General features: G+C 44.4%; 3 protein-coding genes across 3 annotated transcripts; 2 read left to right on the top strand and 1 right to left on the bottom strand.

The window, feature by feature from the left end:
* Window positions 1-22735: 22735 nt before the first annotated feature.
* Window positions 22736-46045, top strand: LOC310954750 (uncharacterized protein). The gene is made up of 5 exons (XM_083924394.1): window positions 22736-23279; window positions 32855-32936; window positions 33105-33616; window positions 39833-39886; window positions 44788-46045. The coding sequence occupies exons 1-5, from the start codon at window positions 23211-23213 to the stop codon at window positions 44914-44916; spliced, it is 846 nt and encodes a 281-aa protein (XP_083780520.1). The 5' UTR covers window positions 22736-23210; the 3' UTR covers window positions 44917-46045.
* Window positions 46046-49642: 3597 nt separating this feature from the next.
* slc4a1ap (solute carrier family 4 member 1 adaptor protein) lies at window positions 49643-58471 on the bottom strand. Its single transcript, XM_083923626.1, has 14 exons — window positions 57722-58471; window positions 56801-57023; window positions 56478-56606; window positions 56323-56383; window positions 56067-56206; window positions 55391-55551; window positions 54316-54385; window positions 54008-54197; window positions 53059-53149; window positions 52731-52968; window positions 52318-52416; window positions 52127-52212; window positions 51796-51865; window positions 49643-50708 (listed from the first exon to the last, which is right to left on the bottom strand). Exons 1-14 carry the CDS (start codon window positions 58457-58459, stop codon window positions 50659-50661), a joined length of 2346 nt encoding a protein of 781 aa, XP_083779752.1. The 5' UTR covers window positions 58460-58471; the 3' UTR covers window positions 49643-50658.
* A 287-nt stretch (window positions 58472-58758) lies between these two features.
* supt7l (SPT7 like, STAGA complex subunit gamma) lies at window positions 58759-63568 on the top strand. Its single transcript, XM_083923893.1, has 5 exons — window positions 58759-58798; window positions 59981-60470; window positions 60628-60952; window positions 62378-62615; window positions 63111-63568. Exons 2-5 carry the CDS (start codon window positions 60034-60036, stop codon window positions 63404-63406), a joined length of 1296 nt encoding a protein of 431 aa, XP_083780019.1. The 5' UTR covers window positions 58759-58798; window positions 59981-60033; the 3' UTR covers window positions 63407-63568.
* Window positions 63569-71761: the final 8193 nt, after the last annotated feature.

Genomic DNA, 71761 nt, shown 5'->3' with positions numbered 1-71761 from the left:
GCCCCTTCCGATTTGTGAAGTTCTAAACTTGTGCGACCGCGTAAACTCGTGCGACCGCCTAAACTCGTGCGACCGTGTGAGAACGTGCGACCACGTGGCCTAATGGACAAGGCGTCTGACTTCGGATCAGAAAATTGAGGGTTCGAGTCCCTTCGTGGTTAGAAGCTGCACCTTGTTTCAGAAGCACAATGTTGTCCTCTAAGGTTGAGCACAGTACTACTGAAAGTCCTATAACTGAATTTCAGCATGTCTGTAAACATTGAATGATCAAAACCTTATCCTCTGCGGAAACACATTCTCGAGAAGGTGAGTGTTAATCGAAACTGGTTAGAGCCTGGTGCTAATAATGTCAAGGTTATGGGTTCCACCCTCATGCTGGCCAGCGGTCATGGGTTTCAACCTCATGATGGCCAGCTTAACTTTTTTCAGCATGTCTGTAAACATTGAATCGTCTCATCTGGCGATTCCAATCTGGCCCAACCAAGCTAGGAGGTGGTCTCATCTGACGATTCCAATCCGGCCCAACTTTGTACGTTCTGTCCTGTTTAAATTACGTGGAAAAATTGTCGTTAAAAAACCTTTGATCGAGGGCCGGTTAGCTCAGATGGTTAGAGCGTGGTGCTAATAACGCCAAGGCCATGGGTTCGACCCCCATACTGGCCACTAACAGTTCTTTAACAAGTCAATGTGTCTGAACTTGAAGGGTACTTTCTAGTAGAAAGTTGTCTTTGTCCTCTGACGCCAATGTCAGCATAACGCGCAAACCAAAACGGGCAGTCTTCAATTGGAGCCACTTCACCTCCAACTAAAGTATCTCACCAGCTAAAAAGACTGCCTTTTCACCTTTCTCCAAAACAGCAGCTAAACCGTGCCCCTTCCTGACGATTCCAATCCTGCCCAACTTTGTACGTTCTGTCCTGTTTAAATTACGTGGAAAAATTGTCGTTAAAAAACTTTTCATCGAAGGCCGGTTAGCTCAGATGGTTAGAGCGTGGTGCTAATAACGCCAAGGCCATGGGTTCGACCCCCATACTGGCCACTAACAGTACTTTAACAAGTTAATGTGTCTGAACTTGAAGGGTACTTTCTAGTAGAAAGGTTCTTAATCCTCAGACGCCAAAGTCAGCATAATGCGCAAACCAAAATGGGCAGTCTTCAATTGGAGCCACTTCACCTCCAACTAAAGTAACTCACCAGCTAAAAAGACTGCCTTTTCACCTTTCTCCAAAACAGCAGCCAAACCGTGCCCCTTCCGATTTGTGAAGTTCTAAACTTGTGCGACCGCGTAAACTCGTGCGACCGCCTAAACTCGTGCGACCGTGTGAGAACGTGCGACCACGTGGCCTAATGGACAAGGCGTCTGACTTCGGATCAGAAAATTGAGGGTTCGAGTCCCTTCGTGGTTAGAAGCTGCACCTTGTTTCAGAAGGACAATGTGGTCCTCTAAGATCTTCTAGGATTGAGCACAGTACTGCTGACAATAAGTCCTAAAACGGTATTTCAGCATGTCTGTAAACATTGAATGATCAAAACCTTATCCTCTGCGGAAACACATTCTCGAGAAGGTGAGTGTTAATCGAAACTGGTTAGAGCCTGGTGCTAATAATGTCAAGGTTATGGGTTCCACCCTCATGGCGGTCAGGGGTTTCAACCTCATGATGGCCAGCTTAATTTTTTTCAGCATGTCTGTAAACACTGAATCGTCTCATCTGACGATTCCAATCTGGCCCAAACAAGCTAGGAGGTGGTCTCATCTGACGATTCCAATCCGGCCCAACTTTGTACGTTCTGTCCTGTTTAAATTACGTGGAAAAATTGTCGTTAAAAAAACCTTTGATCGAGGGCCGGTTAGCTCAGATGGTTAGAGCGTGGTGCTAATAACGCCAAGGCCATGGGTTCGACCCCCATACTGGCCACTAACAGTTCTTTAACAAGTCAATGTGTCTGAACTTGAAGGGTACTTTCTAGTAGAAAGGTGTCTTGCTCCTCAGACGCCAATGTAAGCATAAAGCACAGACCAAAATGGGCTGTCCTCAATTGGAACCACTTCACCTCCAACTAAAGTAACTCACCAGCTAAAAAGACTGCCTTTTCACCTTTCTCCAAAACAGCAGCCAAACTGTGCCCCTTCCGATTTGTGAAGATCTAAACTTGTGCGACCACCTAAACTTGTGCGACCGCGTGAACTCGTGCGACCGTGTGAGAACGTGCGACCACGTGGCCTAATGGACAAGGCGTCTGACTTCGGATCAGAAAATTGAGGGTTCGAGTCCCTTCGTGGTTAGAAGCTGCACCTTGTTTCAGAAGGACAATGTGGTCCTCTAAGATCTTCTAGGGTTGAGCACAGTACTACTGAAACTAAGTCCTAAAACGGTATTTAAGCATGTCTGTAAACATTGAATGATCAAAACCTTATCCTCTGCGGAAACACATTCTCGAGAAGGTGAGTGTTAATCGAAACTGGTTAGAGCCTGGTGCTAATAATGTCAAGGTTATGGGTTCCACCCTCATGCTGGCCAGCGGTCATGGGTTTCAACCTCATGATGGCCAGCTTAATTTTTTTCAGCATGTCTGTAAACATTGAATCGTCTCATCTGGCGATTCCAATCTGGCCCAACCAAGCTAGGAGGTGGTCTCATCTGACGATTCCAATCCGGCCCAACTTTGTACGTTCTGTCCTGTTTAAATTACGTGGAAAAATTGTCGTTAAAAAACTTTTCATCGAAGGCCGGTTAGCTCAGATGGTTAGAGCGTGGTGCTAATAACGCCAAGGCCATGGGTTCGACCCCCATACTGGCCACTAACAGTTCTTTAACAAGTCAATGTGTCTGAACTTGAAGGGTACTTTCTAGTAGAAAGGTGTCTTGCTCCTCAGACGCCAAAGTCAGCATAATGCGCAAACCAAAATGGGCAGTCTTCAATTGGAGCCACTTCACCTCCAACTAAAGTAACTCACCAGCTAAAAACACTGCCTTTCCACCTTTCTCCAAAACAGCAGCCAAACCATGCCCCTTCCGATTTGTGAAGGTCTAAACTTGTGCGACCGCGTAAACTTGTGCGACCGTGTAAACTCGTGCGACCTTGAGAGAACGTGCGACCACGTGGCCTAATGGACAAGGCGTCTGACTTCGGATCAGAAAATTGAGGGTTCGAGTCCCTTCGTGGTTAGAAGCTGCACCTTGTTTCAGAAGCACAATGTGGTCCTCTAAGATCTTCTAGGGTTGAGCACAGTACTACTGAAACTAAGTCCTAAAACGGAATTTAAGCATGTCTGTAAACATTGAATGATCAAAACCTTATCCTCTGCGGAAACACATTCTCGAGAAGGTGAGTGTTAATCGAAACTGGTTAGAGCCTGGTGCTAATAATGTCAAGGTTATGGGTTCCACCCTCATGCTGGCCAGCGGTCATGGGTTTCAACCTCATGATGGCCAGCTTAATTTTTTTCAGCATGTCTGTAAACATTGAATCGTCTCATCTGACGATTCCAATCTGGCCCAAACAAGCTAGGAGGTGGTCTCATCTGACGATTCCAATCCGGCCCAACTTTGTACGTTCTGTCCTGTTTAAATTACGAGGAAAAATTGTCGTTAAAAAACTTTTCATCGAAGGCCGGTTAGCTCAGATGGTTAGAGCGTGGTGCTAATAACGCCAAGGCCATGGGTTCAACCCCCATACTGGCCACTAACAGTTCTTTAACAAGTCAATGTGTCTGAACTTGAAGGGTACTTTCTAGTAGAAAGGTGTCTTGCTCCTCAGACGCCAATGTCAGAATAACGCGCAAACCAAAATGGGCAGTCTTCAATTGGAGCCACTTCACCTCCAACTAAAGTAACTCACCAGCTAAAAACACTGCCTTTTCACCTTTCTCCAAAACAGCAGCCAAACCATGCCCCTTCCGATTTGTGAAGGTCTAAACTTGTGCGACCGCGTAAACTTGTGCGACCGTGTAAACTCGTGCGACCTTGAGAGAACGTGCGACCACGTGGCCTAATGGACAAGGCGTCTGACTTCGGATCAGAAAATTGAGGGTTCGAGTCCCTTCGTGGTTAGAAGCTGCACCTTGTTTCAGAAGCACAATGTGGTCCTCTAAGATCTTCTAGGGTTGAGCACAGTACTACTGAAACTAAGTCCTAAAACGGAATTTAAGCATGTCTGTAAACATTGAATGATCAAAACCTTATCCTCTGCGGAAACACATTCTCGAGAAGGTGAGTGTTAATCGAAACTGGTTAGAGCCTGGTGCTAATAATGTCAAGGTTATGGGTTCCACCCTCATGCTGGCCAGCGGTCATGGGTTTCAACCTCATGATGGCCAGCTTAATTTTTTTCAGCATGTCTGTAAACATTGAATCGTCTCATCTGACGATTCCAATCTGGCCCAAACAAGCTAGGAGGTGGTCTCATCTGACGATTCCAATCCGGCCCAACTTTGTACGTTCTGTCCTGTTTAAATTACGTGGAAAAATTGTCGTTAAAAAACTTTTCATCGAAGGCCGGTTAGCTCAGATGGTTAGAGCGTGGTGCTAATAACGCCAAGGCCATGGGTTCAACCCCCATACTGGCCACTAACAGTTCTTTAACAAGTCAATGTGTCTGAACTTGAAGGGTACTTTCTAGTAGAAAGGTGTCTTGCTCCTCAGACGCCAATGTCAGCATAACGCGCAAACCAAAATGGGCAGTCTTCAATTGGAGCCACTTCACCTCCAACTCAAGTAACTCACCAGCTAAAAAGACTGCCTTTTCACCTTTCTCCAAAACAGCAGCCAAACTGTGCCCCTTCCGATTTGTGAAGGACTAAACTTGTGCGACCGCCTAAACTTGTGCGACCGCGTAAACTCGTGCGACCGTTTGAGAACGTGCGACCACGTGGCCTAATGGACAAGGCGTCTGACTTCGGATCAGAAAATTGAGGGTTCGAGTCCCTTCGTGGTTAGAAGCTGCACCTTGTTTCAGAAGGACAATGTGGTCCTCTAAGATCTTCTAAGGTTGAGCACAGTACTGCTGACAATAAGTCCTAAAACGGTATTTCAGCATGTCTGTAAACATTGAATGATCAAAACCTTATCCTCTGCGGAAAATCATTCTCGAGAAGGTGAGTGTTAATCGAAACTGGTTAGAGCCTGGTGCTAATAATGTCAAGGTTATGGGTTCCACCCTCATGCTGGCCAGCGGTCATGGGTTTCAACCTCATGATGGCCAGCTTAATTTTTTTCAGCATGTCTGTAAACATTGAATCGTCTCATCTGACGATTCCAATCTGGCCCAAACAAGCTAGGAGGTGGTCTCATCTGACGATTCCAATCCGGCCCAACTTTGTACGTTCTGTCCTGTTTAAATTACGTGGGAAAATTGTCGTTAAAAAACTTTTCATCGAAGGCCGGTTAGCTCAGATGGTTAGAGCGTGGTGCTAATAACGCCAAGGCCATGGGTTCGACCCCCATACTGGCCACTAACAGTTCTTTAACAAGTCAATGTGTCTGAACTTGAAGGGTACTTTCTAGTAGAAAGGTGTCTTGCTCCTCAGACGCCAAAGTCAGCATAATGCGCAAACCAAAATGGGCAGTCTTCAATTGGAGCCACTTCACCTCCAACTAAAGTAACTCACCAGCTAAAAAGACTGCCTTTTCACCTTTCTCCAAAACAGCAGCCAAACTGTGCCCCTTCCGATTTGTGAAGGTCTAAACTTGTGCGACCGCCTAAACTTGTGCGACCGCGTAAACTCCAGCGACCGTGTGAGAACATGGACCACGTGGCCTAATGGACAAGGCGTCTGACTTCGGATCAGAAAATTGAGGGTTCGAGTCCCTTCGTGGTTAGAAGCTGCACCTTGTTTCAGAAGGACAATGTGGTCCTCTAAGATCTTCTAGGGTTGAGCACAGTACTGCTGACAATAAGTCCTAAAACAGTATTTCAGCATGTCTGTAAACATTGAATGATCAAAACCTTATCCTCTGCGGAAACACATTCTCGAGAAGGTGAGTGTTAATCGAAACTGGTTAGAGCCTGGTGCTAATAATGTCAAGGTTATGGGTTCCACCCTCATGCTGGCCAGCGGTCATGGGTTTCAACCTCATGATGGCCAGCTTAATTTTTTTCAGCATGTCTGTAAACATTGAATCGTCTCATCTGACGATTCCAATCTGGCCCAAACAAGCTAGGAGGTGGTCTCATCTGACGATTCCAATCCGGCCCAACTTTGTACGTTCTGTCCTGTTTAAATTACGTGGAAAAATTGTCGTTAAAAAACTTTTCATCGAAGGCCGGTTAGCTCAGATGGTTAGAGCGTGGTGCTAATAACGCCAAGGCCATGGGTTCGACCCCCATACTGGCCACAACAGTTCTTTAACAAGTCAATGTGTCTGAACTTGAAGGGTACTTTCTAGTAGAAAGTTGTCTTTCTCCTCTGATGCCAATGTAAGCATAACGCGCAAACCAAAATGGGCAGTCTTCAATTGGAGCCACTTCACCTCCAACTAAAGTATCTCACCAGCTAAAAACACTGCCTTTTCCCCTTTCTCCAAAACAGCAGCCAAACCGTGCCCCTTCCTGATGATTCCAATCCGGCCCAACTTTGTACGTTCTGTCCTGTTTAAATTACGTGGAAAAATTGTCGTTAAAAAACTTTTCATCGAAGGCCGGTTAGCTCAGATGGTTAGAGCGTGGTGCTAATAACGCCAAGGCCATGGGTTCGACCCCCATACTGGCCACTAACAGTTCTTTAACAAGTCAATGTGTCTGAACTTGAAGGGTACTTTCTAGTAGAAAGGTGTCTTGCTCCTCAGACGCCAATGTAAGCATAACGCGCAAACCAAAATGGGCAGTCTTCAATTGGAGCCACTTCACCTCCAACTAAAGTAACTCACCAGCTAAAAAGACTGCCTTTTCACCTTTCTCCAAAACAGCAGCCAAACCGTGCCCCTTCCGATTTGTGAAGGTCTAAACTTGTGCGACCGCGTAAACTTGTGCGACCGCCTAAACTCGTGCGACCACGTGGCCTAATGGACAAGGCGTCTGACTTCGGATCAGAAAATTGAGGGTTCGAGTCCCTTCGTGGTTAGAAGCTGCACCTTGTTTCAGAAGGACAATGTGGTCCTCTAAGATCTTCTAGGGTTGAGCACAGTACTACTGAAACTAAGTCCTAAAACGGAATTTCAGCATGTCTGTAAACATTGAATGATCAAAACCTTATCCTCTGCGGAAACACATTCTCGAGAAGGTGAGTGTTAATCGAAACTGGTTAGAGCCTGGTGCTAATAAGGTTATGGGTTCCACCCTCATGCTGGCCAGCGGTCATGGGTTTTAACCTCATGATAGCCAGCTTAATTTTTTTCAGCATGTCTGTAAACATTGAATCGTCTCATCTGGAGATTCCAATCTGGCCCAAATAAGCTAGGAGGTGGTCTCATCTGACGATACCAATCCGGCCCAACTTTGTACGTTCTGTCCTGTTTAAATTACGTGGAAAAATTGTCGTTAAAAAACTTTTCATCGAAGGCCGGTTAGCTCAGATGGTTAGAGCGTGGTGCTAATAACGCCAAGGCCATGGGTTCGACCCCCATACTGGCCACTAACAGTTCTTTAACAAGTCAATGTGTCTGAACTTGAAGGGTACTTTCTAGTAGAAAGGTGTCTTGCTCCTCAGACGCCAATGTAAGCATAACGCGCAAACCAAAATGGGCAGTCTTCAATTGGAGCCACTTCACCTCCAACTAAAGTAACTCACCAGCTAAAAAGACTGCCTTTTCACCTTTCTCCAAAACAGCAGCCAAACCGTGCCCCTTCCGATTTGTGAAGGTCTAAACTTGTGCGACCGCGTAAACTCGTGCGACCGCGTAAACTCGTGCGACCGTGTGAGAACGTGCGACCACGTGGCCTAATGGACAAGGCGTCTGACTTCGGATCAGAAAATTGAGGGTTCGAGTCCCTTCGTGGTTAGAAGCTGCACCTTGTTTCAGAAGGACAATGTGGTCCTCTAAGATCTTCTAGGGTTGGAGCACAGTACTACTGAAACTAAGTCCTAAAATGGTATTTCAGCATGTCTGTAAACATTGAATGATCAAAACCTTATCCTCTGCGGAAACACATTCTCGAGAAGGTGAGTTTTAATCGAAACTGGTTAGAGCCTGGTGCTAATAATGTCAAGGTTATGGGTTCCACCCTCATGCTGGCCAGCGGTCATGGGTTTCAACCTCATGATGGCCAGCTTAATTTTTTTCAGCATGTCTGTAAACATTGAATCGTCTCATCTGACGATTCCAATCTGGCCCAAACAAGCTAGGAGGTGGTCTCATCTGACGATTCCAATCCGGCCCAACTTTGTACGTTCTGTCCTGTTTAAATTACGTGGAAAAATTGTCGTTAAAAAACCTTTGATCGAGGGCCGGTTAGCTCAGATGGTTAGAGCGTGGTGCTAATAACGCCAAGGCCATGGGTTCGACCCCCATACTGGCCACTAACAGTACTTTAACAAGTCAATGTGTCTGAACTTGAAGGGTACTTTCTAGTAGAAAGTTGTCTTTCTCCTCTGACGCCAATGTCAGCATAACGCGCAAACCAAAACGGGCAGTCTTCAATTGGAGCCACTTCACCTCCAACTAAAGTATCTCACCAGCTAAAAAGACTGCCTTTTCACCTTTCTCCAAAACAGCAGCTAAACCGTGCCCCTTCCTGACGATTCCAATCCTGCCCAACTTTGTACGTTCTGTCCTGTTTAAATTACGTGGAAAAATTGTCGTTAAAAAACCTTTGATCGAGGGCCGGTTAGCTCAGATGGTTAGAGCGTGGTGCTAATAACGCCAAGACCATGGGTTCGACCCCCATACTGGCCACTAACAGTACTTTAACAAGTCAATGTGTCTGAACTTGAAGGGTACTTTCTAGTAGAAAGTTGTCTTTCTCCTCTGACGCCAATGTCAGCATAACGCGCAAACCAAAACGGGCAGTTTTCAATTGGAGCCACTTCACCTCCAACTAAAGTATCTCACCAGCTAAAAAGACTGCCTTTTCACCTTTCTCCAAAACAGCAGCTAAACCGTGCCCCTTCCTGACGATTCCAATCCTGCCCAACTTTGTACGTTCTGTCCTGTTTAAATTACGTGGAAAAATTGTCGTTAAAAAACCTTTGATCGAGGGCCGGTTAGCTCAGATGGTTAGAACGTGGTGCTAATAACGCCAAGGCCATGGGTTTGACCCCCATACTGGCCACTAACAGTACTTTAACAAGTCAATGTGTCTGAACCTGAAGAGTACTTTCTAGTAGAAAGTTCTCTTTCTCCTCTGACGCCAATGTCAGCATAACGCGCAAACCAAAACGGGCAGTCTTCAATTGGAGCCACTTCACCTCCAACTAAAGTATCTCACCAGCTAAAAAGACTGCCTTTTCACCTTTCTCCAAAACAGCAGCTAAACCGTGCCCCTTCCTGACGATTCCAATCCTGCCCAACTTTGTACGTTCTGTCCTGTTTAAATTACGTGGAAAAATTGTCGTTAAAAAACTTTTCATCGAAGGCTGGTTAGCTCAGATGGTTAGAGCGTGGTGCTAATAACTCCAAGGCCATGGGTTCAACCCCCATACTGGCCACTAACAGTACTTTAACAAGTCAATGTGTCTGAACTTGAAGGGTACTTTCTAGCAGAAAGGTGTCTTGCTCCTCAGACGCCAATGTAAGCATAAAGCACAGACCAAAATGGGCTGTCCTCAATTGGAACCACTTCACCTCCAACTAAAGTAACTCACCAGCTAAAAAGACTGCCTTTTCACCTTTCTCCAAAACAGCAGCCAAACCGTGCCCCTTCCGATTTGTGAAGGACCTAACCGTAACCCTAACACCTTAATCCTAAACTCTAACCCTATTCCTAAACCCTAACCCTCTTTTAAATAGGCCATAACTTTTGATAGGAACGTCGTAGAGACTCTAACCCTTTACCCCTAACCCTAACCCTAACCCTAATCCTAAACCCTAACCCTGTTTTAAATAGGCCATAACTTTTGATAGGAACATCGTAGAGACTCCATCTTGGTTCTAATGGAAAGCGCGTTGTTTAATATTAAGATTAAGTGTTTGAACTGTTGGAGGAAGCCAGATAACCCAGAGAGAACCCATGCAGACACAGGGAGAACATGCAAACTCTACACAGAAGGGCCCCGGCCCGAATTGGAACCAGAAACCCTCTTGCGTGGGGCGACAGCGCTAACCACCACATCACCGTGCCGCAAAGATTGAGAATTAGGTTGATTTAATGTTTTATTGCCCAGTTTATGATGATTTGAGGAATGTATTTTTTCATAAAATGCTTTCCATTCATGCTAACTTCTTTTGGTAAGATGACTATGAAAAACCTGAGTTGTCCTTTAAAAAGGGAACCTTTTAGTAATCAACTATCTTTGTAAAGCCTTGGAAAAAAGGAGGAATATTTTGTTCAAAGTTCAATCATTGAATTGAATGTATTCTGCGATGGTGTGCTATAAACCCATGACGGTTGGGCACTGTGTGTGCAGGACACAGAAAAACAAAATAAAAATGAAATCAGAATATTGCATAAACCTTCAAACCTCTTCCCAAAGTGTTGGACAATCTTTTTCACACCAAAACTGTCAGTTCCTGCTCTCTATATTCAGCTCAGTCCTATATATACGCCAGCTTGATGAGTCTACAATAGGCTGCTTTTTTACAGTCATACTGATGACCACAGCGTTGTTAGGAGTAATGTTATAAAACAGGCAGCCAGTGTGTCCTCCTCCCATCTGTTCTCTCTCCTCTGTCTCTATCTCTGTATTCCATGACGCAAAGCCTGAGTGGGTGTGGACAAACCTTCTGCTCCCTGAGAGGACTGAGTGGGCCGCGGCCATCCGCTCTGTGCACACCAGAGATGGGCAGAGATGTAGGTATATGATAGGGAGGGAGAAATGTGAGCAGCAGTGAGTGGAAGCCCGAAAGAAGGTGACGGTGATTGATAGAAAAAAGTAAATAACGGGGATGAATGGGGAATAGGAAAGGAGAGAGTGAGTGATAGTACAGATTGTAGAATATGTTTATTGGAGGGAGATGTTGATGAGTGAGAAAATGCATAGAGGAAAAGAAGTGGTAGGGAGGAGGAGATGAGGGAATGCAAGGCCAATAATTGGGAGATGAGGGTAAAAGAGCAGAAGTAGGCGGACGACAGACAAACAAGGAAACAAATGGTCAAAAAGACAAACATTAGGAACTTGAATGATGAGCCTTTAATGACATCTGAGAACAAAGAATCACACGAGTACCAAGGCTGGGGGGTCCAGTCAATGGTACAATCAACATGCACATCATAACACAAATTTAATGCCAGTACTCAAAACTGTAACTCAGTTATTTAAATGATTAATTGAATTAAAACCATAGCATCTATTCTCTCATCAAATTCTCATTTTACACAATTTAATATTTTTCCTGAAAAGTACGTCATTTAAAATTAACACACTTAATATTTATATTGTCTTATACTATACTGTATACTCTATTTACTTGTTATTACGTAATTGTACTACTATCTAATCCCTCTTATAAAAGGTATAAAGCCCTCTGAGATCAATTTCCGGCTATAAAAATAAAACTCACTCGACCAAAAGCTAATTATCTTGTTATAACGTGACCTTTGTGTATTGTGAGTACAGTATTTCTTTCCGAAGTAACGTTAATACAACATATTAATTATGTTCAGCTACTTTTACATTCAAAGGGATAGTCAGGGAGTTATTTTCTATTAAAGTCCAACTCCAGACTTGTTTTAAAGTGTGTGAAAACCAAATCTGCTATGATTAATATTTTGTTTAACATGGTTTTCCCACAGCAACAGCCATAGGCCTACATGTCTGAGCTGACTATGAGCCACACACAAGTAAACTTCTCCGAGGGTGAGTGCAGTGATATGAATGCTTGGGTTTAATAGAAAGAAAAGAAGAAATAGTGTTTGGTTCATTTTCTGACTTTCCTACTGTTCCTATTTTTAATCCAGAATGAAAATAATCAAGCAGGGGTTTCATTTGAATACCTGGGTGTGATGAGAGACCATCGGCTATCCTGGAAAGACCACATTGAATCTGTCTGCACAAGCACAAAACTAATATTTCATCTACCCCCGTCTTAGGTCTTTTGGGGTTTGTAGACAAATTCCTCCTCTGTTTTCTATTTCTGTAATTATGAGTGTTCTTCATTGTGTTTCTACAGTTGTTTGTGTTACACTATGTCATGGAGAGCCTCTGTCCTGCATGTTTTAGGTTTCTCCCTTCCCTGACACACCTGAGTCTAACAATAATCAAACTGTGACGAGCATCAGCTGCTTGATAATGAGCAAATCATTAGACTCAGGTGTGTTAGAGCAGAGAGAAACCTAAAACATGCAGGACAGTGGCTCTGCAGGACTGGAATTGCCCACCCCTGCACTACGGTCACCAGCTAGTTGCTGACTGTCTGCTGTCTGGTGCTGGGCAGGTGGTTTGTTGTTGGGTCATCAGAGCTGCTCGCCACTGTTGGAAAAGATGGTAATGAACAAATAAAATTAAATCAATAAAACAGAGAAGTTGAGAGGCTGTCACATTAAATGACACCTTTCACATCACACATAGTTCACAGACAATACAATTAAAACATCTTTATCCGGTTATTTTCCAATCTACAGTTGCCTTCTTATAAATATCATCATGAATCAATGGCCCTCAAAGTGACCTCTGTCTATTTTATGATCCCTCCTCCTGCCTTCTGCTGCTTATCTTTAGCAACTCGATCCCCCTCATGGTCCATCGGTGGCTATTTTACAATTTGGCTAAATCCAGCTCTGAGGTAACAAGTGACACCTTCTGTTTCCATGCTTCCGGTCGCTAGGCAACCTCAGCAATTATGCCACTGCCAAGAGAGGGAAGGGAGGAAGTAGCAGCCTGCCTCCGTTAATCTTGGCCGTGGCCGGTCAGGCTCCATCCTCCATCTAAGTGCAGTGTTTCCATACCATGCAAGTGACGAGGGCCGTGGCAGCACGCTGTGCTTCCTACCGCTCTCATTAAATCAGCTCTTCCTGTGTTACAGAGCTTATTTGGCTGGTAAGTAGTCTGTGAGGAACTCATCGATTGCACCATAACACTCTGCTGCCCTCTGCTGTTCTTTACGGTTTCATAATATATACATGAGATGTGGACCTGAAAAGTTGAAAATGTACTGTTTTAATGATAATAATCTTTATTTTTCGGAGAATCCTTCAAAACCCAGGTTATAGTGTAAACAAGGAAGCAAATTAATGACATTAGAATCAGACAATCAGATGGAGAACTAAAAAATCGGCAAAAGACATTAAAGCAGTTCTTACCTTTATGGCATTTTACACACATTTTTTCTCAAATACTCCTAATGAGCGCGTGGCACACTAAAATGTAAAAGGAATTCACCAAGTGTTGAAACTCATCAGTATTCAATTCCAATTCTCAGCCTAAACAAAGCTACTTGATACTGACTCAAGTAGCCTCATCTGCTGATTGCAAAGGCTACCTACTCCAGTTGTAAGCCGGGACTCAAAGACCTTTGCCGGAGGATCTCAAGCTTTAAGAACAGGTCCCTGTGGGAGTAGAAGGTCGGAAATACAGCAACAAACAGGGGCCAGAAAGCTTCTTATATCAATAAGATCTTAAAAATCCTTTCTAAAACATACTGAGAGAAAGTGTAAGACGGCTAAGACAGGGTTGTCTTACTTTAGGTGAGATGCCCCTGTAGACAAAATCATTAGAAGTGAAACGACTACATGCAATCATCCATCTTTGCTATGCCCGCCAGTTATTACGATCTTATGCTGTGCAAACAAACCTTACACACAGACAAACAGATTCTGAGGTTGCAAATTTCCCCAAAGACACCATATATGGCTGAATCTTAGAGAATAAGAACATCCATCTGATGGACAGGTGCAGCCAAATGACAACACAAATTCTCAGGTTTTAATATTTTGCAGCATAAAGCTTCAATGAGCTATATATGAAACAGATCACCGCTGACCGACTACCTAACCGGTCACGCCGGATGATGTTACAGGCACCATAATGTTCACCACAGCATTTCCATAATCTTTCACGCCTGTCACATGTGCCTAGTGTGAACCTGGGGCGCCGAGGGCAAACCTGCCAATTCTTGTGTTCTTTTACGAATGCCAAACTGCAGACTACACCAGCAGCCTGGTGTACATGTTACTGGAGGTCATTTTGCTCCGTCAGTGGTCCTCCTGTTCCTCCTCGCACAGCAGCAGATATCGGTCCTAGTGCTGGGTTGAAGCCCTTCTACGGCCCTGTCCAGCTTTCCTCATGTAACCGCCGTTCTCCTGGTAACTCCTCCATGCTCTTGAGACACAACAAACCTTCTTGTGATCGCACATATGGGCTACCAGTAGTGACAAGGACACTAGCAGAACACAAAACTAGAAGAATCGGTTAGGAAGGATGAGGAGAGAGCAATTGTCAGTGGCCAACACATGCGAAACGATTCCCTTTTTGGGGGGTTGTCCTGTTTTTGCCTTTCCATTGCACCTGTTGTCATCTTCATTTGCAACAAAGCAGGTGGAATTGATTCACCTGCGCTTCCCAAATGGACAGATTCATAACCTCGAAGTTTAACTGACTTGTTGTTATACAGTGACTTCATTTGTTTTTTGAGCAGTCTACTTCAGTAGATGTCCTTAGTGACATCCTAAATACCTTAAAGGCACTCACTTCTTATTAATGAATTTAATTATTTCTAGCTGATATTGTTTAATATGTTGTTTGTCTTTTAGTGAATGTATATATATTTGATTTTCCCTTTTGCCCATCGATACATATGTAGAGAATCTTCTTCTAATGCATTCACGATTTAATTTGTCATGGAGAAAATAATCTTCTTCAATAGACGTTGTACCCTACAGCATCATTTTACATCCAGTGGCAAAGCTTTTGGACAAAACAAGGCTTCTACCAGCAATCAAATTCAGTGGCACTCTTTCAGGTCATCATGACCTGATAGTGGATACGTACACACACGCACACACACACACACACACACACACACACACACACACACACACACACACACACACCAGTGTGTTGACGTAGCCAGACAGCAATTTCACAATAATTGGACTTTTGAAACCAACTATACGACATAGATCGAGTTGGTTAACTTGCCCGAAGAGATATGCTGTATTTTCCATTCATACTTATACCACATTGTTCTGCAGGAATAATTATGACTGGAATAGTACTCAAATAGAAAGATGCAGCATGATGTGGCTAATGCACATTTAGATTTCTTGCAACACTGTAGGTTTAACATTAACTCCATCAGTTAAAACAAAGTAAAAATGAGCTGACATTAATGATCGTAGATTAAAATGTCATCGTTCAAATAGTTTTGGAAGTAAACACATTTTGTTCCTCGGTGATGTCATGTGTGGTGAAGGACACGAGACCAACTTGTGGTCAGAGGAGCTATCATTAGCAACAGTGTCTGCATCAGCTGTTCAGTCTGCAAAGACCATTTCTCTTTTTCCCCCTCTATAGTCATCAAAAACCTCCAGTTTCTTAGTGTCTAAAACCATATTCATATGATACCGTCATGCGTTTTTTCACCCTGGCAACCCACTGTGCCCGCACAGCATAAAGGGATATTTCACTCTGGAAAAGCATGTGTTGCTTTTTTAAAATCATCATCTATGCCAGGCCCGTGGGACAAATCTGGCCCGCGGTGTAATTATATTTGGCCCTCAAGATCATATCACGGTTCTCTGAGAGCTGGCCCGCGAGTATAAAGCACATACACGTCTACTTTTCTGTTAACAAACATGAGCAGCCATGCTACCAGTCTCTGCAGACACACTGAATCCACCCCTCCCCAAAAACGACCCAAAGAAAGATGGAGAACAGGAGCTTTCAGCAGCGGTGGGAGCCAGATGATCTGTGTATGAAGGTAAAGATGACAAAACGACCAAAACCAGATGAAAAACACCACAAAAAGTGAAAGAAACGACTAAAAACGGATGAAAACACCACAAATAGTGAAAAAAATGACCAAAAACAGATGCAAACACCACTAAAACGGGCAAAAGAAAGATGAAGGACAGGATCTTTCAGCAGCGGTGGGAGGCAGATGATCTGTGTCTGAAGGTAAAGAGCTGTTTGTCTCGTCTGCAGAGCCACCGTGGCTGTGACCAAAGAATCAAACAGGAGAAACACCACGACAAGAACAAGGACCTGCACTGGAAAGGTTCAACGTTACACATCTGGACAGAAGGGACCACATGCACGTTTGCAGTCTTGTTTGAGTTTGGCCCGCAACTTTGTCCCAGTTTTTAAATTTGTCCCACTGTGAATTAGAGTTTGACACCCCTGCTCTATGACATCTGTGAGTCTGCTTTGGGTCAACACACATCTCTTAGTAGTTAGTTAGTCATATGCTGTTGATTTGATTAATTTTGTGTCATCCCAAAATAAAGTCATACATTTGATGATGGAATACCTTGAAATGCAATGTCACAGTATCTGTATTTCAAATATCTTTAGGATCGCATTTATAAGCATTTCCTGGTGCAGATTATATAGTAATGTATCACAACCATGCTGTATTTTCCCACTTAAATTCCCACACAAATGTGGAGCAGCTATAATCAATATTTTGAAATGCAAGCATGTCCCTAGGGATAACCATGTTGCTCGGTTTATGTATCTCAGCATCAATGAGATGGTTTGCTTGGATTTGGAACAGGCCCCAGAAGATGAATCTCACTTGGTGATCCCCTGACTAACATCACCATTAGGTTGATATCTTTGGGTTTTACTGAAACAGTTATTTGATGAATTGCTATTAGAATTGATACAAATATCCATGGTGCACTGCAAAATAAGCCTAACAACTTTGATCATTCCCCCGACATTACCATCATCAGAATGGTTGTTTTTTGCTTTGGACAGTAGCCAGGCCGCTAGTGGTAACGTTAGCCACCGTGCTACGAAGTAATTTACCTTAGATCGATTAACTTGACTGAATCGCCAGCCTGACTGGATCTACCTCTACTTGTTCATGTGAAAATCAAATATATGAGGCTACCACTGTCTATTACTGCGTCAGGTGTTGTTTCAGAAAGTGTTCCGTGTGTCTTCGCGACAGTTGCACCAACAATACCTGGAAATGCTTGTCCACAGCCTGATCAGCACTGGAGAGAGAGGTCCGGCAATGAAAGACCTTTTGTGGGATAATATACGTAGAAACATGGTGGTTTTCTAGTGGTATGAACTGGTGTTTATAGTTTTAAAAATATGCTGAAAATAGATTTAAGTGTGTTTATTAGACTGATATGAGCAGCTTTAACTCAAATGCGGTTATTAATATACAACCTTGGTGGTGAGAATTTATTCCTTCATTCAGCTGGGGAGAGAAAAAATCATCTCATGTCTAAATTTGAACGTCATTCTTCCTGTAAGGGTGTGCTGCCGCGGGCCAAGTTCACTGTTGTGTAAACAAGACCTGTGAAGCAATGGGAGAGAGAACCAGAGAGTGAGACAAGCATTGCGTAAGTAAGCCTGTGCTTTGTGTTTTTTTTTTTTTAAAAGGAGCAAAGAGAAAATAGCAGCTTGGACGACTAAAAGTAACCTCTCCACCACAGATGGCCCCCACGCTTTCCGCCAGTGGGTCAGTGGGTGAGGGAAGAGTGGAGGCGAGAGGAGAAGCTACGTCCGCGCGGCGCTATCCAGGGGAGAGTGTGGGCGACGCGGGCAGCGGGAAAGAGAAAGACAAGGACTTCCAAGGCCAAGTGGGCCGAGGTTTGCCGCGTACACTGCTAAAAACAGACGTGATGACGCTCAGAGGTCAGCTGGCAGATTTGTCATCAGCTATTTCAGCATTGTTCCACAACTGACGAGGGAGAGGGAAAAATGTTGACATCACCGGTGTAAGCTCACATCACTGCTTGCCCCCGCATTCTTCCGTTTGTGCAATCATCAAGGCGAGAACTCAAACCCTGTTTCCTTGATTTAAGGTTGTGCCATATTTGGTAACCAGGACAGAGAGTACTTAATACTGCTGAATACTTGTGTCACAGCATCACCCTCAGGTGGTCTCTGGTCCTGCTTCTGGTCATAGTGTATCATCTGAGTCCTCTCTGAATCATTGCACAGTACATTTCAACATCATCGCACAGGAAATAGAAACCCCTTACATACATTGGAATGATTTCAACACGATAGTACGTCGACTAAACGTCAATTGAGAAAGAGACATCTCTGACTTTGACCTTTACCGGGAAATGATTGTACCACCCTGTTATGCAATGTAAGGATATAACAAATGATGAGGCACATGAGGAAAGAACAAACACCTCTCTACTAATACTGTAACACGTAGAACCTGTTCAACCTACACTCCACAGGATCGGTGCAGTATCAGAGAGCTGCCAGCAGAGAGCAAACAAGACTGCTGCTCACACTGTAGCTGTGTGTGCTACGGCTACGGCTGGCACTGGAAACAGGACTCAATTTACAGTGAGACATCTACAGAATTAACACTGTATAAAAGCCACCTAGTTACACATTACTACCTTCATTTTAAATACTTTTGTTATGACGTTATTATAACTAGGAACAACACAAGAAAGTCTTTGACTTGAACCCGGGGCGATGATGAATCCGTAACATCCTTGAGATGCAGGCCTACCCCCTCCCTAAGTGTCAACGGCCGCGTTTCCAGACCTTCAGCCACATGTAACCCCTCTTTGCCTAACGTCTAATCTGAAAAGACGCCTGGTGGCTATCCAGTGCTGGTAACCTCTCTCTTTAGCGTCGACTACTGGTGTCGCTGATGTCCTCTCTTCAAACATCAGGTGTAACCGAATCATAACCCCTCGAAAAAACCTGACCTATAGAAGAGGCCACATTCATTAATTTCAGTTAAATGAAATGACTATAGGTCATAAACGACTCTGTTCAACCCCGCTCATCCCTGGGAATCAACACCATATTTCTCCCCTCTCCTCCTCTAAACTACTTTAATACCGTACTTTAGTGTAGTTTTGTTAGGGAATGGTAAAATCATTGTGAAATGAATGACAGTGGGGCCTGCTTCTTCAAAAGGACGAACACTGGTACATGGGGCACCTGAGGGGAGGTCATTACATAGACTGGGCATTTTTGAATATGGTTTTACTTCAATTTAAATGTCACCCGGCCGGTCCACATCTTAAACATTCTTTAGACAAGATTGAAGTTGCTCCTGATGGTGCTCCAGCGCCTTGCTGCCATTTGCGTGTGAATGAGAGGCTAGATATAGGATATAATGTCCTCACTCACTCATCTTCAACCGCTTGTCCCTATCGGGGTCGCAGGGGGGGGCTGGAGCCGACCCCAGCTGACATCAGGTACACCCTGGACAGGACGCCAGTCTACCACAGGAACTAGGAACCCTCTTGCTGTGAGGCGACAGTGCTAACCACCACACCACCGTGCCGCCCTGATATAATTTCCTATATAATTTAAATCATGGAGTATTTTGGAAATTGAACCATAAAGCGTAACAGTGTGTATGACCATCATCCAAGGTCCAGAGGTCACCTTAGTAAAAGTAACTACAACCCTCCAACATACCCACACAATGCTGTTCAAAGGATTTGTGACTCAATCAAGGATCTTTTCTTTGGTCTAATCCATTTATTCCTTGCCTCCGCAAGATTACAAACGCTGCCCTCATGTGGTCAAAAGTGGCAAGACAAGAACCCTTGAAATGAGTCAAGCCGTCCTTTAGTCTTTTAAATAATTGGACATAAAAGGACAGCACATGAGCATAGCTACTTTGGCTCCTTTTCTTCTTTGTACTGTTTCTTTTGTCAGGATTTCAGACGGTTTGTATGCATTAGAAACGCTTGCACAGGTTACACAGGCCTTGTGCATTGTTGCTATATTCGGCGGCAAATTGGATTTGCATTGAGCTTGAACCGGAGCCAAGCCACAGGTTCCTTGGAAAGTTAACCAGGTCATTGACTGGAGGTGTTAAGTGAGAAAGCCTCTCACACACAACAAGTGAGCCAGGAGCTTTTAAAGGCGTAGCGTTCTCTGTGTGCGTGTTCAGCAGCAGCAGCAGAGCGATGAGCTTTGAAAAGAGCCAAACCTGAAGTTACTATTAATCAGAACGCCTTGATTTTACATTTACAACCACAGGTTTTGGAATACAAGCACCAATTACTGGTTAAAGCTTAAGCAGTATTAGCCAGCATAATTGAACAGACAAAGAGAAACAACACATTCATACAGTTAAAAAAGGTTCCATGTATGTGCAGAATATGTTGTAGTATAGTTTTATAGTATGTTGTAATGAAGTGCAAAAGATCATATATATGCATATTTATATAAATGGTTTTGTTAGTAAATGGTAAAATCACTGACTAAAAGAGAGCTGAGACGGAAGGCAGAGCTCTCGATCTACCGGTCAATCTTGGCTCCTACCCTCACCTGTGGTCATGAAAGCTGGGTCAGGACCCAAAGAACGAGGTCGCGGGTACAAGCGGCCGAAATGTGTTTTCTCAGGAGGGGGGCTGGAGTTTCCCTTAGAGATAGGGGGAGAAGTTCAGCCATCCGTGAGGAACTCGGAGTAGAGCCGCTGCTCCTTTGTGTTGAAAGGAGCCAGTTGAGGTGGTTCAGGATCATCTAGTAAGGATGAACCCTGGGCGCCTCCCTAGGGAGGTGTTCCAGGCACGTCCAGCTGGGAGGAGGCCTCGGGGAAGACCCAGGACCAGGTGGAGAGATTATATCTCCACACTGGCCTGGGAACGCCTCGGGATCCCCCAGTTAGAGCTGGTTAATGTGACACGGGAAAGGGAAGTTTGGGGTCCCCTGCTAAAGCTGCTGCCCCGGCGACCCGACCCCGGATAAGAGGTTAAAGACGAGATGAGATGAGATATATACACCTTTTTATTTAATCAAAAAAGGCATATTTACCAGGAGAAAATTGCGAAAACAAATGCAGCTCCAGTGCAGGACATGCGTGCAACGTATGCGCACACGCAGCATCAACATCTCAGAGTAGACAGTGGTTGCAAAGAATGACATCACTGAAACTGGATGCCCCACTCACACCAATTATACCTGACATCCTCTCCTTCTTCACATCTCCCTCTGTGTCTCTCGCTCTTCTCTCTGGTTTCATGAGAGGCTTTGGTTGTTGTTGTTGTTGCCCGACGGGATGACCAGGACGCCCCATGATGTCATGTCAAAGGCAACGTACACACATTTAAATACTGTATATCGCCGTAATCAACCACACAATGTCTTTTTTATTTTTTAGAGATAAAGATCAACGACGATTACGATGACCTGGACAAATGAGAGTATTCTCAGGCTTATAGTGATGATAGAATATTAAATAATTTTACAAATGTTATATAATGCAAAGACCTAAGGACCTGCAAGGGAAAAGAGCGTGCTTGGTGGTAGAGAAAATAGAAATCACCACAATTTGTTTTTAAAAAGAAAGAAGAAGAATTCCTTTATTTGTCCCGCAATGGGGAAATTCAATTTTTACTCTATTATTATTTTTAACGTTGATGGAGCGTGAGTTTGGCCGGAGAATCGGAGCTGCGGGGGCGGTGTTGCAGTCGCCTCTACCGCATCGTTGTGACGAAAAGAGAGCTGAGTAAGACAAAGATCTCGATCTACCGGTCAATCTTCGTTCCTACCCTCATCCGTGAGGAACTCGGAGTAGAGCCGCTGCTCCTTTGCGTTGAAAGGAGCCAGTTGAGGTGGTTCGGGCATCTAGTAAGGATGAACCCTGGGCGCCTCCCTAGGGAGGTGTTCCAGGCATGTCCAGCTGGGAGGAGGCCTCGAGGAAGACCCAGGACCAGGTGGAGAGATTATATCTCCACACTGGCCTGGGAACGCCTCGTGATCCCCCAGTTAGAGCTGGTTAATGTGGCCTGGGAAAGGGAAGTTTGGGGTCCCCTGCTGGAGCTGCTGCCCCTGCGACCCGACCCTGGATAAGCGGTTGGAGATGAGATGAGATGAGATGAGATGAGTGAGTGAGACTAAATATATTTTTTTATGGAAAAGCAATATTTTCATTCTATACCCCTCAAAATGCCCCGTGGGCGAGTTATTATTATTATTATTATTATTTTTAAATATAGCTTTTATTGTAGTTACTGGAAGTGTGTCTGTCTCTGTCTTTGTGTCTGTGTTTGTCTCTCTCTGTCCATCTGTCTGTCTTTTCTCTCTTTCTCTCTCCTTCTCTTCCTCCCTCTGGTGCAGACAGATGTCCGTCCTCAACAGAGCTGGGTCTGTCTGACGTTCCTGCCTGTTATAGTGAAGGTTTTCAACGCCACCGTACTCTACTGGGGAATTGTTGAGTCTCTGTAAATCATAAATCAGTCATAGAGTGTGGTCTTTACCTGCTGTGTAAAGTGTCCTGAGATAATTTTTGTTATGAATCGGCACTATAAATAAAATTCTACATATTCAACCTTTAAGTAAAGTTACAACAGCTGCAAAATCAATGAAAAAAAAGCAGTTTTTGACATGTTTTAATGCATGTCAATGATCATCCTGAGGAAGTAAACAGACAAGATAATGTGGCTTTAACTCTCAGCCCTCCTCCTGCAGAGAGGACGATGACGTCACCCGGCCGTACAGCCAATCAGGGGGCGATACGCTCCGAGCTGGAGGAGCCCTCTGTGTTCGTGCAGCTGCTGGCGTGCATTTGCTTGTGTGTGTATGTGTGTGAGTGTGCGTGTGTGAGTGTCTGAATGCACAACAAGTTGATATTACTTTTTAATTTTTTTCCCAAAAAAATTTGAATTGAACTAAGCTCCGGAAGTGCGCGAGGACACGGTGAGCGAGGCATCTCCCTCAGAAAAAGACTTTTCCAACAACAATGACACTCAAATGAACTCGAAGAGAACAAGTTTGCTACGAGCAGCCTCTGAAACCGACACGCAACTACGCAGTTTTACCAATTTGGGTGCATCGTTTTTTGACTTCGACACACGCTAACTTGGAGCCAGAGTGCAGCTACTACCACGGCTGTTATTGTTGTTGTTGTTTGGTAGTTTTCAGTGTAGTGGAAGTCCCGTGTGCCTCGTTTAAAATGTGCAAAGTCGCTCGTGTTAGCTAATGAAGGTGTAGCGAGCGTCACGGTTACAGTAATAAAACGTAATTGCAGGGGGACACGAGCTGTAAGCTACTTAGGGACAACATGCTAAAGACGCTGACGAAGAAGCTAAGGAGACACTCACTCAATGAGATACATCCTTTCCAGCTGAAGGTGAGTTTGAGTCCTATTTTGAATACCGTTATTAATGTGTTTAAATGCATTTATAGTGCAGCTGTCACGTATTGCATGCTGCTCTACGGTACAGTGGGGTTTAAATGACATGAACGAGCTTGTTTGTGCAACAGCGTGGCTTTACTTTTGTCTTGTGACTCGTTCATTTAAACAGTGAGCTCACCTCCTTGTAACCTTACCTTGGGTTATAGGCTGGTGAGTGCATTAACACTCTTTCCCTGCCTCTTTAACACTCGCACATGCACAGTCACAGTGGTGCTTTCTGCATCCCAGCACCTCAAACCCATTCATTACCACGGGAGAAGGAATTTGCTCCCCATAGCTCACAGTACCAAGCCACATTTCTTGAGAAGAAGGAAAGTGGATCTCCACACTGGCTGCACACAGGCACATCAGCAAACATGCATGTGGCGTGTCAACAAACTCCCTCACTCACTCACAGATCATTGACTCATCACACTGGCCTTCCTTCGGTTGTTTGTCATTTGAGAAAATCACTCCACGCTCACCTTCCAGACAGAAAATACTGCGTTAAAAGTGTCACATTCACACCTGCTGAACTATTCAAGAGCAGTCATCTACACCTAGATGTGTGCGCGTGGTTTAAAAGGGGGTTGCAAATGATTATTTAGATGCATACAAAAGACAGAACATTTCCCTAACTTATTGTTGTGGGTGGACATCTGCAGCTTATCCCTTAACCTTAAGTTTCCACATAAGTGCTCTGTTACGGCCCGCTCGGTTTGCATAATGCTTCTTTTCGGTGAGTAGAGGGGTGAGCTGTATCCTGCATGGGTCATTAACTTACTCCATGTACAACAACACTGGGCATCAACCAAGTTTATAGTGACATGGCAGCCATTTTGTGTCAAAGGGAAAGTGTGCCACCCTGTTGTCTACATCTTGCTGAGTGACAAGGGTCACTCTGCGGAAATTGTTAGTGAAAAAAAGTGAATTGCAAGTAGTGACGAGGCCTGCTACTCACATCCTTATGCACAGGGTTTCTTAAAACTGAGCTTCATGTTTCTGAAACTGATACTCAAACTATTTACAAGGAGTTGCCACTGATGCCAGAAGAGAACGTCTGGATAATGAATTCACTTTTTGCTTTTGTATTTTTTATTACATTTTCCTCTCAAACTCTGAGCCGTAGAAGTCACAAGTAGGGATGGACCGATGTCGAGAGGGGTGGGCTTTTGGAAAGCACGGATGCACGTGTACGAGCAGTATTGATGGCGGTTCTGAGACTGTTTATATGCGACTGTTCCCCGTGTTGAACATTTAAAAAGATGCCGCAGAACGGTCCGCAGTGGTCTGGTTCGGAGGAGTGTGTACTGTAGATTTGATCAGATGAAATGTGCAAAAACAGTCAGAAAACTAAATCTCTGAGGGGCGATAACGTATAAGCAAGAAGCAACAAAGCAGCGGCCCAGATCATTTCAAGTAATGTGAGTACAAGCAGGCCTGGGCCGTGGGGGAACACGGGGAGGGGGGACAATTACCCTACAGCACAGGGTAATGTACGAATGGAAAGTTTAAGTGTGCCCTTAGAGCTAAGACCTAGACTTTCAGGTAAGATCGGCTACTTAAAGCTAAATGCATCTTCCTAGTCCCTACTTTGACAATGGTGTCACCATTTCTGCGAATTCCTGTGGACTTAGTAGCCCGTATCGTGCAGGCGCCTCTGCGGATACATTGGGTCTTTCGGGATGGATCCGATCGCTTGGCATCGCCAGAGAATATCCTTTATGAGACATTGATTTGGGCTGGATTCGACCTGCGGTTCTTTGCTGCATGTCAAACGTCATACTATGTGAACCAGATTATTCAAACTGTACTTCTCACTTAGAGGCCTGGAGTGCAAACCCCTCTAGGGTCCTTTTTTGTAGTGGAGACACGCTGAGTGAAAGGACATTTGAGAGGGCGTGACCTGCAACTTTCCCAGCTGCCACATTCGACCTCAATGCAAACTTGCCTGATGTTGCTAATGGCGTACCGCTAAAAGTTTCCAGGCGGAACTCAAACATGTGAAATTTGGTTTCTCATTATGTGCATCAGTCTATAAACCGTGTATTCTGCCTGGTTCTGCATGCACCAGACTTTGAGCCCCAGACTGTGACCGTGGCAAAAATACATGAACCATTATGGTCTCAACCGTACTCAGACAATGTTTGAGTTTGAAGTCTGCTTACTGGGTGACACAGGGCTGAATGACCATTTCAGGGTAATTAAAAAGAGGCTAAAGGTCTCTTAGGCCCTGTTACTGTACCTATCCCATGAGCTTACACTAATCACGACATACTACATTGTGAGGAAGATGCACTGGAGTGTGAGGTAAAGCGAGTCAACCATGCCTGACCCTGCGTGGTGTGTTTTCATGAGTAGGGGAATGGAGTGTGACAGTGTCCATGTCAGTGTGGAAGGACGGTGCAAAGCTGATATGTGTGTGAACTGGGTGGTGTGTGTGTGTGTACGCTGTGACATTGCCATTGATCCAGCTTAGCAAGCTGCTCAGTGATGCAAGGGACTGACAAGGATTTCATTCAACTGTTCTTGACACACAAACACACAACTCTCTGTCCGCATTTGCATGTTTGCACAAAGCAGCTTTTTATGCTTTATTCGTGTCGTCCCACCTTGCTTCTGACTCAGCTCTCTGAATGATATCAGTTATTCTGCATTTGCTTTGTTTAATAGAAACTAGTGTAGGACTTGTGTAGTGTAGATATAAATGAATTGTCTTTTAAGTTATTATCTATCAAAGAGTGAGTTAAAACAATGGTGATTGATCATATTACCCACTAATGAAAGTACTTGTACTTCCCTCTTATTCCAATCTGTGTGTCTGTGGAGACACTCCTTCCCTAAATGCAAATGCACCACAGGGTTAGGGACACTGTTTATGTCAGTCAGCAGCGGTTGGTTTGCACAGGTGGAGCTGGTCACTCCCAGTTATGCTGCGTTTCATTGTGATTCATGCTTGTAGTAAGGGCAGAAGTGACGTGTGTGTAAATAAAGTTTACAAACAGAAACAAGGTCTCTCAAATCTTACGGATTTCATCTTTAATATACTGATTTAAAAATGTCAAATTAAAATGTGACTTTGCAACCTGTCAGTTATGAGGCTGTGTATTTTTCCTTAGATGTTTGTATATGTCATGTCTTGATGTATCGCTTTGGAGAAAATCTATAAATTGATATATATATATATATATATATATATATATAAACCTGCCTAAGTATAAGAACTGACATGTCATTGTGTCTCCCTTCCACAGTCTATATTCTTTAAAACATGCAGACATTTGAGAATATCTTGTGTGCATAATTGATCAGCATATCAATTTCAAAGCTTAAAAACACTTTGGTCATGCCTCAGATGAAGAATGGAGTTCTTCACTTTGGAGATTAGGACGGAAAGATCTTCCAAGCTAGTGTGGAGCAGTTTTGGTCACGCAGGCATGTTGCTCATATGCCTGATAGCCGTCCAAATCCTTACCCAAAACATTTATTTTAATTTTTGGGATGCAAAGTAGCAGTGCAGCCAAGTTTAGTAATGGACAGGATGATGAAAAACACCACCAGGGATTGACTTGATAATATTTGAATGACGTAATTCCAGACATTGTTATTTGTTAGAGTTATTACAGAGATACATCTATTACACTAACGTGGAAGCAGCATAGAGGGTAATTTAGCTCTTTAAATGGCATTTTCACACTTGTGCTCAGCTTAACACATCTCCAGCTACACAGCGTGTTGTCATTGTGAATATGATGCTAATGACTGATATGTGTGTGGGTAAGGGTGTGACTGTGGGTGGTCCTGATTGAACATTTGATTGGGATATGCGTGCACGTGCCTCATGTAAGCATTGGGTGCTTTCTTCTTTGCATGTAGTTCCCTATCTCATAGCATAAATATGTTGCCTTTACTATCTGTATTCAATTTCAGAGTACATATGGGTCTGTTGCATTATGTTGTGCTTTTGCAGAAACACTGTCACTGTTGTAAAATGTCAGGTAACAACAGTGAGTGTCCTGGAAAAACTTCTGGAAAGGCAGAATCGATGCTTAGCAGCGGGGATTATAGTATGAGGCAGCCTATCCAGGTTACAGTGGTGCAATCCAGGCTTAACAGTATTACACTGGAGCTGGAAAAATACACTGAACAACTGGAAGGAACTTAACAAGAACAAATGTTTGTCCTATAAAGTTTTATAATCGCATTCTTGTCATTAAATGCACCAAGCAATTTTACATCCAGCTGCTGAACTTGTTTAACTTCTTGCAAGTAAATTATTGTGCAACAGTGTAGGTGCTGATGCTAGATTTTTGTATTTCAACACCATGTTTTGGAGCTTGAATGATGGCGCTATAGTCAAGTTTAATGGTGAAATATGGGAAAACACAATTATCCTGTCTGACCATAAACTGAACATTAGTTAGGCAGAGGCTACGTGTCATTTATAAGAGCAATTCCTTACATCCTGATAACTGAGAAATCAAATGCTATTACCGCTCCCAAGTGTTTGTCTAAGGATCTAAAGCAGTATGAAACTTATTCAAATATTAGTACATGTGCTCCGTCTTTGCGTTACACTGCCAGGTGAGATTTGCATGGTTAAATTTTTAATGGTCTATTGACACCGACCTGCCTTGCATGAAAAGTAATTTCTCACAGTGTACTAGTTTTTCAAGTGATGGTTAGTTTTGCATATGATAATAGTGTGTACGTCGGTGAAGTCAGGAAGTCACTGAATGTAGAAGGCTGCCGCGTCAGGCACCAAAACACACAAGTTGCATGTCATAGGGTCAGGCGTTATGGTAAAACAGTTAACAGGCCACCATCAGCCCAGCAACCGGCGATTGACGATATATTTGCAGGCGGTCAGCTGGGGTCGCCACGCTCCCCAAGCTCTCTTAGCTTTTTTAGTCTAATTATAAAATAATCTGACTTCCAAGGAAGAATACGTCCTTACACTTAATTTCGTTATTTAACAGAAAAACACATCTGTACACCTTCTGAATTCAAGTTTAATTGCTTCGCTAACTCATGGAAACACATTTGTTAGACCGTGTCAATGTTATATCTGAGACATACAGGTATTACTGCATATTGTGACAGAGCCTGAATCACTTTAGAAAGTCTTGTCATATGAACAACCTCTGATATGGACCATAAGGGGACAAAAGGCCCATCCGTTACCGTTACTGTTTATATTTGTCCCTCGGTCTGTGGAGAAACTTCACCTGGGTTACTTACAGCCGTCACATCAAGTCCCTGCAACAGTTTCACATCCGCTGTCTCCAGCGTATCTTGGGAATCACTTGGCGTGACCGAGTGGCCCACACTGAGATCCTCAGGAGAACCGGCTGCACAAATATTGAGGCCACAATCGCCCGGCACCAACTGCGTCAGGTTGGGCATGTCATCAGAATGCCCAGCACCCGTCTGCCCCGCAAAGTGTTTTAAAGACAGTTACACCAAGGCCAGCGGCTCTGCAGGAGGCCAGAAGAAGCGTTTTAAAGACCAACTTAAAACAACGCTTAAGAGGTGCAAATCGAACCCTGACGATTTAGAAGACACTACGGCTGATCGTAACACCTGGCGGCAGACATGTTTGGATGGGACTCGATCACTGGAAGAGGAAAGGATTGCGAGGAGACAGCAACGAAGCTTAAGAAGAAATGCATCCATGGCTGCCAGCAACATCAACACCATTTTTACATGCCCCACCTGCAACAGAACCTGTGGGTCCAGGTTAGGGCTATTTAGCCATCAGAGAACTCACCGTTAAAGAAGTGGAAGTCATCATCAGACTCGATGGACAACCACAAGCAAGCAAGCAAGGAGAAACTTCAGACTCACAGGTCAAAATAAATGCATCAATTAGAGCTGTTAACTCTGTAGCTTTAAAATGTAAAATACGCAGGAAAAATGAGTAATCATCCTGATGATCTCACTGAGTGTAAATACGGCATTAATTGTCCCGGACTAAACTCAGGTATTTCTGAATACAATTAAGACACGACGTTTATGAACCACCAGCGCCACTTCGTTCTTAGTATCCTGCAGCAGCACCTTTTTAATAGGATTTCAGCTGTTTCATGGATGCTGCCCAACAATAATTCGCTGGAGTGCACAGTGTGGCTCTAAACCAGCCACTTGCCAAAATACATTTTCTACCCACAGTTATTTCTCTGTGTAATTTTCCTACCAAGTTCATGAGTGACGCTAGCTGGAGACCCCTCAAAAGCCAAGATTTGTTTGTCCTATACACTGGCTCTGGATCTGTTCATTGAGAATCTGTCCCACTGCTCGTGAACCATTGAAGAGGCTGCACTCCATCCTTATCCAAATATCTGTAACACTGTGATCTTACCCTGAAAATGAGGCTACATGTTTATCCTAACTGTGTTATTTGTTTTCTTGAAATGTAGTGTTTAGTATTTAGTTCTTTGCTGCACGACAAGACCGTAAGGGAAGACTATTTGCAATGTTTTACCATTAGATTAGTCCAGTCTAGGCAGAAGCAATGCCAGGCCAGCCCTATGAATGCAAACGTCTGTAACTGAGTGACGGAGTTACACTATTAGTCAAAGTGAGTGACAACGTCGGTTCAGCTTCCCCATTTGCCGTTTCTCTTTCAAAAATGAAGTGATGCAACAGTCAGCTGGTAACGTGTGTTAGCTGCTATGGCAGATCAATTAGCTGACTCACTTTCTCAATGCGTGGTTGTTGTTGTTGCTGCCACAAATGCAGGGCCCGACGACATGAAGGCGGGGCCCCTGAGGCTCGGGGAAACATTAAAAATGGCATTCAGAGGGAGAAAGCCTTGACTTTGTGTCGTACTTCTGACTGAACATGCATAAGTGTGTGTGTGTGTGTGTGTGTGTGTGTGTTTGTTGAATTCAAATCAAATAAAAGTACTCAAATAATAGCGTATACGTTATAAACTCAACAGAATTGACTGAGGCTTGGAGAGCTCAGTCGGTAGAGCACCAGACTTATAATCTGAGGGTCCCTGTTTGGGTAATTTTGTTTTTTTGGGTCATCTGGTAAAGCACGTGCCTCATATGCCAAGGCTGAGTCCTTACCGCAGCGGCTTGGGTTTGCTCCAACCCATGGCCTTGGCTGCACGTCATCTACACCTCTTGCCCCTTCCTGTCAGTCTTCAGCTGTAGCAAAGAGGCAAAAAAATAAATAAACATCCAAAAGAAGCACAAGGAAATGATGTCAGTGGAACTTAAGTTGCAGTATTTCGACAGGTGTTGGCACTTGGTGATGGGAGCAGAGAGGAAAATAAACAGTGAAGTTCTCAGGTGGTAAATGAACAGTGTAGGTTTCAGTTTGCCATGAGTAAATGCTGCCACACCAACATTAGAGGCTGTGGGTATGTTCGTAATTGTCATGGGCTGTAACCAAGTCACCTTAATTACACAATCACACTTTAGATGAGGCATCCAGAACAACTAATTGTTGGAAAAAGAGTGATTGTTAAATTCATTAAATTAAAGCAGTCCTAAATTGTCGGTCTCAAATGTATCTTAACCAACAATGTTATATGATGCTATTACAGCACACAACCATACACGACTATACATGGCCCAGCAATATTAGAGATGGAACTGATCCAATCCAACATCGGTATCCGGTTCTGATCCTGACGTAATTCAATGATGAGCTAAGTACAGATCCATATATCTATACACGCACACACTGGAGGGCAAAATTAGAGAACGAAGTATAAATACTTGGGGATGAATAAAGTTTGATTGATTCTGAAATACTGTTAAATTTTACAGAATTTGATAGAGTATCAGCTGCGGCCATACCACAGCTGTACTAGCATGTTTTTTTGGACAACAATTAGAGAATAGTAACCACTGTGTCAGAAGAGAAGATTTAAACCATGTTTTCTAACCGTGCATTCGCAACCGGAGTGATAAAGGCGATTAAAATCGCCCAGAACGCGAGTATCGCTTCAATCGCAGGTAGCAGCAGCAGCCAAGGCAGCTAGCAAACTACAGCTAGCCCCCAGCTCAGCCTACTTTGCTGTGGTGCTAAATGGGAAGTTATGCTAGTGCTGACCAGGGATCTGAATGCTTTTAAAAGAAGGGTTTCCCCCAAGGACTGCAATAATGGCGGCTCTGTTGATCCCCTGGATGTGTCACGGAGAACTTTGATGACGCTTACGGCAATCTCAATGCTGATTAGCTGTCACAGAAAGTCTCTTCCACAGGAAAATCTCCTGGCAACAAAGTAATGTCTAAGCAACCCACTACAGTTACCGAACTGTGGAAGAGACTAAGTCAGAATGGGCGCAGATCAAACCAGAGCAGTGTTAAAAACTAGTGATGTCCTGTGGGCGCAGATGTGCTGAAGTCAGTCAAAGCTGTGGCCTCTACACTTCCTGGTCATTTTTGAATCCTAAAGAAGAAAACAATGTTTGAATCTTCTCTTCTGACACAAAGGTTACTGTTCTCTAATTTAGCTCACTGTTTTCTTTTCACGATACAAAGGTTTTTGTTGAAGTGAAAGAAAACATGCTAGTAGAGCAGTGGTATAACCACAGCGGATATAATATCAAATGCTAAACATTGAAGAATAACAATATTTCAGAATAAATCAAGTATTAATAATTTGTTCTCTAATGTACATACTGTACTAAATAATGTAATTACATTAAACATATAGAAGACCCTGTGAACATCTACGACTTGTTTTAATACACAGTAATTTGATCTTTGATGTTTAATGTGATACAGCTGTTTGATTTTAATGCACAAGATATAAAAATTAGATTTTAATTTCACTGAAATACACACTTTACATGAATTGAATTCTGCCCGCCCTTGTTTGGCTCTCAGGTCCTGGCTCCTTTCTCCATTTTCCCTCTTTCAGAGAGTGTGTGTGTGCGCTTGTGTGTGTGGACACTGTATGTTTGAGTGGCTGTGTGTGTGTGTGTGTGTGTCTGTGTGTGTGTGTGTGTGTGTGTGTGTGTGTGTGTGTGTGTTTGTGTGTGTGTGTGTGTGTGTGTGTGTAAGGGAGGACACTGTATGCGTGTGTGTGAGCATACACGTGCACAGGCGCAGATGGCAGCTGCTCAGCGAGGCTTCAGAGTGGTAATTACTGAGTGTGAGGCGCATTAGTTAACTCTTAGCGTTGCTGCCTGCAGGGTTTCTGTATTGTTGCTTCTGGTGTAGACGAGGAACTGATTTTCAAGGGACATACGGGTTCATGTCGTGGGAACAGAAAGTAGCCTGAGTTGGACTTAGACAGAACCCTAACTGCTTTTTGTAACTTAGATCTGCACAAACCATTGAGACGGAAGCGCAGATCATGCTTATGTTTATTTTGTTCTCAGTTATTGTAACGGTTTAAGTTTTGCTCTTTAATTATTTTGACTTTATTAAATACTGAAATATAAAATTGAGGGCAAATTTTGACATTAAATCAAAAGAAAATATCACAAACTTGAAATAATGTTTTTGAGGTGTTGCCATGTGGCATATTGACCTACAATATAAGCTCAACCCTTATGCCCCCAGATTTCTTACCATGGCAGTGGAGAGGGAGGGGAGAGTGATGACTCAGAGGGGGAGAACCAGGAGCTTGCACAGATTGACAGAGGTAAGTGCCCCCTGCCACCAAATATTTTTAAATAGATGATCTTCCCCATCAATCATTTATCCTCACACATTATAACAAGATGTCTCAAGTCAACAGATAATATGGCATTCCTTTGCAACCGTGTCTCCACCTTCTCCTCTGACATTTCCTGTGTATCGTCTCCTTCAGAGAGACGGAGAAATTGTGCCCTCACACCCTTGGCCACCAGCCAGCAGCACAACCAGGGTCCCCTCTCTCCGGCCAGGTTACGACGCCTTCGCCTGCTTTTAGACGCCAATCTGGATCGCCACTCTTCAGAAGAAGAGCTGGAGCGGATTAGCTGCGGTGACAGGAAGTGGGTGTCAGCGCTTCCCCAGCGCCACAACGATCACCACAGCAGCGCCTCCAGCGACGAGGAGGTGCGGGACCTCTGTGGCTGTGGGTCGCCGGCTGCCTCTGCCAGGCCGCTGGTTGAGCCGGGCGCTTGCCTGGCCGCCTCCCCCAGCCCTGTACTCTTCAGCTCCAGTCCACCACGTAGCCTCAAGCCACCCCCCATGCGCTTTCAGCTGCAGGTGGTGCAGCCAGTGGCACGGCCCATCATTTTGACCCACTTTGACCAGTCAGCACCATATAGAAAGTATCGGCACAGTTACGGCGGGGAGCCGGGGCGGCCCAGTCTGGATCTGGAGAAAATGCAACAGGTTAGTAGTCCAAGCTATAGTTGGAGACCTCATGACTGTTGTTTCCTAGTAGCAGCCACTGCCCAAAATGTTGTCTTTGCAAGCTATTTTACATTATAATTGCCAGATTAACGTAACTTTTGCTGAGCACATTTAAACTATTATGATCCACACTATTGCCAGTCCCAGCTAAATCATCACTAAGTGTGTTCCATCCAACTCTTTAGACCAGGGGTATAACGATTACTGCGGTGACTGGGCTGCTAGCTTGGCTTAAGACGTTTAGCCTACAGTCAAATTATTACATGCCTTCATAACATGACAATGGTGGAGGAAGTATTCAGATGCTTTACCAGTAAAACACTCAATTCCACACTAGAAATATTCTCTCTTTAAAAAAATAACCATTAGATAAATTACATAGTATTATCAAAATATACTTAAAGAATCAAAACTATGTATGTAAGTACCGTATTTTCGCACTATAAGGCGCATAGAATAGACGCTACAGTCGAGGCTGGGGTTGTGTTCTGCATCCATTAGACGGAGCTGCGCTAAAGGGAATGTCAACAAAACAGTCAGGGGAGGTCGTCTTGTTGCTTCCTCCACTTCCGCACCATTGATTGGTTCATGTTCAACTCTCTGGCTGCTGCTCTATTCCCGCGTTCTACTGTGTGACTAATGGCCTTGAGTTGAAACTCTGCGTCGTAAGCGTGTCTCTTAATAGGAGCCATTTTGGGCTCTTTACACAAACACACACATGGAAATGAAACGGCACGCTTCGCGCAGTCGTATATCTCAACATGCACCGCGCGTTACTTCTTCTACGGGGGAAAATAGAGTCGGCGGCTGCTCACCGTAGTTGGAGACCTGTTGTGGCTCAATATTGGTCCATATATAAGGAGCCTTCACAGAGCGCACTGTCGGCTTTAGAGACATTTGAAGGTTTTTAGTTGCGCCTTATTGTGCGGAAAATACGGTATGTAGCAGGTATTCTCATCTTAGCTATCTCTTTTGCTAGGTCACCGTCACTGCATCAGAGGCTTGGCAAAGCCCAAGATGATCGTGACTGGTTTAAAGAAATTCAAACAACACAGAGCAGTTTTTCCCCAATACCCGAATGTTAAGACAGACCAAACTCCAGCGCTGACACTGGCAATGCGAGACTGCTGTCAGACAATTTATCTCTCATTTCCCCCCCTCAGAGGGATGCTTAGCTTGCAGAAACCTTAATTCTTGATAACCAGAGAACCAAACAGAGTCACATTGCGTCCGTTACACATTTTGACAAGGTAGTATGGTGATGTCTTCCTAGCCAAACACATTTTCTGTCCCAAAATACTTGAAAGCACTCACATGATGCGATTTCGTATCTAATAACCTATTTAACTATTAGTTGAAGTATATTTCTTAGCAATATGCATCCAATTGTTACATGTAACTTGATTTAACTTGCTAGTGTAGAAATATATGGATTCCAATGAAACTGTTAAAAGTACCAAACAGCAGATTAGCATTACACTACCCCTACCAGCAAATCACACAGTTAATGTTGGGCCGAGGATTTGGTCCAAAAATACAATCATGTATTACTAATACTACTAACAGGCTACCACACACACACAAATTTGCACACACACAAATCTGCACACTTGCACAAGCAAACAAAGTCTTCCCTTTCCATAGCCGGACGCGCGCCACCACGGTGGTCTGGCTGGAGAGGGATGAAGGAGAGGGAGGCACGGACGGCAGATGTCCGCCCTCGTTTCTCACAAAGGCTGGCAAGCGAGGGGAAACGATAAAGGGGTGGAGGCAGAAGGAGAGGATTAAATACACAACAGAAAAACGACAGCCACTAATGAGTCATGGAGAAGCTGGTCCACTTATCATTAAAATCCAATAGACTTGTTGGCCCACACCGCGGATGGGAAAGAGTGTGTGTGTGTCTGTCAGTGTGTGTTTTTGTGTTTGCAGATAGAAACTGCAGGTTTCACGGGACCATATGTCCATTGGGGTTTTTAGAGGGAAAGAACAGATGATGAGAGACAGCGGGCGGCAATGAGAGGCGTGAAGAGAAAAAAAAAGAGGAAGAGTGTATGTATGTGTGTGTGTGTGCGTGCGTGTGTGTGTGGGGCTGGGGTATGCGTCTATCATCCTTTCTGTCTTTTTGTGTTATCATGTGCATCCTCCTGTCCGCGCGTTTGTTGCTGTATCAGTGTGTGTGTCTGTTGCCACAGTGTGGTGTGTCTGTATGTGTGAGAGTGTGTGCACACTCAGTCAAGTGGAATGGGAGGTGCTGCAGGGAATACAATAGGGGGCCTACAGAGGTAGCTTGCAGACACAGCTCCAGTCTCCTATTAACCCTTTAGCTGGATTACTTCCAGTCACAAAGTCTACCTCAACTGCTACACCATCACCTTGTAATGTCTTTGACATATTCTGTTCTTATCTGGAGTTTAAACTAAGAAAGAAAGCAGACAGAGCTGGTTCCTTAGAACAAGCACTTTAAAGGTGTCCAAACCAGAGGAATTATGTGATGTATATGTAGAAGATAGAGGAGTAGTGAATGACTACTATCTAGGATGGATTGTGAAACATTTAAACATCATTTTAGACCACAGAGTGTCATTAGTTTAAATATTCCCTATAGCAACCTCCATTTGAGAAGTTGTTTTGTTTGTTTTGGATTGACAGCAAAATTGGAGGGAGTCAATTGTTACGTGATGTCTTGATGCTCAAACTAACAAGGGGCAAAAACCATTTTCAGATTCAACCGTTCACTAATTTGTTTATGAGAATGTGGAAATGATGTCCAAGTCCAATCATGGTTTCCTAATTCTGTGGACACTACTGATCCAGGACTATCTCAGGGCACTGATGGGCAAGCAAGGCTACCTGGCCCCAGTGTGACCAACATAAGCTTGAGCCTTAGTAGTTAAACGTGCAGTCGGCAACATTTGCTTGATCCTATTCACTGAAGCCGACACTATGCTCTGACAGGACAACATAAATCATTAGGTTTTAGAAAAAAAACGCGTCTCTACGTGCACGTAGAGCCTGTTGTTTGTTTTGCAAAAATCCACAGCGCCCTTATCATCCTGTCCACTCAGCGCAGAGCTGTTTGAGAGCTGACTCTCAGGCACAGTCCGTGCACACGCCACAGACCCCCCCCCTCACCGCTCGCGTATGTTACAATATCACAGGCACACGGCTCAAGCTAGGCCTACGCTAAACGACGTTAGCAGTTGCTATCTATGAGTAAGTTAGCCAGCCTACCTCCATGTAGCGTGTACTCCATGCCGCTTATCGATGAGAGAAGACACAGACGCGTTCACAGGAATCTGGTGCACGTGCACTGACGAGCACTCGATTGGCGAGAGCGGAGGAGCTCGGTGGTAGAGGGGGAGGGGCGTGAGAGTTGTAAACATTCAAAATTTGACTGAGTCAACTCGATCTGCCAGACTTGGCGACTGCAGCCTTAATTTTTTGTGAATTTGGCGTAGCCAGATATCCGGACCAAGACTTCCTCTCCCGTGCAACAGGTTTGTTTCGCAACTTGAGACCAAGCTGAAACATGAAGGCAACGTGGAACTACGAAAGCAACTTTAATGGCCACTTGAGGTTGGCTCCAAAAGCCATGTAAAAACAGCCTGGTGCAAAAAAAAAAAAACGGTTTTGGTTACTTTGAGTGACAGGTGGGTGCCATCACAGGTGGCAAGTATAGACTGCAGGCTTCATTTGGCCCGCCTCAGCTCCATACACCCTCCACATCTCTGCCCATTTTTCGATTAGATGTCATTTTGGCGATGTCGGGCGCTGCCAAGATGTTGACGGCTGGAGCCGCCCACGTTGAGCTTTATTTTCCTATTGGTGATGTCACAGAGACGTTCATATTCTAGTCTATGCTTGAGAGTTGGAGTTGGAGTTGGGAGACAACTTCTCTAAACAGATATCTGCAAGTGAATACAGATTTGAAATAAGATTAAATAGCTAATACAAATATGGGTCTTTGTCTTAGAAACCATCTGCTATACTCTGATACTGTGTCCAGCCTTTTTTGCTCTCCACACGGACTGTTTACCCGTATGCAACCGAAGCCCACTCAAACGTCATTCGTCAGTTTTACTCGGACTACAAATGGACTAAAAAATGAACTACAAATGGAAACCAGACCATTTGCCACAATCTAAATCTTGTCCCGTTACCTACAGAGTCAACATTCATTGATAGAGATTACACACATGCTAATCCGCGTCCAGTTGCTCAGATGTGGCAGGGCCATTGTTTGTTAGCCTGATTAAAGAACAACGGTTTGCGTGAAAGATGCTGATCATTTGAGAAATATGTTTTATTTCAAATACTAAAGCAGCCGTTATACTTGTTTTGTGATGGGGTACCTCTCATGCTTACTTTTGTTTTGGGAATTTTGTGTTTTTGAATTACGCTAAAAATAAGAGTGCACTTATGCTGAAATGCATTTAGAAGTGCATTTGTTTTAAAAAGTATTATTATTGTGTGATATTTCAGTGATCCGTGTGCGTGCCTGCGTGCGTGCATGCGTGTGTGCGTGTGCGTGTGTTATTGGCAGCGACAATGCAGGCTCACTGAAGGTGTTTAGTAAATTAATGACGTAAAAATACAGACGTAGTTAGAGTGGTTTTAATTTTTCACACGATTGAACAAAGCAGAGTCCCACTATCACATATACTAATTAAAATATACCTTTAATAACTTCTTTGAGAGAATTATTGAATACAAAATACAAATTCCCGTTTTTTAAATCCAGCCGCTTGCATCCACGTGGACTGTAGTCCTATTGATGAAACAAAACAAACAGGAGGTGAGCATGAGGGCAAGTGCACACCAGCTCTCCCACATCACAACAGCAGGAGTCTTGTGTTTCCATTCTTTCCGGTGCTCCCTTCCCCCTTTAAAAGCAACCTCCCCAGCTCGAGACAATTCCATGATTGTGTGGTCCCTCCACCCCCACCGTTTTCTTTTTTTTTTAGAATAGTGAAGCTGCGTGGACATGGAGGGGAGTGGGAGACAGGATATTGCATAAGCGGCATTGAGTGGCTGTTTAGTTTAGTTAGACAGCTGGATTGGCCTCACGTCCTCGATCATCCTGGTTCACTGTTAATTGACTGCCAATACACAGTTCTTGTCACGTCCAATGTCGCTGCTTTAAAAGAAAGATTACTGTTCAAACAATGTTTTTGAAATGCTTGAATTCTATCATACTATATAGACTATACTACCGTATTTTTCGGATTATAAGTCGCATTTTTTGGGGAAATGTATTTGATCAAATCCAACACCAAGAAACGACATTTCATCTTGAAAGGCAATTTAAAATAAAACTAGAATAGAGAACAACAGGCTGAATAAGTGTACGACGAACTGAGAACGTGCCTGGTATGTTAACGTAACATATTACGGTAAGAGTCATTCACAGAACTATATCATATAGAACATGCTCTACGTTTACCAAACACTCTGTCACTGCTAACCACTAAATCCACTGAACTCTTCTTCCTCTGTGTCACTTCTGAACAACTCCGCCAACTCCAAAGGTAGACAATGCGCCGCTTAGCTCAAGCATTAGCAGGTAGTGTTGTGGTTTTATGTTATTGCATGACTATTGTAGTGCGCATTGTGGGTCTCTATGATAAATATCACACACGGAGGCGAGGCTGTAACATGTGCTCTTTTAGTAGCCGCACAACTTCATAACACACATACAGGAACAATCAATCACCGCACACACCGAGTGACACAGTCATGAACAGTCGAGCACAACGCACTTCTGCCATGACCCGCCCACGCCGAATTTTGATTGGTTGACGTGTGTGTGTGACGATTGCTGATATACGCCTAGTCTCTTACGTGACTGAGATAAATACTAGCCCGGGCTATAATTTGATATTTTACGGTAATGTGTTAATACTTTCACACATAAGTCGCTCCAGAGTATAAGTCGCACCCCCGGACAAACTATGAAAAAAACTGCGACTTGAAATCCTAAAACACGGTAGATTTTCATTCACATGGGCATAAACCTTCCATAACTTTATCCAGACAGTTTTACCAAAGTTACTATTTTGGGTTTAAAGTACAAAACGTTTATTGAATTGCACAAGACGGAGAGTTTTTGGATTGTCATGGACATGAAGTTTATATTTTTAGTTGTGTGTACGCTCATCCGTGGCTGTCATTGTGCGTTCTTGTCCTCCACAGAAAATGCTGCTGAAAAAGAACTGCAGAGGGAAAACACGGACCATAGTGATTCGGGTGAGTTCCTTCGTATTTAACTTTGTTTAATGATGATAAATCAACAACGCTCTCTTGTAGTATTTTGTCATGATGAATGCAATTTATCGAATGTTTAAAAACACTGTTGATGCTGGCTGTCATAAAGATAAGTTGTTTACACAAGTGTTATTAATATGAATGCACACACACTTGCGCACACAGCCTTTGGCTTTTATGCGGAGCCATAATAGGCCGGCCAGATCAGGGTGTTCATTACAGCAGCGATAAGGTTGCCCGGCCCCCGTGAACAGCCCGGCCTGTCTCGTCGCCAGCACCTTGATGTCCGTCCAAGTGCATACTGGGACAGCATCTGGCAGCAGTGTTTGTTCCCATGCCCTGCTCGCAACAGAGCCATGCCGGAGACGTCTGAAAATCTGATAGCACCGTCAGATTCCTTTTGCAAACAGCACCCGGCTAAACACTGTTTGCTGCGATGATACCCAGGATAAAGAAGCAAGAAGAAAAATGTTCAAGTGGGTTTGTTCTCTTGATCTCAACAACCTTTAATAGCCAAGCTCTCCACTTGTCCCATTAGTGGTCTTAAAAGTGCACATTTAGGTGCCTAAATAGCTCTGTAAACACTAAGGTATTTTCCCAAGATTGTGTCCCGACTGGTCTTCTTGTAAAGTGGTTTTCCAAACACAACCTCTAATAATCATCAGCCGACTGAACACTGCATGTGTGTATGGGCTGATTTTGTTTGTAGTGGGGAAGGGAAACATGTTGGAGCGCCGACTGGAACAAGCCGGCGCGTCTTGGCACAGAGCAGGGTACTCCAGAAGGATGCACAGTGTGGTGAGAAAAGTGACGTTATTATCACGTTGTGTGGGTTAGTGTCAATGGAACCTAATCACACACTTGTTTATGTACACACACACACACACACACACACACACACACACACACACACATACACCAACTGTAACAGCCTCTAGGTATCTCTGACCCTTCGTACTGAAGTATGGAAGAGCAGTACAAAAATGTAAAAAACGATCTTTCAGAGTGTTTGAGGAAGAACAAGTGAGTGTCATCGAGAGATGGAGCTGCCGAAGAGGAGGAGGAAGAGGAGGAGGTGGAGTGTTGTCGGTTCCCTAGTGGTGTATTTCCAGGGATGAAGTCATTTTCCATTTATAGCCTGGCCGGCTGCTATCTGTTTAGTTCCACTGATACATGGAGATATTGCTCATTATCCTCTGTTCTCGCTGGTGTAGCTGGTAGTGTTGTTTTCCCTGTCAGTGACGTCTGTGGGCATTGGGCATGTTCCAGTTCATAGATTTTTCTTGGAGTACACAGTGACTCTTTGGTTTGATGAGCCATTTGGAGGCTTGTGTTGACTCTTGCTACCCTTTGTGCCACTGCGCACAGCGATCCGCCCCATATCTCTCTTTTTGCTGTTTTCACTCCCGTACCTCTCTCTTCCTATCTCGCTCTCCCACTTTTATCTGTCAGCCCTGGGTTTCTTGGCCAGCGTCCAGAAGAGACACTGGATCTGGATGGGGCCCTTGCTTTGAGACTGGATTCAGGCGTGCAATCATGAGAGCTGTTACAGGAGTCATGTGTGTGTGCGTGCATTTGTGCGTGCGTGTGTTTTAAGAGGGAGGGTTCATGTGGAAGTAGTAGGAAGAGCTTTAGCAGCCACTGCTGCTAATGCCTCCCCCCTCTAGGGGTTGGAGGTGAATAGGAGAGAGGGGTGATGAGAGCTTCCCAGGCTGCAGGAGGGGTGGCGTCTGATTTCAGCCGCCGTAAAAACTGGGTGGAGAGGAAGGCGAAGAGTGATTGAGGTAAAGGAAATGGTGCAGCTAGCGGAGGGGAAAAGTAAATTGAAGGAAAATATGCTCCCTACCCCTTTGATTTTTGATTGGGGTAAACTACATGGCTTGGATGTGATGTAAAGGTATTTTGATCTTAGCATTAGGACAAACAGATGTTTGGAAGTAAGGAGTAGTGTGAAGTTTTGGGAAATCACTTTTTTGCAGAGAGTTGGATGAGAAGATCAATACAACTAGAGATTTAATGGATAGGATCCCCCCCCCCCCCTCCATCTTTTTGATGCAGCTGTTGCAAAGACAGCCAGATAGAGATCTCTTTCTTTTAAGTTACCAACACCACACAGCACACTGCATTTGTTTACAAACTAACTGCCCAACAAAGACAGTGATAACAACATGAACAAGCAGATCAAGCTAGTCAGGCTAGCTATCCAGTCCCTGGATCAGTTTCTTGTTCATATTGTTAGCAGCATTGCTACCGCTAGCAGCCTGGCTTCTGTCCAAAGCAAGAAACAACTGTAAGAATCCCAATTTGAACCAGAAGCCCCGATCTTAGGGCTACGACAAAGACAGCGTGAAACACTGCATTATTAATTAAGTACGGACATGTTTGGCTACTTACTCTAGCTTAGCATAGGAACAGTTTTTATCTCTCTTACTCCGTCTGCAGGGATCCTTTTCTTTTACCAGATAACATTAGAGTTTCCACAATTACTCAGGTTGTCTATTTTGTTTAATTGTAAGCCATTTTGTTGACTTGACTCTCTGGTAAGCAGTGATGCAGTGTAACGTTGTATGTCTAGGGCTTTTATTGTGAAAGGGAAGACCAATAAAGTAAAGCTGTAATGTACTGCTGCTACTGCTGACCATGAAGGAGAAAATAGTTTGGCACTGGTTCAGACCACGGAGCCTCTGTGTTATTATTGTATCACCCTCATAAGGACTGGCACTACTCAAGCAGTTTCCTCTTCATCATCGTCATTTTGCCGGAGGTTCGTACCCTCGGTAGATGGAACGGCATAGTGAAAGCAAGGCTTATATGGATCCAGTCTAAACGCTGGTGGTGTCATTATTCTATAGCGATAACACTGTGCAAGCAACATTAACTTCATAATAAGTTAAAACCGAAAAGTTATGTGTTCATTAAATAATGAAGCAAGGAAAGCAGCCAGTTAGCTTAGCCTAAGACATACTTGCAACAAAGTCCCATTTGTTCACGCTGGAGGTGAAGAGAGGCTGTCCGACTCCTTACAAACGCATTGTGGCACAGCAAATCCACGCTGACCCTCCTCACCACAAATATGGGGAGACTGTGGCTCAGTGTAAGAGTGGGTCGTCCTCCATTTGAGAGTGGCAGTTCGAGCCCCACCTCCCCCGGTCCACATTTCGAAGTGTCCTTGGGCAAGACACTGAACCCCAAATTGTTCCTCGTGCTGCGCATGGATGTGTAAATGTGGTGTGAATGGTCAGATTAGATGGTCTGTAGATGTCCACTGCCATCAGTGTGAATGTCTGTGTGAATGGGTGAATGTGACAAACACTGTGAAAGCGCCTTGAGTGGTCAGAAGACTGGAAAGGCGCTTTATAAGTACAAGTCCATTTACCATTTACCATATCTAACATACTAGGGCAATTGCAAAATGTTCTAGCAAACCATCAATGAAAAACTTCTGTTGTAGGTTCGATGTTCAACACAAATAGATACTGGATCAGGTATAACGGCATGGACAGATTTTAAACGACGCCTGTTGGAATCAGGAGCAACAAACATGACCAGGGTGACAAAAGTACTTCAGACTGAGCCTGTAGAACTTTCCATCAAGTAGTGTTTACAATCCCCACTCCACCACCCCCACAGCTAGCTCAGGGCCCCTGACCCCTTGGGCTCCTGGACCAGTGCCCCTGCAGTAATCCATCCATGTTATAAACTGAACCATTCCTAAATTAATGATCAACAGAACAAACGTATTACAATACAAAATCCTTAGAACCTTGACACTCAAACCAGCTCAGCTTCAGGACAAGTGAGACACAGCTGGTGTTTTAAAGAAGGTCCTTGTTCTTTTGTGACCTGTGCTTTGTCTGACCCCTCTGGGCCCTAAATGTCCGTCTCACTGACACTGCAGGACAACTCTGCTAACATGGATAGGGAGCCGTCCTCACAGATGGACGGACTCTACCATGTGGTGAACATCTTAACAGGTCTACTGTAACTTGCTCTGGGGCTACGGTTTGTTTTTCCAACCCTCACTTTTTGCCTGTTTATCTCAACATTGGTAGATAAAACAGCTCTAAGTGGTATTGGGAATTGTTGCCGTGTTACTGTGGCTCAGTTGTCAGTACTGAATCCCTTAAGATGTTGGCTGAAGTCATAGCAACACCTGTAGCCTCATATGCACTGTTAATGGGGCCTTATTTCATACGCATTGATGTCACCGGGTACTTTTCCAGTAGCATTGAATGGAATCAGACCGTCTCAGGGATGCCTCTGTCTTATTGATGCATTTATTGGTTGACAATGAGAAAATGCAGCCGTCCCTATAAACGCACACTCACGGTTTTCCACGGGTTCAGCTCCTTACAGTGAATCTGTCCCAAACTATCTCAGTCCACCTTCTCACCAACTCCCCCCTCTCAGCAGGCTCTGGAGAAAGTGCTGCCTCGCTGCCAAATCCAACAAAGTCATTTCCTGTCGTTTCCTGTAGGGAGGAAAATGACCGGGGCTAAATTTAGACAGAGGACTAGTAGAGCCACAAGAAGAAGCGAGGTTCTGCTCGGAGGAGGGGGGGGTGGCCACGCCAGTGGAAAAATCATTCATGTCAACGAACCTTCAGTGTGAATGAAGAAAATCAGTGTGAAAATGCTCCAAGGAGGTGCAGTTATTTTCCCACCGTCGCTAGTTTAGCTGTCAGCCGCCTTTCTCACGGCCTTATGACACAGCCGCACATTTACGCTGCCAAAAAAACAAACTAATGTCACCACTGACACGAACTGGCACACTGTTACTGACCAACGAAACCACAACTGACAGAAAGCAGGTAGCCCATGCCATTTCCACACTTCTGACAGGTCCGTTACTCACCATGACCTTTTGTCTCCCTCCGTCCACAGAATCTCACAGGTAGCCGTCCTCAGCCCAGGTACACCTACGACCCCTCCATCTACGCCTTCCGCTCCTTGAGCACAGCGCCCCCCTGCAGTCCCCTGACCCCGTCCGAGGATCCCTCCTCCTGCTCATAAGAGAAATCACCCACCGCCGGATAATCCTCTCCCCCGTCTCTTCATTCCCAGACGGCTGCTTTCTTTTTCTGTGGCTTCTTCTGCGAGACCGAGGAGCGACCGTTCAGAAATTGACCGTTCAGAAATTGACCGCTAGAAGGACGTTTTGTTTTAACGGTCAAACTATTGCACACTCAGGTAATCCCACCCTGTAACGCTGTCACTTTGTCATTGTTTATTTCATTGTTCTCCACATGAAATAAACAGGAACGTTTGGAGAATAAAATGGCCTAAACACGACATTTCTAAGGATACTTCAGGTATTGCGAATCCTTTGATTGCAAAAAGAATGATCCAGAACATAGACTGTGGGCCACAGGTGGTACAAAGGGAAGAGGCGGACCGCTCTGAAACCTAAATTTAGCTCTGGGTTGGATCAATAATGCATGTGAGACAATCAAACGGTTCCAAGGTTTCTGTCTTTGATGTGATTACTGGACATCTTGTGAGGTTCTCGGTAACTCTCTATAGTAAACACGGCGAGGCGAGTCATCGGACATCTTTTATTGTTGAGCTAAAAATAAACAGTGGTCACGTGTGTCTGTCTGAAAATACTACTTCTTTGGATGTTATTGAATATACAGGTCGTGACGAGCTATAACAAACACGTATGACATGACAATGTAGTTGAATAGTTGACCTTTGACCTTTGACGATGTACGTTTCCCAATGAATTGTATCACTTTTAGTCCAGGTCCCAGATCAGTACTTGCATCCTCTTTCCTTGCATGAATTCCACTGTTTTTTGCAGAAAGAGACGTGTGTGGAAATAAGGAAGTATGAGAATAGCTCGCCGCACATTTGGCAAGTGCAACTGGTGGTGGTAATATTGTACCTCATTACTTTCTAGGTAGAAGAGGACCACTGGTACATCTGAGACATCCCAGTGCTTTCTAAAGCTCTCATAATGCCTTGAAATCACATTCCTGTTGTATCGAACGACACTTAAGCTAGTTCTCGGCTAATGAAAGGAGCCGATCCATTGATAAAACACGATGACACCACTGTAACTAGGATTTCGCTGAAGTGAATGTAACATTGTGACAGGTTTTTGTCCATTGTTGCACACGAGGAATACAATAAATGCCCTGTGGCCTCTTGTGTGGGAGTTTTTTATTTGGATCAAATACAAAACATGTTGTGACAAAGGGGAAAACCTCATTAACTGAGTGGACAAACAATTTGACCCATGTGTTAGATAGCACTCAACCCTAACCCTTATCAAAACACCCTTCTTTGCTAAAAAGCACTGAAGCTGTCGTTGGCTCATGTTTAGCTACAAACTCTTAATAGGTACGTTTTCTCACGTGTGTGTGTCCAAAGATACTTAAAAGATTTAAATCTCCTTTAATCTCAGTTTTTACCAAACTTGTATTTATGTCACCAGTCTTTTACCAAAGTGACTGAACATAAACCCAGTGTGAGGCAGAGCCTTGGGAATTGATGAGATTTTGACACCAATGCTTGTGACATAAATACAAGTTTGGTAAAAACTGAGATTAAAATCCTTTAAATCTATTGACTTGAATGTATGAATTGGAGTTAAAATATTTGAATATGAAAGTGCATACATTCATATTCAACCGCTTATCCCGGGGTCGTGGGGGGCTAGTGCCTGGACAGGACGCCAGTCTATCACAGGACACATAGAGACAAACAGAGACAGACAACCTTTCACACCAACGGGTGATTTAGAGTCATCAATGAAGCTAACACCTGCACGCCTTTGGACTGTGGGAGGAAACCGGAGAACCTGGAGAAAACCCACGCAGACACGGGGAGAACATGCAAACTCCACACAGAGGGGCCCAGGATGGGATGTGAACCTGGAACCTCCTTGCTGTGAGGCAGCAGTGCTAACCACTACACCACCATGTAGCCCACTAATGCATGTGCCAGAATGAATAATGTCTAAAGAGCTCCTCCTTATAACATTTTTTCTTTGACGAAGAAAAACCTAAAAAAAAAAAAACCCTACAAATGTTCTCAGATTGCATGTATACTGTTTGGACACAGAGGGAATAAAACTGTCATAATGCTGAACATATTCAGGAATCGATCAAGAATCGGACGTACAGCGGACTCGATAACAGCATTGGTATCAAAATCTCATCAATTCCCAAGGCTCTGCCTCACACTGGGTTTATGTTTAGTCACTTTGGTAAAAGACTTTTGACATAAATAAAAGTTTGGTAAAAACTGAGATTAAAGGAGATTTAAATCCTTTGGTAAGTATCTTTGGACACACACGTGAGAAAACTTTTAAAAAGTGTTTGCAGCTAAACATGAGCCAACAACAGCTTCAGTGCTTTTTAGCAAAGAAGGGTATTTTGATAATGAAGATTATCTGATTCTTTATCGGTTTCCTCCCCCGTAGGTGTGAATGGTTGTCTGTCTCTGTTCGTCTCTATGTGTCCTGTGATAGACTGGCGTCCTGTCCAGGGTGGACCCCGCCTCACGCCCGATGTCAGCTGGGATCGGCTCCAGCCCCCCACGACCCCGATAGGGACAAGCGGTTAAAGATGAATGAATGAATGATTCTTTATCGATTCCTGATCAATTCCCTGAGGAAAGCGTCTGAATATTTTCAGCATTATGAAAGTTTTATTCCCTCTGGGTTCGAACAGTATAAAAATGTTATTATAACAATATATCTTATGAGGAGCCCTTTAGACATTATTCATTCTGGCACTCTCACATACATACATTCTCCTTTTTTTACTCATAATTATATATTTTAAACTCACATTCATACGTTTTACTTTCATATTCATACATTTTGCTTTAATTTCTATATTTCTAACTCACACAAATATATTTCACTGTCATATTTCTACATACATTTTCATACTTTTTTGATCTGGTGCACATGCAATCATGTTAGTAGAAGTCATATTTTAAATAATATATGTGTATATAAGAATGTATGTATGTGAGAAACGGATGGAAGATCATTTATCACGCTGTGATTGGCCGAAAGTTCAGCAGGGTCATGTTCAGGTCGCAGCAGAATGGACGGAGGACAGAACTTTAAGAGATATTTAGGGCCCGAGTGCGAGGAAACCCATTGTTTTTGATGAAATTATTATTTTTCTACTGCACCATCGCATTTTTGAGGGGCTTAGGGCGCAGGCTCACAGAAACTGTCTCACAGGTCAGAAGGTCAAAAGGGCTCCAAAGCGCCCCCAAACTCACGCCGTGGTTCTGATAAAATTGTTTTGATGTTCATGAAATTTGGTGGGATCATTGCTCTCATCTTAAAGAGCACATGTACATTTTGGGTTTTTTCTTTTTTTTTTACCCGAGAGAAAGTCGGCCATTTTGGATTGCATGCGTCAATTTTCCTTTTATGAAAACATGTTTGAGGACGTCAGGATGCACAAAAATGCCCAAAACGGTGGACGCATGTTCAAACCAATGTTGAGCTGGAGCCATAGCGCCGCCTAACTCAGAGAAAGCCTGAGTTGAAACAAAGTTGCTCTGATATTCACGAAATCTGGTACCAACATGGCGTCTATCAGTTCTTAAACAAGTCTTGTACAAGTATTTCCTGGTTTGAGAGTGACTTCCTGTTAAAGAAGGAACTTCCTGTCTCAGTGAAAGTAATAGATGCCACTACGGGTGGAACCGATCAAAAATCTATTGAGATCAGAAAGTACAAAAATAGTTCATGGAGCTTCATTTAGCCATCACTAGTTTCAGCATCTTGAACAACAAAACAACCATTTCCCCCTGGGTTTATTAAAGTATTTCTGATTCTGATCATTCGTGTTTCCACCCAAACTTAAAAAGATCATTTTTACAGCACTGTTTTCATCTTTCTTGATAAAATGAAGCCACTCTTTGGACCATGGGTGTCAAACTGATCCAGTAAAGGGCCGTGGGGCTGCAGGTTTTCATTCCAACCAATGAAAACACACCTGGTCCAACAAATCAACTGTGTGAAGACAGTTCAGGTGATGGAGTACGTCGAGTCAGGTGTGTTCTTGCTTGGTTGGAATGAAAACCTGCAGCCACAGCGGGCCTTTACTGGATCAATTTGACACCCATGCTTTGGACTCTTTCTTCCTCTCTGCCGTGACTCATTTGGAGTTTCCAGGAGCGTAGATGGAGGAGTTTGACGCTGTTGTTATTAAATGTGTAAAAATAACTTAACAGCAAGTATTGATCAAGTTTGGTATATGGTTCCAAAGGACTGGACAATTCACTTTCCTAGTCAACACTATGCACTGCACTTAACCTGAGTGCCAAAGGTGCATGTGCATACTAGACAAATAACCAAGTCCAGTTGCTTTTGACTGAAATTGCTTTGGGGGATAACGATGACCTGGACGAATGAGAACATTCACAGCATGTGTTTTATCATTGGAACATCATCTTTGATCTGCCGGGTGGAATGACAGAGGAAATCTTTCATGTGATGGGTGCAGGTACCGATGCTTTCCATCAGTGACTAGAAGGTCACAGCAAAGATCTAGAGCCGACACCACAGCCTCTTTGTGCCAGATCATACCCTGAGAAACGCTCTGTGTGTGTGAGGCAGCCTGAAAGAACGAAGAAGAAAGTCTGACGTCAAAACTAAGTCGGGTGTGAAAACGGCTGGAGAATTTAGGGGAGAGCGGAAACAAGGCGGTGCAATAGAACAAACGTGGAGCACGGCTTATACACGGACCATTTTATTTTACATTTATATAACAAAATACAGTTTCTTTGCTTTGCCTTTCGAGAAAACAAAATGACAGGAAAGAGGGAGGAGAGTGTGGCAGGAACCCAACAGAACAGCACTGAGTGGGATTTCACAGAGCGAGGAATCCTGCTCCGGGCAAACGCACCGAGCGAGCGCTGACTCACCCGTAAAGACAATCTTGTTAAAAAGAGAGAACTTCGAGAAGGTTGGACTGTGTGTGTGTGTGTGTGTGTGTGTGTGTGTGTGTGTGTGTGTGTGTGTGTGTGTGTGTGTGTGTGTGTGTCAGTGTAGTCGCACAAACGCACTCCACTTAGCTTGAGTCATTATCATCTTGCCTTTCATCCAGTGAGCCATCCGAGTGTCCAGATGGTCCGAAAAGCTGCTTCGATGCTCGCCCTTTTCCCTCCCTCCCCACTACACTCTCTCCTTTGAAGAAGGAGAAAAAAAAAAGGTTACGCCAGCCGACCGACTGAAGCCAAACAGGGGGAGGGACACAGATTGGATGTCAGGTGGGTTTAACGGCGAGAGGAGCAGCCAAAGACCGAATCACTGAATTCAGATCAGTTAGCCCTTTCCTTTCCGTTTTCTGCCTTGGATGATATCGTATTTAAATAAAAAGGACTAAACTCAAGTGCCGCCCATCTCCGTAGTGTGAAAAGTGCCAGCGGGCCGGCTGCCCGGTGTCTGCACCCGAAGCTTGGCAGTGTAACGCAAATTGGAATGGTGGGCTTTTTTCGTTTTATCTGAGAATGCAAAATATCCCCGACAGATTCTAAAAGTTGCACCATTATTATCTTTGCTTGCCCCCCCCCCCCTCGGCAACACGCTCCCATTTCTGCAGGCTCTTCTAAGCTGAGCCACAGACGGGCTGGGGTGTGTAGAGAGGGTTAATGGTCAGAGCTAAGGAGACTGGGGGCTTTGTGTTGCAGGTATTATCCGCAGTATAAAAGCTGGTGGAATGGAGACACAAGAGCTCTCTCTCTCTCTCTTGCTCTCTCTCGCTCTTCTGCGTCCCCTCAGTAGCCGTACTTGTCGTTCAGGTGTGTGCGGCCATCCCCGGTCTGACCTACGAGAGTGGAAAAAGCCAGATTTAGCATCAAAAGGATTCACGTTTGCATAGTAATTCATGTTGTATCGCACGTTTAAAGACAGGAAATGCCAAATGGGGGAAAAAAAATGCTTGAAACATCAACAACAAGAACAAATTCACCCGATTGACCAGTAAAGTACAGCGCCCAAGTATTATCCTTGACCCTGGATCTCAGCTCGGCTCAGCAGCTCTTTCACATGTTACTTATCATTTTTAAGTGACTCTGATCTGCATTCCTCAGCCAACAATGAAAATGTCGCTGCACGTTCAGCTGCACATATGGACCATGAAAGCCTGTTTACTTCCTCTCACCAGGTCCTTTAGCAAGAAGCATTCTCCGAGGCCCAGGTAGTGTGAGTACAAACGGGCCGGGGGGGGGGACAAGGACCCTAAAGCATGGGGCACGGGACGGACGCACAGTGGGAGTGCGCCCTAATGTTACTTTGCGGTTGAAAAACATTGAAGTATAAGATGAAAATACACTTTTACAACGCGTATAAGGAGGTAACGGCGAAGGAAAACACAGATTAGGAGTCGTTAAAAAGCAATGTTTTCGCCCGTCCACACTAAAACACAACCTCAGTGTTTTCAGACTAAAATGAGCTCAGCAGCGTCTCCAAACGTCTTTGTTTTAGTGGCTTGGAAACTCTGGACTAGAGTGGACAAGAGGTGTAAATGTAGCAAAAGATACGTTTTTCAATGTAAACATCTAAGTGCGGCTGTAGCCTCGGTACGGAAGCCCTAAAGGATCATGCACACACACATTTGTTTTCCTCCGTTTTCCCGTGTTAACGAGATAATTTCCCCCCGTTCTCTCGTGAGAGATAATGAATGAAGCGTGATAGGCCTTAGATTTCCATCACTACTGACATTTCATGCCTCATACAGACTTCTCATCAGGGTTGAAAACGTCAGGCAACAGGTGTAAAGATTTGACGAAGAGCCGATATCTCACTTATCAGAAAAAAGAACAATAGTTTTACACTGCTCGTTTAATAAGACTGATGTGAGTCAGTAAGTCCTGGAGTCTAGAGCAAACAGTGGGATGAGTCAGGTGCGTTACCTGTAGGAGGCACCCACACACAGTAATCAGGGTCGTCCTCTGGATACTGTCCCGAGGGCTGCGTTGGTGGCTGTGGAGACAAATCATGAGCAAATTCAATTTACGCCACACTTTTGTGTACGATAGCATTAAATGTTTGTCCTGTGTGTGTGTGTGTGTGTGTGTGTGTGTGTGTGTGTGTGTGTGTGTGTGTGTGTGTGTGTGTGTGTGTGTGTGTGTGTGTGTGTGTGTGTGTGTGTGTGTGTGTGTGTGTGTGTGTGTGTGTGTGTGTGTGTGTGTGTGTGTGTGTGTGCGCGTGTGTGTGTGTGTGTGTGTGTGCGGGTGTCCCTACTCTGCTGGGGCCCATCGCTTTCTTCTTCCCAGTCTTCCTGGGGCTGGGCCCTGCTGCGGGCTCCCTGTCACCTCCTGTTTTGGACTCTGCGGAGAAACGTCAGCATGGTACGTTAGAGGTGGTGCATCGGTAATAACTGATATTGGAGGGAGTGCAGACTAATATGGAAAACAATGAAACACGGCAGCCACCTGGACTGGATGAGGCCACGGCCTTGTTGCTGCTGCACTGAAGAACCTGCTCCGCTGCTTCGGCCGGCGCCTCGCCTCTCCTCTGTTTCTGGGTTTGCTCTAATATGAAGTCATAGAAAACAAAAATATAAAGGGTGATCACTGTGATCATTAGGATGTGCACTGCAAGTTTACAAAGACTCTACTTTTCTAGATATCTTTCATTAACTCTGCATATGGAGGAAACGTACAATAGATTACAGTAGGCTTTTCTGTATACAGTATTACAGATCTGCTGCCACCCGGTGGCGAAAGAAATCCATGTTAAAACCTATGAACTTATGTAAAGAATAGAGAAGACCAAAGTACAGAGGGCATATTTCCCTCCTTTTTCCCTTATTTTGCCTTTTCCCCCTCTGCTTCTGACCGTTTACCTTGGGACGGTGATGGCCGCTCTGAGGGAGGGCTCTCTCGAGACATGGATGCACTGGACTCTTCAGTGTCAACATCAGCCTCAGTAATAGCTGCACACTCTTTGTTATCATTATCCTGATGTTTCCCAGCCTCCTCCTCCTCCTCTTCTTCCTCCTCCTCCTCCTCCTCTCCACTGGGTGGAAGCTCTTTCATGTTGAAGAGCTCTGCGGGCAAGTTGGGGCGCTTCTGAGGCAACTTCTACATGTGAAGAGAAAACAATGGATCAATAGAATATATAGGTAGGAAAAAAAAAATGTTTTCAGGGTTATGAAACATGACAACACCCACCCCAATGGTACCAGTCTTCAGCTTGAATTTGCTTCCTCCCTTCATGGCTCCAAACAGCGGTAAGGTCTTTTTAGGTTTCGCTGTCTCTGAGCTACCAAAAGAACACCAACACACATCAAAATATATTTTAGATAGTTCAATGTGGCCTGACATATATATCAGAATAAGTAAGTAACACATTTTAACACAGTTAACTCCGTAAAATGTCTCAACAGCCCTTTCACACGTGCTCTGCCAACCAGAAATGACGCAGACATGAGCTGGATGAGCTGTACATGAGAAGGTAAATGTCTGAGTCTGTTGGATCCGACATTAAACAGAGTGTTGAGTTTACCCTTCCAGCTCACTAACACAAAGACTATGTAATGTGCACACAGCCACTCGTTGTATGGAGAATTCCCAGCGAATACGTGGACGTGTTGATGATGTTTCATGCGGCTTACGTGACATCGGAGGAAAACAAAAATCCTAGAGAGATGACAAGACCGCGGACCATCTGTCGGTCAGAGCGGACGCCGAAATATTCAACGAATTCAAGCAACGGCAAGAGGCTTGGTTGTTAGTGACCAAATAACGGACCGGCTACGTGACTGCGGCTTAAATCATCTCATCTCATCTTCAGCCGCTTATCCGGGGTAGGGTCGCGGGGCCAGCAGCTCTAGCAGGGGACCCCCAAACTACCACATTAACCAGCTCTAACTGGGGTATCCCGAGGCGTTCCCAGGCCAGTGTGGAGATGTGAGATGTGGCGTAAATCAGCGTCAAGTGATTCCAGTAAGCCAGAAGAACGCGTCTTACATGGACGATCTCCTGTTGTGTGCTGCATGTGAGAGAGGGAAACTTCGGACTGTGTCTGCACCTAATTTGTCAGGCATCGTCTAGAAAACACATTCCCATACTTGTCCTTTTGCTGATATTTAAGGACATCGAACGCAGCACTAGGTCTAACCTGGGTAGCAGTGAGGGCATCTGAGCGGGCCGCGTGAGTTCGACCAGCTTGCGGAGCCTCTGGGCGTCTTTGCGCAAGTCGGCTACGTGCACGTGGAGCTTCCTGCGCTCCACGGCGTCCATTGCTGCCTCGTTTCGCACCGCGGTCATGAAGGCGTCCAGCGAGTCCTCAGTGGAAGTTGTGGAGGTGTCTAAGAGGAGGGATCAAACATAAGAACACGAGGAGAGCGTGCATATATATATATACAGCACGTAGGTATTAGGGCATCTGTCCACAGAACAGTGAGCACTCGGGCAATCATGACTCACCTCCCCTACCACCGTTGAGCTTTTTCTGAGCCTCTGCCAGCTCCGTCTCTACCTCGGACAGTTTGGCCACCTACATGAAAACCAATTGCATGAATGTTACCACAGTGTGCTTAGCATTGCTATGTATAGATTAGTTAAGTTAAATGAAGTTTCATTATTTCCAGTCTCTCCTTAATCTACAGAGCACCTGCAATTAAACACAATTTGACAGAGAGGGGACGCAGGCACCTCTGTGTGGTTTATAACGTGTGAGGTTGTATAGGGAAGAAATACTCCAGAATAATAATAATAAAACATAGGTAAAAACAGTAAAAAGTGAATAAGTTTCTGTATTTTTAGCCATGTGTCTCTCTGCGGATGGCAATGTCAGTCGCCTCTTCGGTCCACACCAACATTTATTCGATGGATTACCATGAAATTTGCCACAGATGTCTACAGTCTCCTCTGCACAGGATGGATTCCCTGACGTTTCCTCTGGCGCCACCATGAGGTTCACATCAGTAGTTAAATGTATTATACATTATTGAATAGATTGTCTGTCTCTGTCTTTGTCTCTCTCTGTCCATCTGTCTGGCTTTTCTCTCTTTCTCTTTTCTTTTCTTCCTCCCCAGCCGGTCAAGACAGATGTCCGTCCTCCAAATTCCTGCTGGAACATGTTTGATCTTGACAGATTTGGTTTAGAAGCCTTTATGTTTTAGTTTTCACAGCAGAAAGTGCTGCTATAATGTTACTTCGCAGTCATTCCACTGCTACACATTAGCTACATGCTAATGTCAGGAGAAGCTGATGTTGTTCATTACATGTCTGGGGGTGTAGTGTTTGGTTTACACGCCTTTACTGGTGATTTTTCACAGCAGAAAGTGCTGCTTTACTGCATTACTGCCCGTTTAACCGAAGCTCGAAGCCTAACTGTTGACACCTGTGCACTATGCCTGTGTCAGCATTGTCAATGTGAACATGATGTGACCACTGAGCTCAGAGCAAATACATGTAAGTAAGGCAACAGTGAATCGTATACAGTGATGATTAAAGATGCCCTGAGAGAGTCGTGTGTATAAACAGTGGCGGTTTTTACCAATGATTCGTAGGTCTCAGGCCGCTCCTCGACCTTTCCCGCCTTTTTCATTCTGTCCTGCCTCTTCCTCTCCACGGTGCCGGTTCGATCCAGGAAGGTGTCATCATCACTGTCGTAGTAGTCCTCGTCTTCCCAGTTCTTCTTCTTGCGCTTACGGGACACTAGCATTAGGATGTGAAACAGGAATACCTGTTATTGCGATGCTCATAACTGCGAGCTAAAGATCGGGTTGGGTACTGTATACATATGAATCGATACTGGTGCTGATGCCGACACCTGGGATTAGGTACCGGCACCAAACGGTACCTTTTTTTGGTACTTTAGTCTCTCTGTAGTAACAAAAAGGTAATGTCAGCTGTAAAAATAAAGTCCAAACCTATTTATCCTCTTTATTTAGAACATTTTTGTTATTGTTTTGAATATTTTAAACCCGTCTTTACCTCCCTCTTCACTCTTAAGCCCCTCGACAACCTCCAGCCTGTCAGTCTGTCACCAGGGCAACGCTTTCGTGTGTGTCAAAGAGGAAGTGTAACAACACCACGACCACTTTGGCTCACCATTAAATTATATTATATTATATGGCGGCAAATGTTGTCTGCGTGGAATCTTGAAAAGTGTAACTACTCTTGTGTCGTTAACTCTACTTTCACGTATCCCCACTGTAACGGGTTCTCACCTGCTTCCTGGCGGAGCAGCCCTCTGGCTTCCAGCATTCGACAAGCCTCCAGGCAGCACTGGACGGCTGTATCTTTCTTCTTCCCCGTATGGGTCACCTCAGCGACCAGCTGCCGGCCCACAGCGTCGTCCACCGGCAGCCTGACAGAAACATCAACATGAAACGCACGACTCTACACGCACTTTGCTACCTGGCGGGAAGGAAACACAGCTTTTAAAACGTTCCCGTCGTAAATCGGGGGTTTGGTGTCACTCACTTTATCCTGCAGAGCCAGGAGCCATGGCCTTTGTCTTCATACTCAAACTCCAGCTCCTCTCCTACGATAACGATGTCAAAGTTGAAGTCGAGAAATGCAGAGAAACACAAGAACCAGAAAAACAGAAGCTGTGGATTAACAATGAGTCGTCTCACCTTCCCTGTCGTAGAAGCCCTGCAAAGCCTTCTTCGGGTCTTTCAGGTAGGCCGCCTCCTGGTCCTCGTGGAACTCCGTTGAAAAGGGATTCTCCTCGTTCTCGTCTTCCTCGGGAACAGCCTCCTCGGCTGCAGGGTGGATTTACGGAGACAGATGGAGTGAAAGGAAAGTGGAGAACAAAAGGATTAAGGTGCTTCTTCAGTTACTCGTCTTGAGAGAAAGTTGACACCGACTCACTTGGTGTGGCAACGCAGCAATACAGCCAACACAGATGACACGTAACACACTGTGCCATAATCCCCAAACCAGCAGAAACGCTCACCTATTCCCCATGAACAGCCGGATTCTTCGTTTGACGGTCTGCTCTGGCCCTTGTTGCTTTCACATTGCTCCTCTCCCTCCTTCTCCTCCTTCTCCTCCTCCTCCTCATCATCAGAACCGCCTCCCATCATCCTCTTCTCCAACTCGGCCCTCTGTTTTCGGGCTTTCTCCCTCAGCTCTGTCACCGTTAGCTCAGACTCCTCTTCCTCATCGAACTCTGGACCCTGTGGAAGGAGGAGAGGGGAAGAGTACTCCACCGACTCACGAGTGCACTCGAAACCTACGTTACCGAGAATGCGTCTTACAATTCTTCTCATTAGAAAGAATATAGTGTGAATTTCAAAATAAAGGTGCATCTTCAATGAAAATTAATTAATAGCTCTTGCATGCTTATTATTGGTGTCTGCACCAAGAGCACCGTCACATGGCCGACGTTTGATCGATTCCTAACCAAGTGGTTTCCATGCCTAACCCTAAGGCCGTGGTTTGGTTTAGTACGTCCATCCTCATAAATAAGAGTCGACCTGACAGCAAAACAACACCGGCAACTCCAGCACTTTTATTGAAAAGTTGCAGTTCAGTTGCTAATTTTTAAACTTTGCAGAGTTATCCCTTGGGCCGGATCAGACCCTTTGGCGGGTATATTCTGGCCCACGGGCCGTATGTTTGACACCCCTGGTCTATGCTGAATAATAGAAATATTCAATCTGACTTTATTTATTGTCTTTCACTCGCATGTGTATTTAGTAGCTTTTTTGTATAGTTGTATGTGTTTGAGTACTTCGTAAAACAGAAAATAAATTATAGTAAACAGTCCTTAAATGCTAAGATATGACCTCAGGGGGTGGATCATTGGACAGCCACCCCACAGCTGTCTCTATTCATCATGTCAGTGCACAGCAGTGCCCACATCAGGGTTTACCTGCAGGATAAAAAGCCTGGTGCTCCCACCAAACTTCAGGACGTGGCCCACACGCAGCCTGATAGAGGTCCTCGGGGGGATCTTGTTCTTGTTCACCACAGTGCCGTGTGTGCTGCCCAGATCGTGGACGTAAAACCCGCTCTCCTCTCCGACGGACTCCCCCTCTCCAGCCTGTCCGCGGTACTGAATTATCGCATGGTACCTGGAGATGGAGGGGTGCTCCAGAGAGACGTCACACACGGGTAAACGGCCGACCACGAAGTAGCTTTTCTGCGTGAGGGGTACCGTGTCCACTATAGTGCCGTTTTTAAGGATTTCCAGAGCATAGGGGGCATCCGGAGCCACCCCACCCCAGGGCGGTTCTGTATATGGGATAGGGGGGAATTTAGTACATGGGGGCCCTTTAGCAGGAAGCACCCTAGGTTTAGCTTCTGGCTTGGTTTTGACAGGAGTCACGTCCTTCCCGTTGTCGCATTTCGTGTCCTCTTCTCGGGCTTTTTCGGTCAAGCGACCCGGGTACTCCTCACCTGTAGTGTCGGCATCTTCATCCCCGTTATCCTCTCTCTCATGTTTGGTCTCCGGTGCTGGAGGTTTGGACGGAGCAGCGACGGTACCGCGTCTTCCGGTGAGAGAGGGCGCCGCGAAGAGAGCCGGTTTTTTAAAAGTGTCATTTGTTTCCAGTTCGGTTCTTAGGGACGTTTTATCCTCATTTTCTCCCCCATTTTCATCCGTTTCCATCGCAGAGTTCACTTGTTCTTCTGTATCTCCCACACACACGTCAAGCGGCGGGGAGGCGGCCATGTTTATTTGGTGCGACGGTGAAATGTGTCCGGGTTGTCTAAACCTTTTATAAACCCGTTAACAAACAATACCATCCCAATGATAAATCACTTAAAACAAAAATAAGCAGCATTTTAACGGATTTAATTATTTTTTTATACTATTTAGAAAAAATGGATAGTCGCGGAACTAAACATCTTGTTCGGCTGTTCACCCGACTTCCGGTGCAACTTCCTTCGAAGGTACAACCGTCACTGGTTACAAATATCAACAGACGTTTCTATCGTCCCCGCGAATGTGAGTTGTTGCTGCTTTATTTATGATTTAATATCTAGTTCAACAAGCGTGATAAGCATTAAACTACCGGGTTTAAAACGTCGGCGTCGTCGTTGAATGAGGATGTTTGCTGTTTTCTCTTGTGTGAAAAACTACAGACAGACACCTGACATGTTGTGTTGTCTCGCTATCCTGCAACACACACACACACACACACACACACACACACACACACACACACACACACACACGTTGTACCTACGCGAGTCAGTGCCATTCACTTTAAAATCAGGTGTTGTGCCGTATTCAGCGCCCCTGCCGTGAAATGCACCCCCTCGCATTATAGGTGATATACTGGATCAGAAGACTGTTGTTTCCACCTATAGGAGTAGTTTATATATATATATATATACAGGTAACCACATTAAAAGCACACTTTTGAACCTATGAATTGCAAGAAAAGCTGGGATTATATTTAGGAAACGCTAAATCAAAACATTCAACTTGATCAAAAGATCCATTTTATTCACTTTGTAATTATGGCTGCAGTATATTTCCACAGAACATACAAAAAGGTGTCGTTTCGTGTTCACTATTATCCAAGTTTGTGATTTTAAACTCTTTAAAATAGTTTAAAGACTGTAAGTAACCAATGTTCTGACCGTTGTGGGTTACCTGTGTATATATATATATATATATATATATATAAACTACTCCTATAGGTGGGAACAACAGCCTCCTGATCCAGGGTGCATTTCATGGCAGGGGTGCTGAATTAGGCACAACACCTGCATTTACCGAGTGCATCTAATTGCTTTCCCTAATACTATTGTTTTTTCACCGTTAACAGTAGTTACCTGCTATTCCAAGCGTCTCCTTTCAAAATAAAGCCAGTGCGAACCAAAAAGCAATGCTAATATTTTCTTTAAACCGTGTTAGCGATAGCCGTATGTTACATCGTTGTAACTACAGGTCTAATATGTGGTGTGATCTTCTTGGCACATAAGATTGAGTTAACATTGTGTATAAGCAAAAACGTCACTTTTTAAACTATTTTGACAAAACAAGCGTTGTAAAGTGATTTAACTGCCTAAAGTTAACTGAAGGTGCCTAAAAATCAATGCTATTTTGTTTATTGTTTGTTTTTTTATATGTGATGTCGTTTACCGACTTCAACCTCCTCTCCACCTTTACCATTTCCAGATTCAGTGAGAGTTTGGATCCGGCTTGTATCTTTCTGGCTTTGATCACTCATCATGATGCGTTACTGGGGCGAGATCCCTGGGCCTGCAGGGGCTCCTCCCAGCCGCAGCTCCTTCGATTTGCTCCAGCGTGAGTTTCGCTCAGTGGAGATGCAGGATCCTCCCCTGCACCAGCCCTCGGCGCAGCGTCCGCGGCCCACCACGATGTTGGACATCCCCTCAGAGCCCTGCAGCCTCACCATCCACACGGTGCAGCTGTGTCAACATGCCCGCCGCCTCCGTGGCCTCCTGTCGGCGGCCCAAGCCCAGGCTCAGGGTCAGAGCTCAGCGTCCTTTGAGGGTGGCAGCCGGCTGGAGGAGGCTGATACCAAACTGCCCCTGCGTCCTCCCACCCCACCTGTCATGCCAGATGACTTGCTACCTGTGGATAGCAAAGCTCCGCGGCAACCCTTCCTACTCCACCACAGCGACCCTGAAAGCGACTTCTATAAGTAAGTTTAATCTGTGCACTCCTGTCATTGTGGTTAAATATGTTCCATTAAGAATCTAAATTGTAGGCTTAAAAATCACATAGTGTTTCGATCCTATAACATTTTAATTTGACATATTACTCAACATTTCATCTCCTCTGGTTCTGTCCATCCTAAGGGGTAAAGGCGAGCCTGTGACAGAGCTGAGTTGGCCGTCCTGCAGACCGCTCCTCTATCAGTCAGTGGCCACCATCTTGGCCCACGCTGGCTTCGAGTCGGCCCAGGAGAGCGTGCTGGAGACCCTGACCGACCTGGTTCATGAGCACTACCTGCGCCTCGCCCGCATGCTGCGGGTGGCGGTGGACCGGGAGGCTCGGCTAGGAGCGAGTCCCTTTCCAGATGTGGTGGAGCAAGTGTTCCATGAAGTGGGCATCGGCAGCGTGCTGGCCCTGCAGCGCTTCTGGCAAGTGCGGATCAAGGACTATCACAGCTACATGCTGCAGGTGAGGTTAGGAGTGGGTCACAACAATCCACACTAGAGATTATTACCATTTGTCAAACACGCATGATTTTGGGATACTTTTTATATTGTGGTATTTAAATTAATGTCTTTGGTTGTATTTGTTGTAAAAAATGTTTAAATTGATGAATCACTTTATTGTTATCTTGCATTTTGTCATTGTAAATTGAATAGTGTGGTATTTTGTTCTTCGGCTGAAATTCAGATGGACTCCACTAACCAGTGTCCTGGGGGTAAACATCGGAAACGTTACCATATACTCTTGATAACTGTGGATTAATTTTCTGTTGCATATGGGCATTTTGCACCTTATTCTGACATTTTTAGCCTGGGAACCAACCCATCAGCTGAGCTCATGTTTCGTTTATGTCTGGCCCCTCTCCCATTCAGGCAGATTTCCAGCAACTTGAGATCTAACGGGCCAATCACAACCCTTTATCTCATGTGGGGCGGGTTTAAGACGATGACTGACAGAGGAGCATCATGCTAGCATGTGGTTAGCGAACGTAGATGGCATACCTCATCCTGCGCAACTCCCCGGGATCACGAAACTCAAATCAAACTATCAAACTAGGCAGCGCTGATCAAATATGAATCCAGATGCTGTTACTGTATTGCCTATTTCAAATGTTTTCTTAAACACTCTTTATTGAGCTGTTCAGCTGTAATTTGAGGAAGTTTGTTACCCAGCTGCCATGTTTTTTCCTGCTTAAAAATAGACCAAGCACTGCCTCAAGTTGCATGCGCCACTCAGCGCTACATTATTTTGTCACCCTGATCTGTTTTAGGTCTTTCTATATTCATTCAGAGGCATGTTGGTCGATGATTGATTGGTAGGCGGTTGACAGGGTGGTTGAAAACAGCTAAATGAACATTTTTGAATTATTCTGGCGATGTCAGGCTAACATTTCGTAGGCTAAACAATACATTGGAAAAATAGTCAGCAGGTTAATTGATAATGAAATAATCCCACGGTGCTGAAAAACATCAGAAAATATCAATGTAAGCTGCCAGGGCTTAACCCTACACTGCTGAATCATCTCAGAAAGCATAAAGAACTTTGTACGAGTGAGAACAACGGACCATATTGCAACTTATGTGCAAGCTGCTTGAAAGTGACATAGAAACCACACTAAGAGATTCGCGATTCGCCGACTTGAGTGCCAACATGACTCCTAAAGATATACAACTGATTATCTCTGTAGAGAGCAGGAAGTAGAGCTGGTCCTTTGCGTCTGTGATTGACTTTGCCATAGCAGCGAATATTGTTTTCAACAAGTTGTGGATCGTGGGCTCTTCATATTGATGATTCAAATTGAAATACTAGATAAAAGGTCAGATCTTAAATGTCTTCCTCTACGAGCTTTTACCTGTAAAATGGGGCTTTTAAACGATTTTTCTCTTCCAGGTAAGCAGAGATCTGTCAGAAGAATATGAACGACTGGTGAACCCAGAGAAGGCTCTGGAGGACTCCAAGCCCCCGAGGATAAAGGAGGAGCCCATGAGTGACATCTCTTTCCCTGTTAGCGAGGAGCCTGAGGCAGACCTGGCCTCTGGGGACCAGGCTCTGCCCATGGGCGTCCTCGGGGCCCACGGTGAGAGGCTGGCTTCCGGCTTGGATGGGGACCATTCTCCCCACACTTCAGGTGAGACCAGTATTCTCGTTAAAGTGCACGGTACACTCTGCATTCCTTTCTGGATTTGCTACAGAGGGGATTGAAGAGTATGAAACCTTCAGTGTTAGATTTTATTGTGCGCTGATGTGGAGAAGGTTGAGGTCCTGCTGTAGCAGTGTTTCACTCTGTACCATTGGTAAAGCAAAATCCGACACCACTCACTACGCAAGGTAACGGTAAACTGAACAAAACAAGACATCCGAGGACGTTATCTTGAACATTTTTCACCATTTGCTGACATTTTATGGAACAAACAACCCATCGGTTAATCAAAACAACAGTTGTGGCATCCTTAATATTCTTTACAGAAAAAAATCAACAGGGTTAATGTGAATTATGGTTGAATTTTGCCAATTTGCACCATTCACACTTGGGCAGCTACATGTATTAAATTCAGGTTTCTCTTTTTAACCAATTTTCTGGCAGCAAATCACTTTGGCTAAATCTGTTCTCCCCTCTTATAAGGTGGCGGCGGGGCCAACAACTCCCCACTGTGGCCACAGGTAAAGATGGAGCCGCAGGATGCCGAGGAAGGCCAGAGCGGCGGGCACCACCACCACCATCACCACAGCGTCTTGGGTGGCGACGTGTTCGAGGAAGGGGGGCCCATGTCCACCATGAGCGAGTCAGGAGGAGCCATGGCACCCTCTCCTGGAGGCGCAGTGTCAGAAGGCAGCTACGCTTCGCATTCGCCCGACTCCTTGATGGGCACCTCGCCCGTCTTCAACCAGAGACCGAGGAAAAGGGCGAAGAAGATGTGAGGCCGTTCTTTTGAAGACTTTGAACTCACCGTCAAGTCTTCCGCATTAGTTATCCCGCAGCTGTTCACATCATGGCCACTGCGTAAACTGACTGAGACACTGATGCCACGAACAAACCGAACGGACGTGGAACAAAATGTATTTTTTTCTGTTTGTTTGTATTTGTATAGTTTTTCTTAAAATAGCTGAAGATGTTGCCATAAAGGGGTTTATAGTCAAAAGAATAAACTTCTATTGAAGCATCAATTTTGTTCATTTTCTCTTATTCAGGGTTTTAATTTGCTTAATGAAACGACGAAGAGGGAAAACTAAGTAGTTGAAAAGCAAATAATTTAGTTAAACGGCTCAATAATTCAGCCCGACGGTTTGTTTTCCCAAGCTAGTGCGTCTCTTTCTCCTCACACACTAATAACTGTCTGTGGCGTTCATTTAGATTAAAAGATGCTCCACCAGGAAGGACGATATACATCTATATCCCTTTGCTTATGAACATGCTGTTGCATATTATGATGTATTTTATAACTCCTCATTACCTCTGTACAGTACACTTAATATGTAGCCCAATACGGCGGAACCTTCTACTCGTACACATACAAACACGCACACACACACTTCATACACCTGTCAACCTGAAGCCGCTCTGCTAAACTAGCATCTGTTTCAGTAATGAGGTAAAGCTGTGAATGCAACACCAGAGGCAATTACGGCTTGGTTGTCTGCATCGCAGAGGCGACATCAATCCACTCTTAATGGCAAATTAATTACGGTGTGCATAATTCTGCAGCAGGCCTGTTTTAATACATGTGGATTCTTTTTGTGTGGCTCCTTTCATTTTCACAGTTAGGCAGGTAATTGTCTATGCCCACGGGAAGTGCTGATGGGGTCACGTATTGATATTCAATTCGCTGCGTTGATAGTTGATTTATGTGTTTTCCTCTGCGCCTTGAAAGACGCGTCTGATTTGCGGCGCTGTGCGACCCAGATGTGATTTGGAGCAGCTGGAAAACAAAATCAGTATTCCAGACATCGGAGTCACTGCACTGAGACGCCCGGTACTGTGCCTTTAAGAAAAACACTCCAACTTAACCATTTCAAAGCCCAAATATTCTCATATATGCACCTACATAAATGATACTTCTTGGCAGAGGGTATGTGTATGTTTTTGTTACTGCTCAGAACATACAACGTTAGAGCATAATAACAACATAAACACAACATGTTTTAAATACTGTTTCACATCAAAAATATGAACCATTATGGTCGGCAACGTTTTCCTTCAGGGGCACAATCAGGTTTGCATTTTTGTTTGGTTTTTCTGAAATGTCTCAACGACAACTGGATGAGCTGCCATGCAGTTTGGTACAGACATTCATGCTCGACTACACAGCAGGAGTTTTAACATCCCCAGTAATCCCTTCAATTTTTCCGTTAGCGCCAACATAGAGTCAAAATTGAAATGTATCCAATACCGTATTTTCCGCACTATAAGGCGCACCGCCTTAAGAATATTTATTATGGAAAACAAGAGCAGACACTTTCACAACTGCCTTGACTGCTCGAATCACTTCAGCACAAGTAGATCATGTGTTATCAATAAAAAATAATTGGAAAGTCAATCTGTTGCCTGAAAATAAATGGTCTAACACACAGGCCTTGTTATATTTGTGCTGCGGCATCGTGACCCCTCTGTTTGCTAACAGCTGCTGAGGAGCTTTGCACTGGGGAGAAAAGGTGTAATTACAAAAAATGTCAAGATGTTTTTGGAGCAGGGGTCTCTGAGTAAGGACCCAACAGATGATTAATTACCGTCCTACGTGCAAATCACTCATTTAGCGTGAAATTGAATCAATCCAGCCGAGTTTGGAGTTTGTGAGCAGAATGAGGAATACGTTTCATTTTTACACAATGAGCTCGGACGGTCCTCCGGGGCGCTCATTTGTTTGTTTTCGAGCAAATCACACGAAAAGTGGAAATGAGACTCTCCGTCTAAAGTAATGTCACCGCCAGATTTCACGGAATCCTATTTATTGTAATCAAGTAAGAGATACCGCGGAGACAAACAATGAATTATGAGACGAGATGATCATATCACCAGAAAGATGAATTGCCGGGAATATGGGATGTGACAGGTACAAAGGGTCCTACGCTGCACATGCAACGGTTACAGCCGTTTCACAGCACCCCAGAGATGAGAGGATTGGTTGCACGGCGTCGAGAGTCTGAATCGATCAATGGATTTTTCTTTTCTCTCGGGTGATACGACTGAAAATGTTAAATAAAGCAAGAATTGATGCAGTCTGTTGGAATTGGATTGAACTTGGAATCCATCCATCGTCTGGTTTAATTTTTCTGTTTGGAAAATGGCCAAAAGTATTATTAGCAGTTACAAATTAAGCCTACAATAGTTCATCAGAAAGTGTGAGTCAGCTATAAAACAGGCTGCAGCTCACTGAAAATGTGGACGAATGCGTGAAAGGTGTAACACCACTGGTGGATTTACTCAAGTAAAATACTGAGGTATTTTTACTCGGTGTGGAAAACAATGAATTACAATTACTCTGGTTACTTCAAGTTGGGTTTACCCATTACAATTAGGTACTTTCTATCTCAAGTATTGCATTACAACATTTGAAGTTGCATCCGTTACAGTGAAAACAAAAGTCCTGTGAAAAAGTCCTGATAAACTGTGAGAACGGAATAAAAGAAAGAAGATAAATCTGCCGCTGCAGCAGAGAGGAAGCTGCAGGCGTGTCTGCGGCTGCAGAGTCCCAGAGAGGTGACATTCTGCACTCGGCAGATGTTGATGCTGATGATGTGATGTTGTTCTACTAGTGAAGGCTAATCTGCAAACTGTGGGGCTAAAACATGAAGCCAATGCAGACCAAATGCCAGGTGGTCTGGTGGTTAGCACAGTTGCCTTACAGCTAGAGGGTTCTTGGTTTTAATCCCAGCTAGGGCCCTCATGTGTGGAGTTTTCTAAGAAGAATAATTCCTTTATTAACACACACACACACAATTAATGGAGAGATGTTAGAGCGATGGGGCTGCCCAGAGCAGTTGGGTCAACCTGGACCTGATAGGCATCAGGTGCTATCAGTCCACGCTCGACTGACTTGTGCCAGTCCAGCGTGGATTGGCACCTCTCCAGCCACCAGCGACCCTCCGGTTCCTAGACAAGTCACCAATGGACTGAGCTACTGCCGCCCCTGTTTGCATGTTCTCCCCGTGTCTGCATGGGTTTTCTCCGGGTTTTCTCCGGTTTCCTCCCTCAGTCCAAAGACATGTATGTGTTAGGTTAATTGATGACTCTAAATAGCCCGTAGGTGTGAATGAAATAAACATGTTTAAAGCCTGGTGGACATAACAGTTTTGGACTTTATAGTTGATTTCTCTGTTCGTGACAACAGTATAGGTGGTGCATTTTTATACAACTCACTCGAATTATGTTAAGGCCTAAAGTTCCGCGTAATTAGGAGTGTGCAGCTGTGAGTAACAGGTGGGAGCCGTCACAGGTGGTCATGGGTGGTCACGGGTCACTTGGCCAACCTCCACACTTTAACACTTTAACATTTTAACTAACCTTATTAGTACGCTTTTACTGCTTTATTGTTTCACAATTTCTGTGACAGTAAACATAATTTGATTTGATGCTTTTTCTTCAGTAAAACGTCTTTAAAGTAACAGTACTTTTACTTGAGCCTGACACCGTAGTACTCTTTCCACTCCTGCTTGTACTTCCATTTTATGGTACTTTATAATTCTACTTCACTACATTACAGAGGGACATGTACTTTCTTTTACTCCATTACATTTTTGGTCGAATATGCCCCAAAGCATTTAATTGGTGTTCAGTTCAGCTTTCATCTCTACAGAATAAGGGGACTGCAAATCTATTGTACTGGTCCTTTGAAATGGCACATTTCTGTGGTACGGCAGATTTCTTGAGCGGGAGTTCACCAATCTTCCATCGGAGGACAGTGTTGTGCCACTCATAGACTGTAGCTGGACTATGAGCCCATCCTCAAATGTAGGATTTAACATTCTCCCAGCTACCACAGCAACCCGGGCACTCCCAAGCTTTATAGCATCCGAATGTTGCAGAGTAGTGCAGTCGAGATGATACTAAATGATTACATGTCCTCAACACGAGGCAGTAATTAGCTTGCTGTTGATACTGCATGCCCATGTTCCCCTGAATGTCTGGACTGAGGTGTATCTAAGAAACCAGATCTGTAATGTCAAACGAAACCAACAAGCACGGTGCACAGTGGGATTTGGTCCTCATCGAGAGGAAAAATATGTCTGCAAGCTTGTCACTTTTCCTGGATTTTGATCTTAATATGCTACTCATTTTTGTTGAAAGGCACACCTTAAAATTTGTTTTCGATCCCTAATTGCTTGACAGTTGCAGCAGCCATTTGCAGAGTGCAGTGTTTTCTCACATCCGCCTTTGCAGCACAAGGGCTAAGGTAACCAATTAGGGAATCGTGCCTCTGTAGCTAGCAACAAACGCACAAAAATAGAACCACCATTTTCTCATTACATTCCATCACAATTGATACATCGGCGGGTAATGTATTCACATCTGGCACTGAAAGCACTTCAGATGCTGGTATTGATATCGCAAAGGAGCCTTTAACTCTCCCACACAGTAGCCGACAAGCTCTGAGTAAGTGTGAGTAGGCCCTATTAGTGTTCATATTCATTTAACCCGTTTAAATCTCTATACTAAGACAAATGTAGTTCATGTTTTGCCTCTTGATCCCTTTTTCTATTTTTGCATACATTTTGGAAAATTGGTACCATTATAGGTACGCCACATTAGCTATAAGCAGCTTGTGTTTGCACGGCGGGTGGAGTTTGCATGTTCTCCGCATGTCTGCGTGGGTTCTCTCCGGGTTCCTCCCACAGTCCAAAGACATGCAGGTGTTAGTTAATTGATGACTCTAGATTGCCCTAGGTGTGAATGGTTGTTTGTCTCTATGTGCCCTGTGATAGACTGGTGTACCCCCGCCTCCCGCCTGATGTCAGCTGGGATCAGCTCCAGCGATCCCAATAGGGACAAGCGGTTGAAGATGAGTGTGTAGTGCAGTGTAACCGTGGATGTGCAGATTATAACTTAAATTATGATGGTCTGGCTCAAAAGATTTACGGCGTTTGGATAAAACCTGACATGCGTCCAAGGCCTCCTCTTACACTATCTGTGCGTCACTGTTTTCAGAATACAGTCGCTACGGGAAACAAGAACAACCTCCGAGCTAGCAACCTACATGCAGGATATTTTTGTGTAAAATTTTGTCGAAGACAGGCCTTCTTGGGCTCGTCTCTTTGTATCTATTTTATTCTCTTTCTATTTGCATGTTTGATTCATTTTCCAAGCATGGCCGAAGTCTGCTGAGAACTAGTGAGGGTGAACACAGAAAGATGGGCTGAAAATGGCGTGGTTCTGAGAGTGTTCCTCCGTCTCACAGGACTCTGACGTCGATCTGTTTTTTGACACAGCTATAGTCGGTCAGAGTTGATTTGTCGCATCTTTTAACTCTGGCAGCGGCATGCTCCAGTGATACTGACTTGACCGGTGTACAAATCCGTTCCACTTCAGCTTCCGCGATAATGCTTTAACGACATATAGCTAGCAAATGATCCTCCCTGAGAATCCTCACATTTTTCTCTTGCTTTGCCACGCGTAGGATATGATCGTTCTTAAGGAAGTTCTGATGCTATTAACACATTTCCCCAGTGATTTATAAGCAGATTTATGAAAGTTTATTTACAATTAACACTGCAGGAAATATAACCTGAATAAGTGCGAGCTACACTCAATCTAAAAATATCTGTTTCATGTCTGTTGAGTTGTGATTCAGAGGAGCACGACTTTTGAGAGCAATCGAGGCAATCAGGCCCTATAATGGTTTTAAAGCATCTTAATTGCCTCTACGAGCTGCAGACGCTGCTGCAACTGCTGTGTTAATAAGCGGGCCAAATCAGAACACTGGCATGCACACGTCTCGCTTTCACCACATTCAGTATAGCCTCACGTCTCAACTGAACCCCCCCCAACCCTCCCATGCCCCCTGGGCTGTGGAGGCGTGCCACACAGTTTGAAAACCCCTAGACATGAAACTAGCCATTAATGGCATTCATCACTGCTAATAACATACCACGCTATACTTATGTCAGTTTGAAAAGCTGGACTGCTGCAGTGGGGGATTTTTCTACAGGCCAAGTACTGTAGCTTCAAACCACAATTGTTCAGGAACTGTCCAGGAATAAAAGGTCACTGGGTCGATATACCTTCCGCCTCGTGACCCATTCCTGGAAGGCTGACACACTGCCATGAGCCTGCGTCGGTTTGTCACACCGCCGTTGACACTTTGATGACTCGTCAGTGTCAACTCGTTGAGGATATGACACCATCCCATCCCCGTCTGCTACCCGTCGGCAACTTCTCCAGAACTGTCAAAAAACTTTTGAGAGTGCAAAACTGAATGCGAGCAGCAACAGTTGACAGGGAGATGCTGCGGCTCGGAATGGAGACACAGGCTTTTTTTCTGATGTGTAACACCATTCAGTCATGACTGCTATTTGTCGGCATTCCCTCCAAAAGTGCAGAATTGTTGATATGCAGAGGAATGCCTGGCAGAGTGGGGGTTTGTTTACTCGCCTGAGGTGATGCTGAAAAGGGGATGAAATGGACCTTTCTGTAATGTCCCCTTAGAGCCCCGTTCAAGGTAAACAATCGGATTTACTTTCAAAATGTCAGTGCAAGGCAGATTCTGTAGATTTTAGTTTGAAGATGCAGCATGTTTGATGTACCTGCAAAGCCACACTTTTCTTATCATCCCTCCCCTACTCCAACTTTTACACCAAATTACTTTTCATATTTAAAGCTATAAATACCAGTCCCGCTTCACAGATTCGTCGGAACATGTGTTATTTTCTTCTTCGCCACTTACTCGTGCTCTCTGACGTTTTCTTTCATTGCTAATTATTATCGCACACACACAAATGGAGGAATCAAGCTCACACTGAGAGCTCGGTGGTGTTTCTCTTCACTTTGCCAGGAGTAATGAAGTACGTGGTGGGACTTCACTTTATTATTTCATACAGTGCCCTTTATTTTTTTACTTTCTGAACTTGAGCTTCTCCTCAGATCCCACTGATTGTGGTAGAAAAAATAAACTGCAACAAATAGTCCCGTAGTTCATCACCTTGCTGTCTTCTGTCTGCTTTTACAGATAAATCACACTTCAGCCGTTTCACTTGTTTCACTGTTGCCTCGTATTGCTGACGCCGAGACAAACTCGAGTAGGACAAGTGCCTTCAGGAAAAACTTACTGAATAAATATTGTCTGATTCGTCTGTTTGCTGCACTACTGGGAAAATGGGGCAGAACTGACTGTGCTGAAAGGACAGTAGTTTGAGAAATGCTTCATGAAATAACATGCTTTCTTGCGAATAGTTAAATGAGATCATCAAGCACACGACAGAAGATTGTCCATGTCAGATGCATTCTCACCGACTGTAAATACGCTGGCTTAGTTGAGGGGTGGCGCCTGTGTAGAGCGTGCAGGAAGCAGGACAATATGCCATCAAGTAGCTGGTTCGTAAGTTCCTCTTTGTCTCTCCAGTTGGACATTTTTAGTTTGGCTTTTTCATATTAATAACCCTGTTTGTTTTCTTTTCCTTTGCACAAGCCACATGATTGAAATGTCATCAACACGCTCACTCACTTCATTTGTGTGTCACACGCACCCGTCCACTCCACACACCATTTTCAGTCAAGTTAAGCTAAGCTATGCTAAGCTAACTGGCTGCTGGCTGTCCCTTCAACATTACCATGCACACATAAAAATGGTATCCATCTTCTCACGGCAAAAGGGCAAATTAGCATATTTGCCTAAATGCATTCCTTTTAGTCTGCAAAACATGCATGTTTGAAACCACTTAAGACCTGAAGTTGGTAACTGTTTTAGCTGAAACTGTCATTATATTCTAACTGCACTACTTGAGACAGATAATCTGTTGAAACATCATGTCACGCCTCCACCTGGTGCTCCTTATGACATCTGTAAGATTCCACGGCGCCCAGAGGTTAACAACAAATCAGAGCCGAACGGTCTCTGACGCAAAGTGAAATTGACATTTATTATGTCTGTTCAGTTATCGGGGTCTCTCAGAAATGAACAGCAGCAAGACTAGAACGATAAGCTTTGAACTTTACTGCGGTGCCGTTCGGTTTAGTACTGACTGCAAAAAGCTTCAGAAGGACTTTGTGCTCATGTGTGCTTTATTGCCTCAGTGCCCGTTTAACCTAGAATTTTCTTTGTATTGTCATAATTAATTAGTCAGATC

The sequence above is a fragment of the Echiichthys vipera genome (assembly GCF_963691815.1).
Source record: "Echiichthys vipera genome assembly, chromosome: 12".
NCBI lineage: Eukaryota > Metazoa > Chordata > Actinopteri > Perciformes > Trachinidae > Echiichthys > Echiichthys vipera.
Note: the sequence above shows the minus strand (reverse complement) of the source record. Positions and strands in the feature narration are given on the sequence as shown.

Coding starts and splice junctions, on each gene's coding strand:
- slc4a1ap (XM_083923626.1), bottom strand. CDS start 58,459: ATGGAAACGGATGAAAATGGGGGAGAAAATGAGGATAAAACGTCCCTA. Junction 56,607..56,800: donor CGGCTGTTCATGGGGAATAG/GTGAGCGTTTCT, acceptor TCCACCCTGCAG/CCGAGGAGGCTGTTCCCGAG. Junction 52,969..53,058: donor TGAAGACTGGTACCATTGGG/GTGGGTGTTGTC, acceptor CTTCACATGTAG/AAGTTGCCTCAGAAGCGCCC.
- LOC310954750 (XM_083924394.1), top strand. CDS start 23,211: ATGCTAAAGACGCTGACGAAGAAGCTAAGGAGACACTCACTCAATGAG. Junction 32,937..33,104: donor GCTTGCACAGATTGACAGAG/GTAAGTGCCCCC, acceptor CGTCTCCTTCAG/AGAGACGGAGAAATTGTGCC. Junction 33,617..39,832: donor ATCTGGAGAAAATGCAACAG/GTTAGTAGTCCA, acceptor TGTCCTCCACAG/AAAATGCTGCTGAAAAAGAA.
- supt7l (XM_083923893.1), top strand. CDS start 60,034: ATGATGCGTTACTGGGGCGAGATCCCTGGGCCTGCAGGGGCTCCTCCC. Junction 60,471..60,627: donor CCTGAAAGCGACTTCTATAA/GTAAGTTTAATC, acceptor GTCCATCCTAAG/GGGTAAAGGCGAGCCTGTGA. Junction 62,616..63,110: donor CCATTCTCCCCACACTTCAG/GTGAGACCAGTA, acceptor CCCTCTTATAAG/GTGGCGGCGGGGCCAACAAC.